This window comes from Elaeis guineensis, chromosome 13 (assembly GCF_000442705.2).
Source record: "Elaeis guineensis isolate ETL-2024a chromosome 13, EG11, whole genome shotgun sequence".
In the NCBI taxonomy this organism is placed as follows: Eukaryota; Viridiplantae; Streptophyta; class Magnoliopsida; order Arecales; family Arecaceae; genus Elaeis; species Elaeis guineensis.
Window position 1 is genome coordinate 11,569,240 of NC_026005.2, and position 72,089 is coordinate 11,641,328.

A 72,089-nucleotide genomic window follows, 5' to 3' on the forward strand; every position below is an offset into this window, starting at 1 on the left:
TGGAGATTTGTCGATAGAACTGCAAAAAAATTATATGAATCTTTGATAATCATATTATATAAAAATAAAAATTTTATAATATAATTTAAGAGTAAAGAAAAAATGTGTATATATTGTAACAATCAAAATTAAAGCATATTGATCTCATTTTTTTTTGACTGCAAGATAGTCAACATCTCCGGTGCATATGGTACATTATAATTAATATAATTATGCAAACCAAAATAGAGTCAAAAAGTTCTTTAAAAGAAATATTGGATCGTGTTGGATAATCGTATAGTAGGAGTAATATCCAAAGAAGAATCATTGCACATTTCCTTCTCAGGAGACGAAAAAACTAGCTCCTCAGGTTTTTGTGTGGAGCTTGAAGACCCAAGTGCAAAACTCCTTTGCATATCGGCATGTCGGAATTTTCTATCCTCAAAGATGTTGGCTCCCTTGAAGATGTATGTGCCGTTAAGGATTTTTTTGGTGATGTCAGAAAAGATGAAACGATCAGATCTTGAATCTGTCGCAAAATTAACCACTGGTACTCCAATCAATCATTGAGCTATCTTTCCAAAAATCATAAAATTAGCTATACCAGTATCATCCTCAGCAATAATACTCAATTTGTACCTAAATAATTAAAAATTTAAGCAATTATTACTCTAGATAAGAAGTTTTATTCCTGTACAAAGTGAGGGTATAATTCAAGATAAAGTGACAATACCATGGAATTGAGGCTAATCATTTTTTTCGTACTAATTGCACCAGAAGTTATCACCACAAACTTTGACTAGCTTTGCAACTATAGCATGCTCTATACCACTAGCCGTATGATGTGTCTATATCCTTAATGACCATTTTGCACGTGAACTTCATACCTTAAAGGAAAAGGAATATCAAGGTAATAAGTATATTTTGGCCATTCAATAATTTCACATTGCACCTGAAATTCTTGTGGATCCAATCCCAGCAATTATCCTGTATTCTTCATGTTCACATTGCTTTCATCATACAGACTAATAATGACATGGTCAAGCACAGCAAATTCGATTGGCTGAATCGACAAGGTCATTCTACATCAAAATTAAACATTATATTTATTAGATAGTGAACGAAATCCTCCATTGTATATATCATTTTTTCAAAAAAATTTGTCCAACCTACTTTTATATTCTCCAACCTTTGGAATTTCTAGGCATAAAAAAAATCTTAAGGCTGAACATGATGATAGGTATATTTGATCTATATATAAAGAAAGGGTATAAAGTATTATCTAAATTTAAATATTCAATTAAATATATTAAGTTCAGGATGGATAGAAAATTACCTCTATAAGTCCTCACTGTCATCCCTACTAATATCGAAATGACAAAACTTTCATTTTTTTTTTGTCGAATTATATTTTCAACAATGACTTCAGCAAATTTAGCCAATAATGTGATGGAAAGTCTTTGAGCGCTGCAAGATGTTAATTGACACATTAAAGCAATGATATTTTATCCAGCGATTTATAGACGAAGAAAGATCTTATATGCTACCTCAAGTTCTCAATTTCCAAGTTCCTCCTCAGAACTAATTTTTGCCTGACATATATTGGTTCGAGGGGTCCGACAGTGACAATATGGCTAATAACATCTGCAGACAATTCGATCAGTACGGTGGAAATATCATATCGAAAATAAGAAGATTATATCAAATTTTTTACTTTTACCAGTTAAATGAAGATCATTATGATTTTAGGACGATAATTCATTGAAATCAATGAAATTAAATTTATGTAGAGGTATGCCGCAGTCAACATCATCGATTTGCTGTACATTTGTAAACCTATTAATGTAAATAATATATTTATGTACAGCAGCTTTAAATTTTTTTTATTCTATGCAATATTAAATCTTTCAATCAAATAGATTTTTTCTTCAACAAGGATCACCTTGAAATGCGCAGAATCTTCCCTCCGAATCGATGCTTGGATGGTACTTCCCTGCATGGGCACATGTTTTTAAATTTTTTTCTCGCAGAACATGCATATTTTGAAATCAAGAAAGAAAAAGACATATACCACAACCTTTTTATCAATGAAGATATAATCGACGCTCAGTAACTAATTTTCTCCATTTGAATTTATCAAATCTTAAATTCTTGCAAGCCTAACCTTTATTTTCCGGCTTCTCTTTTTGGAAGTCAGATTAGAAAGAAGATTGTATTCATCCTAGATCACCATGTTTGGGCAGTAGCATAATCTGAAAAAATATACAAATTAGCATGGAGAATTCTCATGATGTATCGATGAGACAGATTTTATATGTATATGAGTATTTATTATAGCAAAAAAAATAAAGATACCTATAGGAAAATTTGAAAAAAATTCTTTATAGATAATATTTTTTGTATAATCTTTGAATTCAGAATGCTCACTTTTTATTAAGATCTTAAGACAACGTCACGAAGTAACACGCAATAAAGCAATATAAAGTTGACCATGACTGAACACGGGAGTAGGCAAAAATAATCCAACTTTATTTAATGTCTGACCGTGGCTTTTGTTGATTGTCATAGCATAGCAAAGTTTGATTGAAAATTGGTGCCTTTTAAAAATAAATGGCCATTTCGTTTCCTTCACATGCATTATAATGAGAGGAATATAAACTCTAGCTCTGATGTTACCACCTGTGATAACTTCTACTTCAACAATTTTTGGGGATATATTAGTCACTATCAATCTGGTACCATTACAAAGGCCCTTGTTTTGATTTAAATTATACAGCAACATTATCGGTGCACCCTTTTTTAATCTCAATTCATGATGCGGGACACCATTAAATTTTAAGGAATTCAAAATTTTAATTGGATAAAGAACGTCTTCGCACGCAACATCCGTCGATGTTTGATATGTTGAATTGGAGCTCAAAAAAAATTTTTCTTCATCAAAAAGCAGAGAAAGCATATACATATTTATTTCATCTGTTATTTTATTTGTAGGTGTAATGACAGCCCTTTCTTTCAGATATGTAGGATTAACAAACTTTTTTTCAAAGTCAAAATAAATCGTAGAAGCAATACGCTGAACATGATCTCTTTCTATTTTAATAAGAAAATCATCTGAAATTTTTATCTATGTGGCTTCTTCTTCATCATCATGTAATTTAAGTGCTAATATTTTTTCATCATCAATATCCAAGATCCACTTGGCGAAGTCAATAAGTGATATCCTAGATTCCTCGTCCATATCATCGTTCAGCAAATGTATGTTCGTTTTGAGAGAAAAAATCGTACAGTAATTTCATAGATATAATCGACTTATAAATGCATCTATTGTATCCGACCTACTTCCCTCAACCACCATCGGAAGGATCTGTCAAAAATCTCCTCCGAGCAGCACAACCTTTTCGCCAAATGATTTTTTCGATGCTTGTAGATCTTCTGTATTTAGAATATCTTTCAAAAATTTATTGAGTGCTTCAAAATAATTTCTATGGTTCATAGGGGCTTCGTCCTAAACAAACAAACTTGCCGATTCAAGCAGCTTTGCAAGTTGAGTGCCTTTTTTTATTTCGCATGTCAAGTGATCATCAACCTGAATTGGAATGTTGAATCTAGAATGTGCTGTTCTGCCATTAGGTAATAAAAGTGATGCTATTCCAGAAGAAGCAATGATCAAAACAACTTTGCCATCTAATCTGATTTTCGATATAATGGTTTTTCAAAGATAAACTTTTTTCGTTCCTCCATAGCCATATACAAAAAAGAAATCTCCCCTTTTCTTCATTAACAGCATCCAAAACTACATTGTAAACCTCTTTTTGCTCCTCATTGAATCTATCAACCAATTCTTGATGCTCTTGTTGTAGAATCTCAACATCGTAATTGAGTTCTTCTGTTAGTAATCTGTTATTTATTTCTTCAAACATAATTCTATTGGGCATTGAAAGATTATGATGCAAAAGAGAAGTGGAGTTTTTATTCAATAATTTCTCCAATTCAAATAGTACATGATTTTTTAGCTGAGATTCAGAAACTTGTAAATTTAGAAGTCCCAATATATTTCTCAAGCCACAGATTATATCATCTGTAAGTTTTTCCCAATGCAGCTAGAATAATTTACTCGGATACGCTACTTCGCAGAAAACAATCAATGTGACCAAAAACTGTCTTAATTCAGATGATGTCACTCAGAAAGAAGCTTCATCCAATGCCTCATTCCATTCTCTGTCATCTCCTAATAATCCAAGTGCATTATATGTGGACTGGAATGTGGAATGTACGATACCATTCACAGTCCTGATCTCCTTATAATTTCTTACTCCTTTCACAATGTTCAAGAGCATACGTAAGTAATATAATTCACTTGAGCTGGGATGAATATACATGATTCTACCAATCCTATTCCCACATTTCCTCCTGGTCCATATTCTATCTTTAGTATTCCAAACCCACTTCATCGAAAATTCTTCATAAGTTAAATCACGACTTAACTCAGAAATCTTATTTGTTTGCATCTATTCCGTAAACATAGTTTTCCCAACGTCTCTCCTGGCAAGAACTGACTTGAAGTTCTGATCTCCATGATAGGTAATTTTGTTCATAAACAGAAGGTGCATGGCCAAACATTCAACAGTTGATTCCTGAAAATGAATATCAAATTGAAACAATCTTCAAATAGCTTCATATGCTAAGAGATATCTACAATCAAAAAATATCTTTATTTCATCAACTTCTTTAAAACTTCACTCTCCAGTGCTGATATCGACCGACACATTCTCAGTTATTAAGACTCTAGCTCTGTCCATACTTTTATTAACATACTTGAATAAATATTTAATTATTCTTGATTTATTACACCACTCAACATTTATATGTGTTTGATAGTGTATTACCAAATATAAGTTGTATGGGACAACAAATCGATTATAAAGCTTTATCTTATTTTTTATGGCATATCTGCCATCATTTCTTCTCCTATAAGTAGCAAATCTATTCTCATCTGTCATCGTTTGCTCGTGAAATTTTTTTCAAAAATATTTTGAGCATCGCCCTTTCATCATGCAGGGTGATTTCAGATTTTTCAATCCACATGGACTATGCATCATGAATTTTATAACACAATCATACCCAGAAGGATCAGAATTTTTATCTGGTAGTTCAGCACATATCATTGAATCAATATCTTATGCTACTGGATTCTTGTGGGTGGAATTCAACCAAAGTAACATATGCACATGTGGCAAACCATGCTTTTAAAATTTAATTATATATAGAACTACAAAAAGAAAAATTTTAAAAATATCAAAGGACTTGCTTTTAATAAATCTCATAACATTCAAAAGAAAAAAGGGTGTCACCTGCAACTGCTCTTTCAAAATGCTGTTTTTTGGTAATATCCAATATCAATTCTTCAAGACAATATCAGGTTTATCCTTGGCCTTTTGTTCAGAAATCAAATCTAATGCAGACCTAACTTCAGACTATTGTGTGTTGCATGTAAATATAATAAATAAAATTGGATGACCATGACATCTATAGATAGCAATAGCATCATGATAATTCTGTATCATATATCTTGGACTATCGGTAAAGCTTGACGGCAAGATAATCTTCTTTCCTATTGCATCACCATCAACATTGCCATGAACAATTGCATCTTTAATACCTCGATAAATTTCTAATCAAAGATCCTTTTGATTCCTCTAGATGTAATCTAATCTCTCCTCCTCAACACATGAAAAAATATCGACTATATATTTCTGAAATAATCTTCCTCCTTTTATTAGCATTTGTCCTTCATTCATCCTCTGTCGTATTCTATAGGCATAAAATTCTCTCATCGTAACACACTATCTAATGTTTGAATGATCATGAGTAAGTCCCTGTATCGGATGCCAACTCTGAAACCATCCTCGCCAAATGGGAATAAAATGGGATATTGCATAGCCATGAAGCTTAGATGTAAATCACTGATGCGTCTCAATCCATCACTTTTATGTTCAACAATAATGTCATGCTGATGATCAACTTATCCCAGATCACCTACAATCAACACCGTAATTTTGAAAGCTATAGGCATGCTATATTGCGAGCTATCTCCACGCACATTCTCAATAATCTTAGGCACACAGGCAAAATCTGAGATTGTTCGAAATGGTCTCTAGCCATACTAAAAGCCCCAACAATTTTACTCTTTTCATCAAACATTTTCACTAATCCTTCAATAATTTCTCGATCTATATTCATCAGACCATCATCTGAATTAAATGCGCTCAATCTATTACTCACTTCATTTCTGGTATCATATATATATATATATATATATATATATATATATATATATATATATATATATATATATAACTAAGCAAAACTGGGCCTCTTTCCCTCAATAGGAAGAAGCGAACCGATTCTATGGTGATTTTGCCCGCTTATCCAGAAAACATATGATGCAGGTCTATTATTGATTTCTTTGTCAATTCGTGCTCCGATCGATGTAAAAGTGAACATGAAGTTGTATACTCTTATATTCTCTCGAAATTTAGAAGCTCTCCCTCCGCCATCATTATCCAACAAACTGACTAAAAAAGCAGAGGTTTGTTCCAATAAAGGTAGATCAACTCTCTCTTCACGACAATATAAACTAAATACAGATCTAGATGTACCACGCTTCCTGCGCAAACGTTCTACATACCAAAACAAAGCTCCACAATATTGACATTGATGCTCAAGAAGACTAATATCCAATGGTTTGGTAAGAGGCCCTACATCATTTTTTAAAAAAAAATTAAGCTGAAGCCTTACTATAACTTTAAAAATATCAAAAAGTAGCCTCCACAAGATCAGATCATAGCTTACTCTATGTATTAGATAAAGATGGAGCAAAATTTCCATGATAACTTATTCGATCATCTACTGAAATCAGAAAAAAAATTATAATATGAATGAACACTATAATATGAGGACATGATTAACCAAGATCAAGTGATATTAGATAATACCTTCTTCTATATTTAACACGATATTCTCTTCCAAAATATCATGGTCTTCTGTTGGGGCACATGAATCCCCCTCACTATCAAGAACTATAATTTTATCGGAACCTCGAGAACATCCATGCCCAGATGTGAATAGATCTTCTTCAGCATTTATGGTAGAATGATAATGGATTTGTTCACATTGCTTTCTCCTACTGCTATCGCCTAGGCAATCTTGCTTTTCAAACAACCTTCTAGATGTTTTTGCGAGCAGTGATATCCATTCTTTTAATCCTATTCAACTTTTACGCTTCGGTTGAATTCATTCTACAACATGAAATGATGATTTTATTCCTGAGGTGTGCAAAACTCAAAATAAATATAAAAAAACACATGAACTAAGGAACTATATATTGTAAATGGTATCGAAATTTATGAAGAATAAGTGTTAGAGAAATTCTCGAGGCCAAATGCTTGGCCCAAAGATAAACCATATAATCTGATGAAATGTAAATACCAAATGAAGGTAGGAAAGAATTCGACAAATACCTTTCGAAGTAGCTATAAAGAAATGGATTATCGAAAAAAAAATCTGGCCTACAAAATAAGAGGGAAAAATTTAGCAAAATTTTATTGAGAAAAACTTTCCTCAACAATTTATGCCTTTTTTTGGGGTAATGGATGAGATCATTAGCTTAGTCATTTTATATTTGGCATCTTAATTCATGAATTTATATCTATAATACGAACAAATTTTATGGTCAGTGCATAGCTCCTTTGGATCTATACCAAAGAGTATGGGAAAAATTATAGGAGACCTGCCAAGCAACACAATCCCTCTCTCTTTCTTTTAAAAAAATGTAAGAGAAGTTAGGATTATATAGATGGTTTGCATATATATAAGCAAATACCACTGGATAGACCAAGAAAGACATTACAGCTTCAAAATAGGTACCTAATCAAAATGAAACCAGCCACTGCCAAACCCCAAAATACAAAACCATGCATCGACAGTAATGCATGACATTGGTTTCAAGCTAACACTTGCAAAATATCTATGTCCATCCCTAGATGACATTTTCACCAACAGATGACTCAGAATCCGGGCAAAGCATCTTTTTATATTTTTCAATCTCGCTCTCTAGGTCATTATATGCATCAGATAATCTTTTATGCCTATCGATCGATAAATCATATTCGCAACGTAACTGTCTATACTCATACTCAAGCTATGTGTGAGCCTCCGGAGTTCTCCGATACATACATCTATAGTATTCCTTATCTTCGAAGTTAAAGTCTTCTACCTCAAAATTCAACCTCTGTTGTAATCTATTTATTGCAAACCCTACAGCAGATTCCTCAAATTCGAATTGATTCTGCATTGAAAGATCTAAAGTTTTAAGTAATTTAGCTATTCCATTTATGTGGTCAAGAACAATCTCAACATGTGTCCGTAGTAGCCCATCTTCACGGATCTCTAATCCATATAGTGGCTTGTACATTCCTAATCTATCTGTTATCTCTTCGAGTATTTTTTTCGGTGAAATTTTGACCGTAAACATGACTGCAATCATTAAAGACTAAACATTAGTATCTTAATCAGATAAAAATTTCAAACTAAATTAATACAACATAATATATTTTAAATTCACCAAAAGAGCCAGAAAAAATGGGATCCTTTCCAAACAACCCAAATTCAATCTAGTAATAATATCCAATAACACCATAAAATAAATTTAATAAAAAAATATTAACAATATACCTTACAAATTAAATAACTACATCCTAATTTTAATTTCTTGAAAAAAAAAATTCATAAGAGATCTAACCTTATGGTTACATTAAATAAATATATTCAATCCCTTTATCCTCAAAGGATTTTTAAAAAAACAAACAGCTCATGATATTTTTCTAATTTTTAAAAAAGCAATAAACTTATTAAATCTTACCTCCACTAAATTTTTTTCTCACCAATTCATTGTGATGAGCTTCTTTTAAAAAGAAATCAATATTTGAAAGATGTTTTTAAAGAAAATAATTAATAAGCACATTTTTTTTATATGTATATTAAATCTAGCCATCACAATTTTTTTTCACTAATTTAGGTTTATAAGCATTTTTCCCTTAAAAAAATGAAATTTTATAAAAAAACTATTTTTTTAAAAAAATAATCAATAAGCATGCTAATCTTCTACATAATCTTATTTTTTATTTCATTATCATTTTATGATGTTTTTTTTAAGAAAAAATCAATCAGCTAATATCGACAAAATAAATAAATAAATCATTTAATAAGGGCAACCATTCTTCCTATGTATGTCAATATGATATAAGATTTATGATATTTTTTTCGATCAAATCATTAATAAAATAAAAAAACCCTTACCTTGGTGATTTATATTTCTTTTTTAACCAAAATAAGCAGATAGGTTATTGGATATACCTTGTCTTTTTTTTGAAAAAAATAATTAATTCAAATAAAGGCATAGCAATATAAATGCTTCTCTAATTTTCATATAGTACAAATATGAAGATGCCAGCATAAAAATAACCTGAAATTTTAAAATGCAACCGCTCGCATATATTTTTTATATGATTATTATCGCATAGTATTTTTATGGGAACAATCCATCGTCAAAATTTTTTTTTATGCGGTCTTCACCCATAAACAATACTATGCGAACAGGGCCTTTAACAAAAATCCTAACCCTCTCTCAACCCACCCCACCTCGCCGCCTCTCCGAAAATCAAACCCATCTCCGACCCCACCTCCGCACAACACTCGAACCCCATCGCCGTCCACGTCCACCCATCGGATCCACGTCCGACACTCCTCCCCTATCGGATGGTGGACTCTCACTCGACCCATCTACCCCGACGTCTCCCACCAACCGTTTACTATCGATCGGTGCCCCACACTCGAAGCCTCCCATGGATTCCCGATCGGCCACTGGATCCCTTCTAGATGGTCAACCGTGGCTAAACCTCCTCCATCATGTCACGGTTCTTCCTTCCGAGGGCACGGTCCAAGTAGTCTAGAACTGACGCAAGTTGCCGCCTGTTGAGGAGCACCCCGCCAGCAAGATGCGATGGTGCTGATTCGCCGCTGGGTCCTCCGCCTCTGATAACTCCTGTCATCCCGACCCTCTTCCCCCTTCCCATGGTATTGGATTCAACAACCCCTCCTTCCTTTCTTTTTTTTTTATTTTTTTTTACATGATTCATACGCCTCCTTTTCCATGCCCTTATCTTCTACCGGGCTGCCCCATTGCCATCACCACCACAGTAACCCCATTCCTTACCCTAGTCCGGATACCGATTTTACCCCAACCCTCACAGCAGCCATCCCCATCTAAACCCTAACCCTTTTTTTTGAAGCCACTCGCCTAACTCCCAACCCTTCAAAGGCCTCTAACACATCATCATTGTCGAACCGTGGACCAATCCCCAGATCCTTACCCAACATCGACTGTCAGCCCACCAACAACATTTTTTTTATGCGGTCTTCACCCATAAACAATACTATGCGAACAGGGCCTTTAACAAAAATCCTAACCCTCTCTCAACCCACCCCACCTCGCCGCCTCTCCGAAAATCAAACCCATCTCCGACCCCGCCTCCGCACAACACTCGAACCCCATCGCCGTCCACGTCCACCCATCGGATCCACGTCCGACACTCCTCCCCTATCGGATGGTGGACTCTCACTCGACCCATCTACCCCGACGTCTCCCACCAACCGTTCACTATCGATCGGTGCCCCACACTCGAAGCCTCCCATGGATTCCCGATCGGCCACTGGATCCCTTCTAGATGGTCAACCGTGGCTAAACCTCCTCCATCATGTCACGGTTCTTCCTTCCGAGGGCACGGTCCAAGTAATCTAGAACTGACGCAAGTTGCCGCCTGTTGAGGAGCACCCCGCCAGCAAGATGCGACGGTGCTGATTCGCTGCTGGGTCCTCCGCCTCTGATAACTCCTGTCATCCCGACCCTCTTCCCCCTTCCCATGGTATTGGATTCAACAACCCCTCCTTCCTTTCTTTTTTTTTATTTTTTTTTACATGATTCATACGCCTCCTTCTCCATGCCCTTATCTTCTACCGGGCTGCCCCATTGCCATCACCACCACAGTAACCCCATTCCTTACCCTAGTCCGGATACCGATTTTACCCCAACCCTCACAGCAGCCATCCCCATCTAAACCCTAACCCTTTTTTTTGAAGCCACTCGCCTAACTCCCAACCCTTCAAAGGCCTCTAACACATCGTCATTGTCGAACCGTGGACCAATCCCCAGATCCTTACCCAACATCGACTGTCAGCCCACCAACAACATTTTTTTTATGCGGTCTTCACCCATAAACAATACTATGCGAACAGGGCCTTTAACAAAAATCCTAACCCTCTCTCAACCCACCCCACCTCGCCGCCTCTCCGAAAATCAAACCCATCTCCGACCCCGCCTCCGCACAACACTCGAACCCCATCGCCGTCCACGTCCACCCATCGGATCCACGTCCGACACTCCTCCCCTATCGGATGGTGGACTCTCACTCGACCCATCTACCCCGACGTCTCCCACCAACCGTTCACTATCGATCGGTGCCCCACACTCGAAGCCTCCCATGGATTCCCGATCGGCCACTGGATCCCTTCTAGATGGTCAACCGTGGCTAAACCTCCTCCATCATGTCACGGTTCTTCCTTCCGAGGGCACGGTCCAAGTAATTTAGAACTGACGCAAGTTGCCGCCTGTTGAGGAGCACCCCGCCAGCAAGATGCGACGGTGCTGATTCGCCGCTGGGTCCTCCGCCTCTGATAACTCCTGTCATCCCGACCCTCTTCCCCCTTCCCATGGTATTGGATTCAACAACCCCTCCTTCCTTTCTTTTTTTTTATTTTTTTTTACATGATTCATACGCCTCCTTCTCCATGCCCTTATCTTCTACCGGGCTGCCCCATTACTATCACCACCACAGTAACCCCATTCCTTACCCTAGTCCGGATACCGATTTTACCCCAACCCTCACAGCAGCCATCCCCATCTAAACCCTAACCCTTTTTTTTGAAGCCACTCACCTAACTCCCAACCCTTCCAAGGCCTCTAACACATCGTCATTGTCGAACCGTGGACCAATCCCCAGATCCTTACCCAACATCGACTGTCAGCCCACCAACAACCATCTCCATCACTCTAATTCGGACCCTCATCATCGGCCGTTTTCTCCCTCATCTGCCGTCATAGACCAAACCCTAACCCTAATCAAACTGACACGGATCAGGAACCCAACCCTGACCCTAAGCCAGGCCTAAACCTTTTGCAAAGGTGGCTAGACCAAAATCGTCAACATGTCGCATGCCCTCTGTTGTTAACCCTGATCAGAGACCCAGGCCCGACCCTAACCCCACATCGAGATCTATTTGGAAACCCAAACCCGACTCAACCATTACCCTAACCCAGACACCAGATGGCGGACCTGATTGCGAACCCAAACCTAACCTAAGTCCAGACCTCAAAAAAAAGAAAATAGGTTCAACCCAACCATCACCCTAAACCAAACTAACCCCAAGTCCAAACCCAAAAAAAGAAAAGAAAAAAAAAAACAAACCGAGGCCCGACCGGACCATCACCCGGAGCCTATTATGGAGTAACCTAGGTCAAACCCATCCGCTCTTGCCCACCCAACTCATGGAGAGAGAAAAAAAATTCAAAAACCGCTACCATCACCCCATGCATGCATGCGTGCTAAAACACCGTGCATGGCAATCAATGGGAATTGGAGGCTGTAGCAAGCAGCAACCTTTCTGAACCCGATCAATAGCGCTCCCTCTTCTACTTTGGTCATATTAACCCTTTCCCACACATGATGAAGCATGGGAGGAAGAGGGCTGCGAAAGAATGCAGCAAAACCCCATGCATCTAATACAGAAAGGGCTTAAAAATCATACCTCGATCTCAATCCGGTCCTTCTCCCTTTCTCAGATGATATTGTATGGGGTACAGATGGCTGCAGCACATCTATAGTAACCATCTTATTTAGACTAATGAGCCTAAAGCAAAGAGAACAATACAATATTTTGTAAAAAAAAAAAAAAAGATAAATCTCAAACCAACCTGAAGACCGTCTCTTCCACCAAGCCTTGCTGCGCAATACCGAGAGGAGTGTGTTTATAGCCCCATTCTTCTACATTGATCGACCTCTATTGAATCGTATCTCATGCTTCTTAGATCGAACTGTCTCCTCCACCCATCATAAGTGCCGTCAGCTCGTGCCATTGTCCAAATCTTATCCTATGTTTCCTACCATCATTCCTCCTCAATTAGCTGGAAAAGACTGCCTGAGGATTTTTCTATTCAATCCAGTCCCATCCTGTATTGAATGTCGCTTGGAGAAGCTGACGCCAAGCAAATGCATGTGAAGCACATGTTCTTTAATCTCTTTTTTTTTCCTGCAAGATAAGCCGGGGCAAGCTGGCCGGTTTTTTTTTTTTCGACTGAAGCAGGCTGGGCCTGTGCGAATCCAATCCTCAACAGATCCATTGTAATTTTTTTTTTATTATTTTCGTCCCTCACCAGAACAGCCGCATAGCGGACAGCCTGAATCGGATACCTGTTCTTCTTCCATCCTTTTTTGGCCTTTTTTTTTTTGGGTTACAAGAAGCCTCGCGCCACCGCATCCATTCACTGCCAGCAATCCAACCGCAAAAAGAGGTTGTGTAGATATTTATATGACCGACACGTGTTCTTTTGGTCATCCGTTTTTTTTCTTTGTTTTTCCTCCGATTACCGGAAGGCTCACGCCACCACATTGCGAGCGCGTGGCATTCATCGATCATAAACATGTGGCGTGCTGGAATTACCATGCTTGTCACTTCAGGAGACCACCTACTTTGTCCTTTAACGTAGCTGTACGGATGTGAAGTATAGCCACCTCCATAGTCCACGCAACCCATAAGGGAACTCCTAGAGTTTCCTCCAACCACCCTCCTCCTTGGTCTTTTAAACTACAAAAATCTTTTCTTCTGAACATTAGTTTAACCTTCTTTTTTCTTAAAGATGACAGCGGATTGTGTAAAAATCTAATCAGATACACCATTTGCTTACTCACAGTACCACCTCAATCAAAGATTCTGTTTTGAACACAAAGTTGATATTGCATTAAGCTATTCCCCCCAAAAACGAACAGTATGTGACATCTAAAACGCTGGGTTTCTTAACCACAATATTCCATTAACAGGGCAAAAAAAAAAAAAAGACACGTACAATACATGGAATACAGTTATGCCACAACATCCGGGAACACAACCTAACTGGTTAACTCGCGCATCATAAGTAGTCCTGTGTGTCTGGATCATCAGATCGTCGAGCAGTCTCTTGCGTGTCCCCGCTGAGCACTCTCTTGCTCATGTTGGCTCTCTGCACTAAACGAACTAAAGCCTGCACAACTTCTGACATGGGTGGTCTGAACTCCGGCTCAGGCTGTCGAAATCCAATTTCCAAATGTAAGAAATTAATAAACTTTATGGGGATAAAGATATGAGAATGTCATCCAACATATTCAACACAAATATGCTGGTTTCCTCTAAAGCTCACCACATGGAGCAATGTTTCGAAATGGTGTGGAATTGGTGCTTGGTTGCATGGCTTATGATCGCACTAGTAAATCTAATGAATTTCTAGGCCATAATAAATTAGAAGGATAATTTTTTAGAGTCTATAAACTCCATTTACCTGAACACACAGTGCGATCACATCAGCAAATCGAGAGAGTGATTTTGCAGGGTATAGGCCCTTGAGGGCAGGATCAACCATCCTATCCAATGCATCAATGTCATGGAGCTGAGGGGTTGCCCATCGAACCAATGATTGTTCAGATCGTGATCTAGAGCTGTAGAAATGTTACAGCAATCACAACATTAAACAACATAATCCTTCGATTCCACTTGTACTTGGATCATGACTGGTAACAGATTAGGATTTACCTCTCAAAAGGCTTCCGACCAGTCAAAAGCTCCAGCATGACTACTCCAAAACCGTAAACATCACTCTTCAGAGTATACTGGCCGGACATGGCAACCTCAGGGGCACTGTATCCAGAACCCATGTTCTGGTCGGAAGCCTGCATAATTTAAACAAAAATATAGGAAAAACTTCATAAAAGTTCAATGCAATATTGACCAAATTTAGGCTATGGTAAGTTGGGCAAATGATGCTGGTCATTGCAAGCAAAATCATAATTATCTCAAAAAGCAGCTCAAACATGAAAAGTCCTGGTGTCTGAATAACCTAATATGGGAACCTTCAAAAATTTGAACCCAGGGACACATCTGTATTGTAAATATAAATACATATGAATGTTAGCATTCACTGAATAATCACTTGGAAAAACAATCAATAAATACATATGAATGTTAGCATCTCTATCCCCATTTTACTCTCTACCTTAACCGAGCTAACAATCTATAACCACTTTAGGCTTTCTCCGGCTTCCCTCACTACCCAACTCCCCTCCCTCCCAGTCAAGGATTCTGATCCTCTCCTCCTTGCTCTCGTTGGTCTTCCAAATCCTAACCCAACTGCTGCAGCAAAGCTCCCCAGCTCGTCACTCCTCTTCCCAATCTTGAGCCATACCAATTAACAACCGATCACCCCCTGACTCCATTGGCATCAATCCCAGCCTTCTCTCACTCTTCTCTCTAAACTGTTGGCTTAGGCTCTCTGTGATTCCTCCATTTATGTACAGCTCAGGTTCTACCCAAAATTAATAGAGTCAAGCTGGAAGTTTAACTTTGGGTTCATTACTCTAATCAAGTTCGAGTTGGCAATGTGAAATTTCAAGCAGAGCTGAAGTAGGGCCTCGCTTACCCAAGCTTGGCTGAACCATGTCCTTAAATAAAAATGCTGATGAAGGCAAAAGAAGAAAAAGGAGATAATAATTACCAGACACAGATTATCTCTGTAGCTTAAACTTTTACTTTCATCTACCATGCCATTTCAGGGTGCTGGCTGATAAAAGAAAGAAAATCAACATAAAATATCCATTTCCACACTTCTTCCCTTTCCTTCCCCTCTTAATATTCAAAACTTGGCATCTTCTCTTCTAAAACAAGGTGTTCCCAATATTCAATTTTAAGCCCTGCTATGGTAATCCTTATGCTCCGAACCTCATATAAATCATAGAGTTTTAGCCACCATGAATTTTCCCTTTTTCCTTCTTATCAGAAACATACCTGTTAAATTGTTTACTCTCTCTCTCCCTCCCTCACTCTCTCATACACATAATTGGCAAAATGCTATTAGAAAGAATAATGTTTAGTGCTCAACATCCATTTCTATTTACTTCTAAAAACTTTAATCATTGAAAGGATAAAAGATTGAATGAACATCAGCATTCCAATTATACTGAAACTAACAAAAATAAGTGCAGAATAAAAAGTTCTGTTCCATTTGTGGATGTGTTGTGAATCTGATATTTACCTGAAATTCTGCATCAGGGGTGAGGTTAGCGAGCCCACAATCTGAAAGGTGAGGATTGAGCTCCATATCCAACAGAATATTTGATGACTTGAAATTTTTATGGACAACAGAAGGAGAACAAACCTCATGCAGATACCTGATAGTAATATTTGCAGGTAATAAAACGAATATAGAACACCATCAGTTTAGCATTGAGGGAAATTAGAACTTCGAGTAGAAGGAAGAATATTCATCAAGCTTCAGGTGTTGCCAGATAAATAAAAAACAAAAAAGAGGAAAGAGGTAGATATTTCTAGATGCTACAACTCGTGCTGGAAAAAAGAGCTTGGAAAGGGCAACAACTAGGAACAGTACCAGAATCAACTATAATAATATTGATCCATCAGCAATCTAAAGATACTTCATTTTGTGACCGATCGGTCATAAATTTTGGCATATTTTAGAAATTTCATGATTATTCACAAATAATCCTCGAATCAAGAAAGCTAAAGCAAAATATATGAACTACAGAGTTTTTGAAAATATCATTACTGTTGGACAACATATTCTTGAAAACATCATGTGACACCATCAAAACATGATTGACACTCCAGACCCAAATTCTATAAGAAACATCATTCATCATTGCATCAAAATGCATGCAGTATCAATCACAATCCGATTAAAGAAATATTCCATTTTTCTACAAAAATCAAATAGCATATTGACAGCAATATGCTAAAGCTTGTAAAACTTGTTATCTATCTCTATTTTATGACAAGCCATGCTTCCTTGAAAACTGAAATGAATGTCAAATGGATTGGTGGTGTGCTTTACCACATAATGCCATTAGAACAAAGGAAAAAGCTTCACTGCACCACTTATTTCCCTACACCAGTCCCTGCAAGTGGTGATTGGTGGGCTGGTATCAAGGTTCGCCGTACCGGTACCGGATCCCGTACCGGTGAAATTCTGTTTAATATCGGTACGCGGTTTAGTACGGTAATATCGGTACACTTCGGTATGGCATACCAGTATGAGACCGGTACGGTACGATATGACCGGTATGAGGCGGTACGGCATTCCATGGCTGGTATAATAGGCCCGCCTGTCACCCACATGAAACCATGCACCAGATCAATCCCTGACTCTCACCAGGGACTGGTGCGCTGAGTGGGGCCATAAGTGGTGCAGTGGAACAGCACTCCGGAACAAAGGTTTAGGTGTGAATCATATCAAAGGTTTAATAAATCCTAAAGGAACTACACTAGGTAAATAGTTCAAGAAAGAAGGTAAATAACTTACAAGGGACTAATAAGCTTCCAGATAGACTAAAAGTTTTTGAAGACATGAGTTTTCTGTTTCAAGATTGTGAGATGATGAGATCATAGGCCATAAATGATTTAACTAAGAGAAGAAACATTGTCATATTTTACTGATCATAAGTGTTACTGCGTTGCTATATAAATGTAAATGAAAACCTCAAATAAACTTTTTCTTTAACATTTGGAAGCAAACCCCTTTTAACTGCATGATGAAATAGCTGATATGTTGCCGGATTATATCATAATCTACCGCTGACAACTCTTCAGGTTCAGACAAAAGAAAATCAAAGTAAAATAATATCTCACTTACTCTAATGCCCGTGCGCTACCGAGTGCAATCTTGACCCTGGTACTCCAAGACAATGGTTTGCTGTATTCATCTGAGAGGTGAAGGAGATCATGCAGCGAGCCATTCTTGTGAAACTCATAAACCAGCAAGTACTGTCCATGTTCAGAACAGTATCCCACCAGCTCGGTCAAATTTGGATGATGTAAACGTGAGATATTGGAGACCAGCTCAATGAAGTCGTCAGCTGATTGGTTTGGCAAGGCTGAAGAATTTATCTTTTTCACAGCCAAAACCTATAAAGAAAAATCATTATGCAAATGCCAACAGAAATCTATCCTTTGGCTCTGTTATTTCTTCTTTCTGAGAGTACTATTTACTATATATGTTGCATATGCATGTAGCAATAATTTGTTCAGATTTAAGAAAACACTGATACATAGAAGAGCAGTTATAACAATTCTAGCAACCTAACCACAGAAAGATGAAAGGGGAAAAAAAAAATCATGCTAAAGACTACTTTCTCATTAATTTTAAAATGTATGCTGATTTTTTTAAAAAGAATTTGAAAGATTAGGCAAGGAGATGCCACCTTCAAAAATTATAATTTATCCTTAATGCGAATAAACACAATGCATCTATGTACTTAATATGAAATTGCTAAGCACATAGTTCACTGTGCTACCAAGACAATGGTTGCTTGCTAGAGAGAACTTTGAAGAAGTGATTTCTTGTAGATAACCAGAAACTTTTTTTACCTAGATATACCAGAATGCTTTTTCCACCATTTATTGAATATTTAAATGAGAAATTCTGCCTATCAAAAAAAAAATGAACAGTTTTTTGGCCAAAAAAAAAAGTTGAACAGCTACAGAACATCATAGACCCTAGTAAAAACACATCCTAGCCCTTCATTACCATTGTAAGCCTTTTGTATTTCTTTTATCTCCATTATGCTCTTTAGGGAGTGAATTCTAGTTTACACTACTTTGGGGCATTGCTTCAATAACATTCTGCCCCATTTGCAGCCACACAATAGAATTTTATTGCTTCCTGCTATAAGCAACATTTCAAGTTAGGATGATTTAATTTAAATGATAAAATCCTAAAAGAATATTGTTTCTTTTTACTTTCAATAAAATGTGTTTTTCATGATCCATGGAAGGCTTCATATGAAACGTGTGCACTACTTATTTTTCAAGAAAAAGACCTTAAAATTCACAAGGGCAAACTAAAGAAATGATCTAGTAAATCATCCAGATCTCACAAATGGGGCAAAGAACGAAACTTAAAATTCAAGTGAAAAACATACCTTTCCATCACTGAATTGTGCCCTATAAACACGTCCAAAAGAACCTTCACCAATAAGATTTTCTACACTAAAACTATCAGTAGCCATCTGCAGATCAGCCACTGAATACACAGTTGCTTTTATGGGTGCTGTATTTGCTTTCTTCACAACAGGTTTGTTCGAGAAATCATCTTCATCAAATGATTTGTGTCGATCAATAGGAGGAGGTTTAAGGCTAATTGGAGCAGCTGATGGCAATGTTGCTGTACTAATTGTAGAGGATGTTTGGATAGATTTCATCTCTGCAAATAAGCAATCAATCATACAAATAAAACATATAGAATGTCAGGAACAACACAGCTAATGGTGCATTTTGAAGAAATTATTAAGCAAATTAATTAGCATCTTATGCCAAGCAAGACAATTTAATAGCTGGTCTTTCATGACTTTGCATGTGGAATCTGCCATTTGTGAATGTTTCAAATATCACAACATGCTTTGGAACAACATAATTTCTATATAGTTCATAAACCTGGGTGGCTAACATCTTAGCTTGAATTGTTCAAATGCATTTAGTGTCTTCTTTTTTGATGGAACAAATGTATTTAGTGTCACCCAGAGACACTTGGCAGAGTAGCAATTTTCCAATGACAAAGCTATTTAACATTCAAGGGAAAACAGGTTTATATATCGACCAACAAAATAAATAATATTCAAGTATACATATGAATAAGAACATCTTGAGTAATTGACTGGAAGGAACTATAAAGAAGGTAATTTACATAAGTTTAGCAACAGGATTTCATCAGCTTGCATCAGCAACAAGTGGGCTTGTCTAAACCTACAAGATATGAAGATGTTTGTCAAACCAGTTACCGCAAGGAGAATAGGATGCAGGGCTTGCAGCCTTATAATTCTTGAAAATTAAATGAGAAGCAAAACCAGGATAGCTTGCAAAACCTCATTTGATATGTCCTGTAGGTTTGGTCTCTGATGCTCTGACCACCCACATCCCAAAAGAAGATAAATTTGTCGTGAAAGAAAGTTGATTTTTCACTTGAAAACTCAAAGAGCAACAAATACATCATATCCACTAAGAGTTGGTAACAGGTCCTAAGAATTGTGGGGCTACTTGATAAAAATTCAGACAATGCCACAGCGCATACACATCGAGAGGAATTGTCTTTGAAGGAGGGAGTCTCACAGCAAGTATGGACATGTTGGAACACCTCCAAAAGCAGCAAGATTATATTCTTATCTGACAACCTCTAAGTGGTGTAAGTGGATCCAATGGGCTGCTGAAGAAGTTATATATATTAGACTTGACACAAATGCCAAGTTTGGTAGTCAATGACATACCCTAATAACTTAAGAGTGAGGGAATACGATACGTGAATAATTTGATGAACAGAATGGAACAATGGAAAGGAGATTTTTCTTTTTCTTTTTTTTCTTTTTTTTCTTTTTTTTTTGTGTGTGTGTGTGTGAGAGAGAGAGAGAGAGGGAGACCAAGCCACACTATAACAACCGAAGTCCAAATAAGTAGGGTGCACCAACCAAGACTCAAGCCCAGAACCTCTTGTTGCTAAGCAGAGGGGTGTGGCCATTAATTGGAATATATATATATATATATATATGGATAAAACAGTTTACCAGGAAATGGTGAACACAAGAATCCAATATAAGAGATTGTGCCATAAAGAGGATGATCATGCTCATCAGAAGCACTAGCAAAGGAGAAATGAGTATTGATGTGTTGTTGGATTTGGATTAAACATGGGTAAAACCATAAACTTGAAACAACACAGCATGATCCTAGGTTTGCCATTTCCTATGGAGGTAGGCACATAACAGCTTATCAACCGCTGACAAAAAATACCTCTTCGGCTTTGGGCCAGAAGTATGTACCAAAAGACATCAAATATTTTCCCCTTTGTATCCACTCAAGGAGTACAGAAGCAGATCGAAAATGACTTTAGTTTGGACAAGGACTGACCAAGTAGATCTGCTACAAGGAGAAAAATCAGAAGATTAAATAGCAGTAGTAACATTTACTGTGCAATCTATATGAAGAGTGGGGGATGAAAAGTTCCAGGAAGAATGGGCAAGGCTCAGCAGATTTTTCAGAAGAATTTACTGGAAATAAGCAGACTTCTTGGAGTATGATAAGTGAAGGATAGACACTAAAGGATTGATACAGCAAAATGAAAGGACAAAAGCACCACCAGGTCATGGTCTAGGCTCAATCATGGATAGACCATGGAACCACAATGACCTTCAAGCTATAAAGGAATAGCAAGAAATAAGGTAGAACTATGTATGTTTGCAATAGCAGAAGGACAGCAGATCAGCTAGAAGCAGAATATGAGCAATACATGGAGGAATGAAAGAAGACCTATTATAGGTAAGCAGAACCATGATAGAGTTAAAACTTTGGGCACTGCACATATGATACACAGCAGAATTAAGGCAACAAACTCTCATTAGCGATACTTCAGATTTGTTGGCTTCTACTGCAATTTGATGATAGGCTTGTGCAAAATGTACATAGGCAAATAATAAGGTGACTGGTTGCAGCATTTTAATTGTCTAGGTCAGGAGGAAAAAAAAAGGCATAGACTCTTTAAGTGACTGATGAATCCTTTTTTTTTATGGATACAAGAAATCCCAGAAATTTTCTGCATAAGTAAGATATAATGTAATGTTAAGTCCTGAGGCTAATATATAGATAAAAAGCTTCTGCCAACTACCAAAATTTCAAGAGTTCAAGCTAGTCAAGATACTATTGGAGTGCAACAGAGTGTCATGCCATCCTGTGTTGTATCCTAGCATGTAAATTTGATGGATTTGAAAAGGAAATCCCACAAATAACACCAAATACATGGATAATAATCTACAAGAAGGTGAACATGCATAAAAGATGTATCAGAGTTAATGTGTGAATGAAAATTATACAACCACATTATAATCCAAGGATGACACCTGGTAACCTACAACCAATATTTTTCCATAGGTCAAGATACATAATTCCACTGTGACATCCACAAAAGTTTTAGGAAAAGGAATTAGCTAGAAATAGTGGTCAATAAGTTTGATCCCTTCAAATCAGTACAATGCAAAAGGATACTTGTTTGTATTAAACTGATAACAAAATTAACAATTTGTTACATGCACAATAGGAAATCTTGAGGTATGCAATCACAAGCCTAGCTGCATCTAGAAGATATGCATATGATGAATTACCTAAAAACAGAACCACTAACATAAGAAAGGTCTCAGACAGACAACTTGAAGCTGTAAGCTTAGAAAACAACTGAAATATCACAAAGTCAACAGTCATGACTCCTCAAGAAAACAATAAAAAATGATCATAAGACCATTACAACCCTGCCAAAACCTACTTCACATTGCTTTGGTAACAACATTAATTATTGCACTTTTTTCTATTTTAGAATAAAAAATCTCATTGAAAATTGGTAAGAAGTCAAATTTAGTATATGATGAATTGGATCACATAAAATATTTCATTGAGAAATTTGCAATTTAAAAGGATTTTTTTTGTTTGTATTTCTGCTGTACAGATATTTCAAGACTCATTTGAGTGGTCGCACAATTAAAATATTGATTACATAGTATTGTATCAGATCCAGATACATTATGAGGAAAATGAGTGAAGATATGGTGACTAAGAGAGTCATTATACATTGGTCTAAATTCACTAGTCAAGAAAATACACATATGCATACTAATAGAATATCTAAACTTTGAGGAGGGCAAGAAAAACAAAAATTACCTTTAACCTCTTTTGGAGCAAGAGGGGTAAAAGGCTGATCCTGTTCGAGGAGTTCTTCCCTTGAAGACCTTTGTGTTTTTTTTCTTATCAAGAAAAATGCAATAATTCCACCAATGACAAAAATGGATATAATGATTCCAGCTATGCCCCCAGCACCTATACCAGAACTTTTCCCACCGCCACCAGATGGGCTGCTACTGCTACCAGAATGTTGACCAGGGTTGCTTCGTCGACTTGGAGGAGGAGGTGTAAATGGTGGGGGTGGAGGTGCAGGCCCCGAGCTCCATGAGTTACCACCGGTCCTGTGAGGAAAGATTACCAGGTGAGTTCTGAATGTAACAATTATCATCACTATCAGATTATATGATGTCATCAGGGTCCACCAAGTACTCACTGAAGATTGTTTATCCCCCTTAACTTGTCAGGAATCCATCCAGTGAAGTGATTATTCGCAACATTCCTGGAAGCATGGGTGCATAAGACCTGTTCTTTATGATACACAAACTATGTTTTTTACTGTGCACAATCTAATTTACTTACAAATCATTAAGAGGGAGACTGGCAAGGACATCTATGGAACCTGTAAACTGGTTGTTTTGCAAGTATCTGCGGGATGGGAAATGAATAGTGGAAGTAAGATTTGCGAAATGTGGTAATAAATATCAAAATAATGCATGAACTTTGTGCTATTCTCCTTACAAGGTAGTCAAACTTGATAGGGAGCTAAAGCTCTGTGGCAGGTCACCTGTAAGAGAATTGGAGGAGAGGTCCCTGCACCATAAAGTCATTAACTTATGCATATAGGATAGCATGCCTCCAAGTTACAAAAGCTAGCACAAATGTTTTAAACTAGTGGACACATGCATGCAGGGCTGAAATGGGAATGGTGACTATGAATTCAGAACTGACTTTCATGACTCATAATCATGTTAAGAATGTGGAAAAGGGCGATGAAATTTGGTGCACATATCCTCAATGGTGTCAAAGATGATTGTCCAAGAAAATTGGACTTTCCTCAACCACAGAACTATGATAATTCCTTTTGTACTACAGCAAGTACACTGAAATTCGAGAAGAATTATGAGTTTCATTAAAAGAGAGTGTTAAATTTACACTCACATTGTGGTGAGATTGGTGAGTTTTCCAAAGATGTCACTCAGATTGCCCTGGAGTTGATTATGGCCAAGATTTCTACAGATATCAACAGTTCATTTAGGAAAAAGCACCATATAATTTGCAAGAGAAAATGAAATAATTATATTTGCAAGCCCACTTACAGATATTTTAGAGGAAACATTAGAGAAATTGAATAAGGTACATTTCCATTGAACTGATTTCCAGCAAGATTTCTGGAGATCAACTTTGTCATGAGACAGTGACCATGAAATCAAGCAAATAGCTGAGACAAACCAAATTAGCATAACTTACAGTCTCTCGAGGTTTGGAGGAAGATTATAAGGTATCTGTTGTCCACCTCCAAGATTATTATTGCTGATGTCACTACAACAATCTCAGGACATTAAAATCCAACATCAATTTCCATGCATATCCAAGAGTGTAAATATCATTGGAAGAACTGCAGGACTCACAGCTCTGTTAGCGAAGCCATGCTTGCCATCTGGTAACCCAAAGAACCAGAAAGCCCCAATCCAGACAGTTTGCTGGAGTTCATAATATTAAAAACATATCAGATAAAGCATCAAAGCAATGAACAGCACTAAAGGTTCAGAAAACTCATAATAATGTAACCTCACATTGTTGTAACCGCTTGACCAGAGCATGTAACACCCAACCATGACTGCCCACAGGGATCACCACCATTTGAGGTCCAACCTGTCAGCTGGCCTGGCGAATTCAGGCTGCTATACAGGACATTGAGAGCAGAAACTGCAAAGAGAACATGAGATTAGAGAAACATATCAACATAATCAAGGCTTAAATATTATACCAACGCCCCATGGATGAAGTCAGTTCAACCACATGTCAATCAGATTCATGAACCTATGCTTTGTTCTAGTAAGAGATAAGATCAGAATATAAATTTATCAAATAATGGAAATCAAACCTAAAAAAGTACTAGAATATAAGAAACAAGCAATTAAATCTCTTTTTCCCCTTGCTTTTTAGACTGGAAAAATAAATCATCAAATCATCCAACCGACTCCCCCCAGACCCAAAAGCAGAACAGGTCAGTTAAAAAGCTAAAGTATAATGACAACGGAAAGAAACCTTTCCTTATATTGAGTCACTGGCTTGTTTGCCACGACGAGATGGTAGGATTGAAAGAGATCTATTTTCGTTAAGAAACCAACTCATCCTTTGGAAAAACAATTTTTTCCTTCGAATCCAACAAAAACCCAAATGCCAAAACCTCCGGCGAAAGAAAAAAAAAAAAATCAGATTTTTCTCCGAATCCAACCAAAATGCCCACTGCAAGCTCAAAAGACACCCAAAAGAAGTTACAAAAACACATCAAAACCCCAGCTTTTCGACCCTCTAAAGCAAAAATAAACAACACCCATTCAAAAAGAGAACAGATTCAACACGAGAACAGCACAATTCGACGCCCTCCCTCGTGTTCCCACCCATTGCAGAACCCCTCCTTTCCATTCCGATCTAATAAAGAAACTCACCAAAAAGAGAGCAAAAAAGCTGCTAAGAATCCAAAGCGAAGCTTACCATCAGCTGAGTTCGTGGCACCATGGACAAAGCTCGGGTTCCAGATCCAAATGCAGACCAAAAGAAGCCGAATCCCCAACATCCCCTTCTCTCTATCTCTCTCCTCCGACATTCCCTCCTCCCTCCTCCCTCCTCGTAGCCAGAATCAAAGCTCTCGCCTTTCCTTCCTTTCTTCCTCTTTTTAGTCTCAGATGATGGGTTCTCCCTGGATCGTTATTATTTCACCGAGGGACGAATGGAAGCTAGCTGGCATTAAAAGGGGCGAGAGAGAGAGAGAATCCAACCAGAACGCAAGCTTATACTGTTGTTATATTTTAGACGATTTTTTCAAAAAAAAAAAATGCTTGGGATTTTCTTCCTAAAAAAGTCCTTTTTTTGACTGAATCTTAAAAAAAAGTTTCACTGAGAGCTTAGTGTGGAGAGAGAGAGAGAGAGAGAGAGAGAGAGGAGGAGGAGGGGAATGGAATGCGCTGAGAAAAGGATGGATTAGAGGAAGCGACGATAACACTCACGGGGTGTCATGGGATTTATGGGAAAAAAAAGGGGAAAAAAAAAAAGATCCGTTGCGTAGGTGGAGAGAATCAAGACTGTTGGGTTGTGTGCAGATCGGTGATGCTGGGTAGAGATACTCGGGGCCGTTGGATGGTGTGGATACATGGATAGAGACCGGATATGAGATACAGAGACTTTGTTCCGCGGAGCGGTTGGCATGGACTCCCAACTTATTAGTCGGTGATTACCGGAAGCCGGAACCAGATTTAGAAGCGTCGGTACGCAGTCCGTTTCAATTTTTTCCTTTTTTACAACCGGGCGTGTGACTTTAGCTTGGTCCAATTTTGAGCCTGTAATGGAAATCAGTGGAAAGGGAGAAGTTATTCCTCCACTTTCTGCACCGTATAACTGTGCACACCAATCACAACCGCTCTTCTTATGGACTTCATTTATGAAGCGTACATCTCGATGCATTCTATATAAATGAACGGTTGTTGATATGCACAACCACTTGGTGTACATAACACGGAATAAATTATTATGGAATGATAATTGAGATTTAGGCATAATATGGTCGCGATCTTATAAAAAGATAATTGAGATGTGCGCATAATCCCGTGATTAACTGACCTCTTGGAATGCATTAGAATTATTTTATAATTTTATTGAAATGTATTCATATGATGTTGACGTATATTTCAACAAACATACCTTTCAAGCCATATCAAACAAATGGGACCACCATACTTCATATGCTACTTTTTCTTTAATGAAGAATCCGAAGTTCTTGTGTTTGCTGTCATGGAGCACAATTAATTGAGGATTTGTATTATTTTACAAGTAAGCTAAAATTGTCGTTTTTCGTTGTTGACATTGCTGAGCTACGACGGCAACGGATAGGGATGTTTGCTTAAATGAAACTTGAAGGCTAATATTTCAAAAATGATTTTTTAAGTATGGACGATTTACTATTTGAACCCATTGGTACGTTAGAAGGAAAAAGTATGCAGAATATAAAGCATTACTTGTGCATGAAAAAGGTGGTGGTCCTCCTACCTAATTGAGAGATAAAAGAATCATATATTATTGAATAAAATTTTTTTTTTTCATTATCTAATAGCAGATATGCAGCATGTCCATTGCACGTATCATAGTATAATTTATCTACTTTTTATTAAAAATAAAATATAATTAATACGTACATTAATCGGCCTTTTATTAAATTTTCTATTATGATGGGGGAAAGCGAGGGTCGTTTTTTAATTTGTTAAGAGAGTTAGTTACCATATCTCTTTCAATTCAACAATTCCCCTGCTCTCTGCCCACTGCGACGTGACAAATGTCATCCATTACGTGGGGCCCACATTGCCGCGTGCCACGTAACCGTACAGCTGGGGGCACCGGGCTACGTGCGACGCTCTCCGCAGCTTTTGTCCCCCGTTTCGTTCCCATCTACGGCCCAGAATCCTCTCAACCAAAGGGAAATTCTTTGCACACCGCCTGCGGTGTAGAAAAGAACGTACGGCTTTGATCTATTGGGTTGCATAGTTATTATTTTTTAATATTTATTTAATATTTATAATTTTATTTTTTATTTAATATTTTAAATAATAAAAAAAATTAAAAATATTATTATATTCTATGCAGGCATAATTTACGTTGAAATTATAATATTTTATACAGAATATCGTAATTTTTTCATAAAAAAATAATATTAAAAAAAATTATAATATTTTATATAAAAAATTTTAATTCCAAAATGTTATAATATTTATACAGAATGTTATAATTTTAATATTTTTTATTTAAATTTTTAAATAAAAAATAAAATTATAAAAAATAAATATATATTAAAAAATAATTTGATAGGATGAGGCTGTGCTTGGCGTCGGATTTTCTATATCTGGTGCGCAAAAAATTTCTCCTCAACCAAATAAAGAGCTTGAGGTCCCACCGCCGCTCGGTGAGGTTACCACCCCACACTCATCATGCCTGTCGTCCAATGCATCATGATCTTGGGCCCCTCGCTTTGTGCATGATATTGTCGGCTATATTATACTTGTTAGATTAGACTAAATGAAGGGAATTTTTAGGGCACGTCCTAGAGGAATCTAGTTGTATTTAATAGATAATGACCCTCTAAATTTGGCTTTTCCCTTTTGGAATGAAAGGCCACCTATTAGGAGGTTTGCATGTATCAATTGACACTTATTTGATAGTCTCGCTAACAAGAGAGGTACGAATGTTTGATGCATGGTGCAATTGTCTGTAAAACAGATATAACATTACTTCCAAATTGCAGTTCAAGTAAGTTGAGATGTCACAATTTCCATGGACCATTAGATCAGTTTGATGGCTCTTATAATTGTGTGTGTGTTGTAAGAGATTATCTTGTAAGTGATTACATCATGTGCATGTGTTGCTATACAAATGGCGCATAAGAATGAGGTGAAGGATGAGGTACAATTAAAGGGTGTTTGGTTAGAGGAAGTAGGAGTTTGGAATCAGAATTGAAATAGATGACTTCCATTCCAACCATTTGATTGAGAAGAGTCCCATTCCGATTACGATTTCAGGGTAAAATGAGAATGGTTTAATCTATATAGAATTCAATCCCTATTCTCCTCTATAAATGCAAATTTTTATTCCAATTTCGATTCTGAATCCGATCATTAATCAAATACTTCGGAGGATTTGACCATTCCGATTTCGATTCCAAGCCATTCTGATTCCGGTTGCGAACCAAACATCCCCTTAATATCTTTCAGTCTGCCGTCTTTGGAGTAATGATCCTCTATAATGGCATCGCAGGATACAGTGCATCTATGAATGACATCCATCCTATGATGGATGGCAATCAAATAACTCATGCAGCATGAATTGCATGACTCATGATCATTTATGGCTGTGTATTCTGTGATGAATGCATCTAAGGATGGACCGCATCCTATGATGCTGTACGTGCACTACAAAGGATCTGTGCTCATTGCTTTTTGCTGGGTGGCAATGTCTATAATGTAGAACCCAACTTTAGCCTTTACCATTCTACAATGAAAGACCATTCGGGATACCATTCTACATGGTTTTTCCTTCTCCCTTTTTTTTTCCTTTTCAGGTGGAATAGAGCTATGCACCAAAATTTTATTGAAAATCCTGTAAAGAGTACAAAACAAAAAAAGAAGTTTAAGTAAATGAGGGAGCTGGGTTGATAATATTTCATTACATGCTTCTTTTAAGTTTTATCTGTTGATGTGCAAGATTATTATTTTCTTTGGGCTTCTAAGTTATGGGGAATTACTTAATAGAGAGGTTGCTTGCACATTAGTCCCAATATGTTGAATTCTTTCAGGAGCGTGGCAACCTTACATGTTCCCAAGTGGGACATATTAAGCTCGTGCTGCAAGGTGGCAAGTCAAGATTAAAACCTTCACAATATAATCATTGCTTTCAAATGAAGATAGTTATTATGTAAAGCAACAGGAATCATCCAAGTCCAACCAAGAAAACAAGCCTCATCATAATTTATTTTTATTTTTTATTTTGGATAAAGATCATAATTTATTTAATACGAGAACCCCACCCTAATGTTTGCTCCAATCAAATGTTTAGACAGAACTGAGTGTATATTAAGTCCAGGACTTCCATTGTCCCACTGTTCTTGTCCACAGTCACGAAGCTGAGTTACATATCAAAAACTGTAATTATAATTTATAACTCTTCTTCTGGTCGTTTTGAATCATACCAGCAGGGTTCACCTAATGGAAAATTCATCAATAAATATGGTTTTTATAAATTATTACATTTTAACATGCATACATATTTTTAATTGTACAAAGATTTTAAATCTTAGACAACAGGTATATAATTCGATGAACAGTGTAAAGTTCAGATAAATGCTGTTTCTTATTATAGTTATCATTATAATGAAATGGCAATAAAAATATGAGCGCTGCTTAAATCTCTAATATTAGTATATGTTAATGCAGCAGGTATCCAAATTCCAAGATGTAAGAATAATGGCGACATCTCACCATATCTTGAAGCCCTGAATTTAAGAAAAATTTCGGCACAATGAGGGAGACTTGAGGGGAAAAATAAACTTTTCCATCCTGGCCAAACTAATTACGAAAATGGAGATATCATGTTTAGGCAGCTGACAACTAACGCTAGTGCGTCCAAATGTTCCACCAACTACAAAAAAAACTGGAGGTTTGGCATGAATCAAATATAGCCTTGACCTATCAATTGAAGGTTCTGTTGATTGAACAGTCCAGAGAAGAAATTAGCAGGTTATGTGTCGTATCAAGCCAACAAACCAAACTTTTTTGATCTTTGCTTAGGGAGGGTCTAGATTCTAGGTTAGGATTGTATCCTTCACACGAAAAAATGATTGATCTTCTTTGAGAACCTCAATTATTGGATCGTGCTTTGCATAGCTTTCAAAGCAAAGTGTTAGCTTCATGATCGGTGCTATGGATGGAAATGCTTCATCGCGCTTTAAAAACTATACAAAATACAAAACAATGATTAAGATCGCATAAGAAGATCAATCATTCTTTCTTGCAAATGATACAAACCTAAACCCCTAGATTCTAAACACAAGAAAAGCAGTAATGGCATCTAAAAAAAATTTTTAACTTTTGTTTTTTGATTACACATTAAGCATCATTTGTTAAAACATAAACGAGAGTAGGTAAATAAGAGTTGGTGGAGCATTCCATCTTATTTTTGCTTTCATATGTAAGAAACCTAATAAATTGAACACAGTATATGTCTTCTTCTATGGGACATGCACCTGCTGGAGTACTATAAAAAAAATTAAAAAGAAGTAGCATGATCAAGTACCGGTCTAGATTTGAAAAGATCAAAATATGCTATCCTAATCATAAGGCTGCAACTCTTCACATATAATCAACCCCAAATCTCTCTTATTTTCGAGATATTATATCCTATCCAGCATGTACTATGTAGCTATACAGGTCACCGATCACAATCACTTATTTATGGAGTGGTGCATTGAGATGAATACTTGATTATCAGTGGTTGTGACTGGCGGCATGCATGGCCACGTGGTGCATGGCATGTAAGATATAATTTCTCTTTATTTTTCTATTATAATGGAAAATGTTGAATGTGTCATGGATGGAAGGGTTCACAGCAGTTTCGGCCGATGGACCATGGCTCCTAAATTATGATGGGAATTGATCAAGTCAATATTGGCTTATTCCCATTACCTGACCTCTTTCATTTTATATTAGACCAATGGGATCAACAGAAGTATTATTAGGTTGGGTAAACGTGAGAGAGATTACTAAGCAAAGCTAGCACTGCTTTCGTACAAAACCTCCTCCCTGGGGCCTGTTCACCCTCATCTCCCATTTCCAATCTCATGTCTCTAATACAAGCCCTTTGAATCGGAAATTTCTGTCTGCACATAAGCACTCTTTGGGCTACAGCAAATAAAATTACAGACTCCAATAAAGATCACCGTAGCTTTGGAAAATTTTTTATTGGTCTGTTAAAAAGTTTGGTGGCACCCCATTTGGATGATTTTTTTTTTTTTTTTGTTAAAAAGTTTGGTGGCACTACAAAACAAGGAACCAAAGCCCGAATGTGACACCTCACAACATGGGCACCCTCCATCAATGTATACTTTGGACAACCACATTAGGAATTCCCATGATAGACTCCCAAAAAAGAAACTTTATCCTCAGCAAAGCTACAAGAGGATCTCAACCCTTTAGTTTTTGATTCCATTACATTGAAATTGATCAAAACTCCAACTAGAGTACACAAAGGATGATAACCTTAACTCACAGGTCACAAGTGCACCCCACTTCTGCAACACAGTGCCACCAGACCATATACCACACCAAGTCTTTCCACGTTTCTACATCTTCGTTAATTAGGCATTCACAGCTATCACCGATGGTAACTTCATCTTTAAAGTTTTACCCCCAACATCCAACAGATTACCATAAGATCCACTCGCTTATATTTTACCTGGAAACTTAAGTCACAGAAGAGCTTATCAGCAGCATGCATCCAAGATCAGAATCACTAGATAATGCCTACCCAACTTAACCTAGCAATCTGAACGTTCAACTACAATAGTCAGCAGGTGGACCTCTGCCATAGACTACTTTGCTCACCTGTATCCCCACAAGAAATAAAAGATGTAAACCTCTGGAAAAACAACTTCAATACCTGTTACTTCGGTAGCAATAAGCAATTCGCAGACAAAAGTATAGACGCATAAAATCACATAGATCCATCATGATAACATTCAAGTACATATGAAAAAAAGTCAAAGGATCATGGACCACTGAAGGTTCAAAACCAAAAACATTAGTCATGCATGGAGGTACGACCATTTATCAGAAGAGGCAGAAAAGATTGCCATTACATTGGTCATTTAGCTACATATATGGTGTTTGTCAAAGTTATCTTTCCAGAGCTCAAAGCCCGTCGTGTGTTTAGCATCTTCAGGCCTTCCCAGATATGTTGGGTTCACCATCCCCGCTTCTCTCTGTCCCTGAGTTCCTATGGTCATCAGCAGCTGCGGCAGGTTCCGCCGCTGCTGCACCTGCATCGTGCTTGCTTCCTCGCCCATCCACTAAGCCGCTAGGAGTGCTGCTGCCCTGTGGGAACTCGGTTAAGTTTGGAGCTGCCCGGAGGTCAGCACTGCCTCCATGAGATGGCTCAGCATGCATGGCATGCATGCCATTGACGGCCCCGGGTCTCATGCCCATATGGCCTGGAAAAGGCAGCACTTGTGGCTGGTGATGAAGCTGCTGTTGTTGCTGCTGTTCCTGCATTTGCTGTGGATTGAATTGCAAAGGAGCCCTGGGAGGAAACATGGGTCCCTGTTGCATGTAATGGCTCCCCTGCGGCATTGCACCATGTGGCATCATCTACAGGCAGAAAAATATGTGAGTGGATAAATGTCAACCAGCAAATAATATTATACTTGTACAACATGCTTTGTAACTAACCTGAGGACGAGCTGCAGGTGCCTGTGGTTGGGCATCTGCAATTGCAGCCAGATACAGCAGATTCTTTTGAAGCTGAGCTTGGTACCTGACCCATGACACAGACCATCATAACCACAATTACCTTAAGAGATTGAAGGAAAAGAAAAAACAAACTTGCAACAGCTTCTTGGAGAACATTTTCTACAAATAAGTTGAATTCATGGTATCTATATTGACCAAAAACAATACTCCTGGTTGATTCAGATGCTTGGATTAGAAGACAGGTGCACGTGATATATTGTGTGAATCACCATAAGAGTGAAGCAGAGACATGTCAAATTGTGAATTTTCCCAGTCTTCTTAGGCACACTATGTAATCAAAATTTAGCAGTAGCCTAACCATAGTAAAGTAGTAGTTTAGAGATACTATATGCATAAACAAATACAAGGCTAAAATACATGGAAAGTATAAAGTATATGCCCTTTCAAAAAGAAGGGTGCTCAAGACATAGAAGAACCACACAGGGACTCCTAGACAACTAGATGCAACATGGTGGTAAACTTTTGCAGTGAAATGAAGTATGCCATGCTGGTGCTGGGATTGATTTAGTGAGGAAAAATTAGGGCAGACCAATATGGACCTTCTCCAAGTGTTGTCATACGCAACATGTTTAGATGGTGAAGCTTCTTGCTGTCCAAGAAGGGCTTGAGCTGGCTCTAAACGACAGAATTTCCGATGTCTGGATTGAATTTGACTGGATGGTGTTGGTATATATTACTTAACGTTGTTAGGCCAGTCAAAGCAGAATCAATACCTATGGCAGTCAGATGGTTGCTTACAAGACTAACACAGGTCTCATTTAATTCAAAGAAAAATGAAGTTGCCATAGTGCAAATAAAATGTTTTGCACCACCATTGGAGGTACGCCTGCAACCAGATCGGATGGGTCTGGGGCAAGCATGACCAGGACTCGAACAACCCCAGCCCCTTCCATGGTTTTCCGGGTGATGATTTTAGACCCATACTCAACACACTAACTAACAAGGCTGGGTTGAGTTGGGTCAATGAACAAGCTTCTAGACCCACTGGGTCATTCAGGCCAGGTCACGTGCAATCTAGTTCAGGTCTAATGCAAGATAAAGAAAAAAAAATGCAAGCTATTTGTACATATTTAAAAGGAAAATTAATAATGACATGGACAACAAGTGGAAAGAAACAGAAGTATTAATACAAATGCCTCATACTAATATTGTCAACTAGAACGTTATTTAACTTCAATTGAACCTTCAACTTACAAATAAACAGCCTTCACATCCAACCAACAAACCTAAATATGAGCAATAGGATGATCGGTAGAGGGTTTAGGGATTTGAAAGTGATGAATTTTGGGGTTTAGTTGGATCTGGCCAGGCAGGGCCCGTTCAGGTCATCCAATATTTGACCCATTTTAGACCTCATTAGCACACAGGTACAGTCTGATACGAAAAATGTATGACCCAATACAGCCTGATTTTTCAAATAGGCCATTTTACAGACTCAAACCTAATTGGCTTGGCACCAGATCAAGTCATGGGTTGATCCAATTAATTTGCAGAACTAATTGGAGGTTTCCTATCAAGATATCCTAGTTAGGGCTTTGGCACCTTCAAGAAGTCCATATCTAAAGAGCCTAATACTTGATGCTATGCAAATTAGGAACTTATAAGGATCAGACAAGTATTTTAACAGAATTCCTAATTCGAGAAAGCCTAAAATTCCTGATTTGGGAAAGCCTAAAATAACATTATTGCTCATGGAATTTTTTTTTAGTCTACAATAATATATGAAGTTTTACCCCTATCATGAATAACTTGAATCAGGTTTGTTGTCTAATCAACTAATCAAGTGAAAAGAAGATAAGATTAACAAGAACTAGGTCAGCATGCCAAAAACTACTAAAGTTTGCCAATGTGTGGGAGTGGCACAACCCAACACAGATAGTTTCTCAGCCATGTTGAGCATACCCAACAGCCAGAGGAGCCAGCATCTCCACTTGCTCTGCAGTCTCTACTTCTTCCATCCTCTCCTCCAAAATACTTAGACAAGTGGTATTCGTATATATCGAAACCAAGACAGACAAAATTGGGGAGTCCTAAATGAAGTCTAAACTATGATCAGATTGAAAATATTTGAGAAATTAAAATTAGGAACAAAAGGTATAGCCTTAAAGAAGAAATAATACATCTGAAAGCAAACAGACTTAATATTCTTTAACGAATTTCAGAATTAGACAAGTTGTATGTTTTAATGAGCCATCCAACACTAAAACTCTTATGAAAAACTATAACAATTACTTTCTCAAGAAAGGGCTGCCAACAGGAATGTTAACAAGCCTTACGAACTTGATTGTATTACTGTCAATTTTTAATCTATCATCTTTTAAGATAATTTTCTATATTATTTCATTACAAAAATGAAATTATATGCAGTGGCATATGAATAAACTAAATTCACATAGTAGCAGATTCCCTTATTCAAAGCGATTTGTCCACATGTATGATTCTTCATGAATATGAAAATGGTTGATTTTCTTCCACGACACCTTATCCAATTTTTGTATCATAGTATCATTTGTTTGTATTATAACTAAAAACTGGAATTATTACAGGGGAAGAAAATGAAAGAGATTTCCATCACTCTCTTAGAAAGCAATTGACCATGATACATCTTTCAAGCCCAGACTTCTAATGGTTGAAACTTCATGTCTCTATCCACTCTTCTAAAGACAATGCTTATAACCTTCTCATCCTTAGTATGAAATGAAGAATATTTACTTGAATCAAGCAACAAACACTAGATACCCAGGGAGAATTAGACTATTAAAAAGTAAACATCTTATATTGTCACTCTCAAGCATACATATAAAATATTTCATGTCAAGATAAGATGGAAGGAGATACTAATCTTTAAACCATACAAAAAGTTCCGAGCCTCTACATTTCATACCACAAAGATCCTAAACGAAACTAAAAAAAAGCATATAAGAAATTCACTAATTGGCTCTGATGACCAGCATCGAACAGGAACCATAGCCATTATCACCACAAAATTGTGAGTTTGCTATGCATGTACACTACAATTCACCTATTCAGCATTTTTTCCCTATAGGAAACTTGAAATAAACTATGCTTGACCTCCAAGCCCATACTCCACCACAATAACTTGTATAAAATGCATAATTTTTTCCCTTTTTTTAATTAGCACTACAGAAGACATTAGTTCAAATTCAATTATATCTTTTCATTTGAGATCCAGATAACTCTCTCTCTCTCTCTCTTCCTTGTTTCCTTTAAGATGACTGTTACTGGTAATACAATTATAAAGTGATAGACTCTTTTACAATGTCATGGATTTAATCAACAAATATATGAATGAACTAAACGGATAATTGGCAGAAAAAATTGATAAACTATTGATAAGTTAAAATATCTTGCTATACAGGTAAGCCGTTGCACTTGAAGTGTATGCTCTAAAACTGTTCGACGTAATGTGGCTAAAAGAATATCAATAATACTTCTTTCCACAATTGATAAAAACCCTGGAAAGTTTCATTGCTTCCAATCATTAGCAAAAGCAACACCTTTCACCTTAGGAATCAAGATGTATTGCAATATGCAAAACAACCTTAGGATGCATAACATTTTTATCGGTGATAAGGAGTGAAAATAGACTGGATGATATCTGTCAAAGAAAAGCATATACAGATATGGATAGAAAAATATCCAATCCATATCTATCCGCACACTGGGTTCAGCTTTGCGATCCTGTTTAGTCTTATAAAGTTATCACAAACTTTAAAGGGAAAAATAAGTGATAATACTACTATATCTTCAACTTAATTTGCCTTCCATGCAATGATATTTTTGATTTGGTGGTTCATAAAGTTTAACTATCTAATTTATATTTGTACTGTCAATGTCCAATCTGTATCCACATCCTTCTAAAAACAATTATATGGATAGGAATTTTAGCATCTACTTAATCCATAACCATATCCACATTTATCAACTAAAACAAATATGGATATGGATAAACTTATATCCAATCTGTTTTCAGCCCTATTTATGATGTTTGCGTCTCATTCTGACTAGCCCCATTGTAATTGGATGTCAATGATAATACATATACATACATACATATATGTATATATATACATATACATACATACATATATGTACATATATGTACATATACATACATATATGTACATATACATACATATATGTACATATATGTGTATATATGTGTATATATATATATATATATATATATATATATATATATATATAGTCATGATATGATAAAAATTTAGACTTCATAGGTAGATTGCGTATTTGTGTGTGACAGCAATAGGAGGAAAATGGTAGTAGAATGACAAAAACATTCCCAAGTGCAAAACTTAGTTAAATGATCACTTACTGAGCACATTCTGTTAGCTTCCCCAGGTTTTGATTATCCAAGATTGCCAAAATCAGCTGCTTGTTTTCATCCAAGTACTGCATTAAAATAAAAAAACAGTAGCAGATTAGGTGAAATTTTTTTTCTTTACCCCCTCAAATCAACATCACTAGGATGCAGTATTTAAGTGCATGATAGATCTGACTGCCTGCTTTAAAAAAATACAGCTTAAAAAAGAAGGGCATAAGTGAAAACATGATTTATTGATGTAAGGAAGGATGCCAGAATATGATAAGTAACATGGGCATTACGTAAACAAATCCAGAGGAAGGATCATTATCATTGTTACACAGATCAAAGAGCACATATTTATAACCATATCCAAAACCAACAAGTGTCAACCCACTGTTTGAGTCAATAACAAACCTTCTTTCACCAGTCTTCTTATTTGAGGCCGCCATACCCTCCATCATAGCTAACTTCTCTTACCCACTTTCATAAAAAATAAAGAAATACACCCGCAAAGGGCAAACACAATTTGACCAAATGCTTCTATCAGTCCTGACATAATCAATGTTGCTTCATCTCCATGTTCGGTACATATGAGAACTGGTTCTTCACCATCTAACCAAAGCAAATGCATAATTGCATGATGAAATAGAAAATTTTAAGGGCCCTTCTAATGGATCAATATATATACATAAATATATACACACAAACACACACAACACATACACACACACATACACACACGTACACATTTATAAGATTTTCTTTCACAAATATGATAAAGGCATGTCACTGCAACTAGAACTGCATAATTATTTTAGTATTTAGAGGAGATGAATGCAAAAAGGAAAAGAAAGAACATGAAGGAGCGAATCAGAAAATGCCAAATAGGAAGAGAAAAATGTGATGGTAGGCATCCAAAAGTAGGTTAGCTTTTTATATGGTCAATATCACTTGGGATGGTGCTGTCCCAGCTCTTAATGCCACAGGATGCCCGATCGAGATGGTGGATGTCCCATCTCGTCTCCTCCCAGCATTTGAGATGGTGCTCCATCCTGACACTTGGGTCGGTAGGACGTCCCACCTTCCCACCAGGAACATTGTATGTAGTACTAGTATGCTCGACTTGATTTTTTATACCAGAGGTCATGATTTTCTTAAAATCTAAGACTGCTATTGCATTCTAACACCATGCTTGGCTCACAAGAATGAAACAGAATCAAAACGGAATCAGAATAGAATGGCAATGGAACAAGAGGAATTGGACATGTTCTTATTCCATTGTTTGGGCACAGAACGAAAGATCCTAGTAGCTAGAGTCTTCTAACTAGGGTGACACACCTGCTTCAAAATCTTCCTAGAATCTCAAACCTGCACCCACTTCCTAAGTGCTACCATGCTAAAAGTATTTCTAAAGTATCCACTTCCAACACTCGCATCTGCATCCTCTCCCACATCCCCTCCAATTATGGCAACTAAGTAAAGGATTGCATGGAAAAGATACAGCAATTCAATTCTAATATTTGATCAAGCTAATTAAATTTAATTTTATATTACTTTTTGAATAAATCCTTGACCTAGGAATAGCATCAAATTTTAGAATAATAAACACCATAATTGTTTTGCAAGTGTGGTTTAAGTCCATTGCATAGCAGAAATAGAGTGTTTCCACCACAGCCTAATGCAGTTCACAGCCCTCATTGAGATTAACATGTGGGGCCTAAAGCATGTGCAGTGATGCATGAACCTCAAGAAGGGCATTGGAAACGATTGGGGTGTAGTGGAAACACTCTGTTTCCACTGCACCAGCAGACCTAACCTGCACTATTGTTTTGGACCCTTCCATCACTACAATGGACATCAAAATAACAATCATTATAATGTTATATAGATGTTGCTTTATATTATTCACAATTCATTTTAATGAAATAACTTTTTATAATTTCAAATGATAATAAAATTTTTGTTTCCATTTTATAATGAAAATGCCACTAACTGATTCATACCAAATACTTATTTTCCTTTTATACAACAAATGCAAGCAAAGAGTTCATAACAAAATTATCATTCATTTTCATTCCTACGTGAACGACCAACCCTCCTGTTTAAGAGTAGAATCACATGGCCTTTATTTGAGTGAATGGTGATTCTGAAAGAATCATGATTTTAGTTGTTGCACAAACCAAGAAATTGAATGGGGTGAAAGCTGGAGTTCACATTTTATTCCAGCACTTACTCCTTCAAACAAAAGTAGCACAAATGAAGAGGTGATCAAATCCTCTTAGGATGGATGTTGGGGATTGTGAACTTCTAATATTATTAATAAATTATTGGTGATCACATATACATTTGGAGGTAGCACTTTTCTTTTTGTGTATTTTTCCTATGTCTATTTTCTTTTCTTTTATGTGAGATAACACCTTTTCTTTTTGGAGATTGTGAACATCTAAGATCATTAAAAAATTATAGGTGATCATATATATACTTAAGAGGTAGCACCTTCTCATTTTGTGTAATTTTCCTATGCCGACTTTCTTTCCTCTTATTTTAGATGCCAAATTTTAGATATCCAAAATGAAAATAAATTCATTCATATTTCTCTTTCTTTTTCACAACAGTTTTAATAAACCTCTCCTGTCCCAAGCCTTTTTTCGCATAAACTCTATGATCTATGATACTTCTAAACTATTTTCTTCAGCTATGAGCCTAGTTGTGCAGTTTAATATGTTATATCACATATTGGAGACAGACAACCAGCAAAATATACTCAATAACCTTCCACATTAAAACTTAGCCCTTGGTATTTCTTAAAGTTTTAGAATATTATATTCCCCTTCAATCTAAATCATTCTTCTTCCTACTTTCTTTTATCCCAGATATGATCCCCACACTGACAAGGGTCATTAATATCCCAAAGTGCAGCAAACCTTGCCTCAAGAAATTCAATCAATTACTCCATTTGAGCATTCCTTATCTGTGTTACAATAATCAAGAAGAACTTTTGGTGTTTGGGCACGTAGACTTTGCCTATGGTGGGAAAAAAGGCATGAAAAATGAAAATCTAAAATCATGACAAGCTTTGGTACATGCATTTTTGTATAAAACATAAAAAGTGATTGTATGGTATTTTTGTAATCCCTCAGACTCTAGCAGTCTAGCTCCTGTTATATCTCTCTATCACTCCCTGAATAAGTCACTTTGAATAAACCAAAAAAAAACTCTCCTTTCCCTTGTTAACAATGTCTGACTTAAGTGCCTGCATTAATTTAATTATTTTATAATCATCAAGACACTTATTTCAGAAAATATGTGAAGATATTCATGTATTGATTAAGAAACTTTACAGTTACTAATACAATTTCTAAACTATATTTCAGAAAATAAAAGTAATATCTAAATATAGAGGATCAGATCCTAGTGATAATTCCTTTTCTTTCTGCTCCAAGATCATCCTCCCTCTGTTCTTAACAATTTTTCTCCTTTGTTGTATTTAAAATGAATTGCACATGCTTATCTACCAATGACAATAAAAGTAAATGTCAATCATAGAGGAGGATCCAACAAACACTACCTAAAACTTAAATATGAGATTTTTAAAAAGATAGTATTATAAAGAGATAAAAATGAGGTCTGACAATCTAGAAGCCTGCTCAAGAGATTGTGTGTACTTGGATAGATAGCCTTTCCTATAAATTTAACTACATTATACCCATTCTCTTGACCAAGATTCACAGAAGGCTACCCCAAGACAGTCCCCATCACAAAGTCATGATATTTTATCAAATGCGCTCAGCATGAAAGCAGAGCCATCTTTTTCTGGAACAAGTTATTCTTGAGGACAAGATAACTTAATGTGCAATGAAGAACATAGCAATTTTCAACTTACAGTGAGTCCTACATAAATGTATGACCATTTTTAATGCATGCAACGGACCAAAAAGTCACTGAAGCCATAATTCTACAACATTTTTATCACCACATGCAAATGAAGACCCTTCCCTTCACAGGAATGGCCACATGTCATATAGTGGTCCAAAAGCTCCACATTTAATGGAAGTGAGTTTGACCTTTAATCATTCAAGTAGTCAATGGATGGAGGACATACTTTGAGGACAAATGGTGTAAAAGCAACACCACTGTATCCTTTGATCAAGCAAAAGCAGTTGGTCCACAATATTAGACCATAAAAAATATTTCTTATCTTGAGCATCATGTGTAGGGGTAGCAATTTGGTTTGCCCTATTGGGTACCTAAACCGAACCGACCCTAATGGATGGGGTTTTCCCCGATCCACAATGGATCCAAGGTGGATGTAAGCAATGGTAAAACCTAGTCCAAACTTAATCTGGATGTATATAACTCTTCACAAATCCTCTCTCCACCCTTTGCCCTAGTCACTCCACTCAGAAGAAGTATTGAACAGGTGAATAGTTAAATGCCATGATACTTAGCTATTCATCTTTTTAGTCGATTATTTATCTTAGTTTAAGTAATATTGACTTCTTAAAGAACACTATTTTTGATTGTTACATTTATATTATTGTTCAAATTTTGATTTGTTATGTTCTATATCTCTGATTCTTATTTGGTTTACCGTTATGTGAAGTATTGAGATTTATAGTTATATTCTTTTTTATTTGTTTGATTTGTGTACAAATAATAATAATAATAATAATTACAGCTTTATCTAACCTGATCCATCTAACTCTACCAATCCTATCTCGCCCCGAAAAAGTATGGGGTGGGTATAGATAATGGCCTACTTGACCTATACCCAACCCATTGCCATCCCTAACCATGTATGTGCTGACACACGCATGGCATGTGTGTATATATAAAGTCGAGGGTTAGTTGGCGACATGCTAAGTCCAAAATAAGCTCAAGGTTTGCAATGTGAAAGCAATTAATGTAGCTAGATAAAGGTTCCAAATGCTAAGTTTTGTTTCATATGGATTGCAGCTTTGTTAACTTTGACTTGTTTCTTTTAGATATGATGGTTTTCTACGAGTTAATGCAGTGGTGACATAAATAGCAACTAGTTGATCATTTCAGACTGTCAAAAGACCAGGCCTCACTCATTCTGCAGTTGTTCTGATATTACAGACGAATAGGCAAAGTTTTGTACACACAACCACACTTTTGGCATTTTATTTTCTTCTCCTAACAAAGATTTCCCACTCCTATACCCTATTTTCCCACATGTTAGGAATCTTAATCACATCTGAACCAGCGCTATTCAGCTCTAAAGCTTGTGAAGTGCTGTTCACCTCCATTATAATACACAGGTTATGCAATGGTGGGAGAAGGTTGATGTTAAACATCATCCACTTAAGCTCCTCTCAAGATAAATTTGTGAAAAAAGGTTATAACTTATCGTCATTAATTTTCATATGTAACTAGATTTTCCAAGATCTACGAAGAAAAATTTTGGAAGATGCATTTATCTCTAGTGCTAAATTCAAATGGTATCGTACTAGGTCTGCCCTGCCATATATAGTTATTGCACTTGAGCTTCACACCAATTCTGATATTCAGGAATGTTAGTTCCTGTACGAACATTTATTTGGTCAGAGAAAAAGAAATAGACTCTTATGGATCATCATTGCTATAGAGGGGTATTGTAGGTTAAGCTTAAGGTAATATTTGGGCTAATATCCCATGTCCAATTTTATAAAAAGATCACCTTACTTCAATTGATTCTTCTAAGGCATTGGCTAAGTACAAGATGATATTAATCATGATAAAGCTAATCACCTTTTTGGATGATTAGCAGGAAGGACCCTGAAAACAGAGAAAGAAAACAGAAACTAGGGCACCATCCCTACATTCTAAGAAAGCAAGCACCCCCGGCACCAGCACCTCAACTCTGGATGCTCAATTTGCCAACCCAGAGGAAATCCCCCTCAACAGTCAATATCCAAGGATATGGGATAGTTTGCAAAAAAGTTAAAGTCACGTGCCATCAACTTTGGTAATGATTAACAAAGTGAAATTTCTTTACATTAATGTAGTAAGATGTGTCAAAGGTTTCATTTAAGATAATGGGTAATTAGTGGATCACAGCAGGACCCAACCCATTTCAACATGAATTTGGAAAGTAACGTATAACAGCACGAACATGGAAACCAATCCACCATCACATATGATGCAGTAAATTTTAAAAAAGGCTGTAGGAAGTGATCCATGATCAGTGGTTACGAATTATTTTATGATTCGGAAAATCTAAGCTCATAATATGGAGTCAGTAACAGTATTCCTTGTCAGCTGGAGGAATCTGGTCTTTTAATCTCAGTTTAACTGCTTCTTGTCTCCACCAAAGTTAAACAGACTGCATGACGCCAGTGAATAAACGTTAGCCAGACATGGACATTTTCCCTTCAGAGCGCTGCTACGTGTAGCCTGATTGTGGCCAAAAAGGCTGTAACCCGGGTTTTCTTGTGCGCTTTGCAGGTGGCTTCAGGGCCCAAAACCCTATCTCACCTCAGCAATTTCATCCAAAAAACCCGGATCATGGCCCTTTCTAGAACGTTTCCAGTACGTATAGCATTAATTTTTCTTCAGATTAAATAGCCATCATCCTCCTCCTCTCTGGTCAACCATGACTCAATTCAGCATTTATTCCCACCAAAATTGACATCATTCGACACGTTATTATATACATAAAAACACGAACCCTAGTCAGTTTATCCTCATTTTGGAGAAAAAACATGGTCGAGATCATAAAAAAAGAAAACAAAAATCAAGGAGAGCGCATCAAACGGTAATCCCTAGCGGTAGCTGGCACGTACGCCAAAAAAGGGATTCGAAATAAACAAGAAGATAGAAGTGGGAGGCAGGGATAAATGGAATACCTTCTGAATCTGTTCGGTGGTGATGTTCTGTGTTGCCATTGGAGGCATGGAAGCCATCGGATGCGTAGGCTGCTGCATACTTTGTCCCACCTCTTGCTCCCTCTCTCTTCTAATATCTATTCTCCTTCGCCCCTTCGCTATTCTTTGTATCTGTATCTAGGATATCTAATCTTCGGTGAGATGGGATAGGAAGAGGTTTGATGAGTATATTGAAGAATAAATAGAAGAAGGGAAAGAAAGAAATGGCGGCAGAACAGAACAGAATAAAAGGGAAGAAGGGTCGAGAAAATAAAAAGGAAGGAGGGCAGCAGGGTGGAGTGAAGGAACTTTTGGTCCGGGGGAGTCAAGTAATTGGTGCTGTTAACGGTTGATACGGCCGCTTTGGTTTGACTAAAGGGGCCAGTGGACTCTATGGAACCGGACCGAGAACCGCGCGCGGGACAGGGACGAGAACGGTGCCCCCTTCAAGACAACGTCTTCCTCCTGACAGTTTATGTTCACTTGTATTTACTGAACGCACCCAGGGAGAGGAAAGAGTGATGCTACGCTGGTGCTAACATCAGAATTTTCTATTTTACATTGGATGGTTACATGGACCATGGACTGCACGGCTAAGTTGCACGAATGCATATCAAAGAAATAAATTTGTGTATCAAAATAATAATAATGGTAGTAAATGAAGTTGGGTGAGTTTTTTCTTTTTCTTTTTTTTTTCGTGCAAGTTGGGTCGGGTGTGAGTCAAGCTGAAATCAATTTGATTATAAATGGGTTTGAGGTTGCCATGGAATTCAACGGTTTGCCCGAAATGCTTTGACCGGTCCATCTTCTTCCCTATACTCTAGTTCACATACATGAACACAGAGCGTTGGCCATCCATGGGCCTGCCCAATATTATTGATACGAGTAATTCTTTTCCATTGTGTCCGATAGAGAAAAATTGCACCGTTTCACCGGATTGTACCGTATAGCATGATAACAGAATAGATGTTTAATGCAGCTTGGATATTTTTCTATCAAAAAAAAATGCAGCTTCATTTTTTTTTTTTTTAACCAAAAAATCTTTTCCTATTGAATACTATGATATTCTAAATAATGTTATGATCTTCTATTGCTTTTTCATAGAATACAATCGGATGTTATAATATTATTATGATGTTCTATTAGTTTGTATGATATTTCAATAATTGTTTATAAGATACAATAAGATGTCATATAGTATACAACAGGATGTCATAATATTATTATAACGTTCTATTAATTTTATACTATTTCGATAATTATTTATGAGATATAACAGGATGTCATAATAATATTATGACGTCCTATTAATTTTTATGATATCTCGATAATTGTTTATAGGATACAATACGATGTCATAGTATGCAACAGGAGGTCATAATATTATTATGACGTCTTATTAATTTTTATGATATTCTGATAATTATTTATAGGATGCAACAAGATGTAATAGGATGCAACAGTATGTCATAATATTAGTATGATGTCCTGTTAGTTTTTATGACATCCTGATAATTATTTATAGCATACAACAAGATGTTATAATATTATTATGATATTCTGTTAGTTTTTATGACATCCTGATAATTGTTTATAGGATATAATAAGATATCATATGATGCAATAGGATGTCATAATATTATTATGACGTCTTGTTAATTTTTATGATATCTTGATAATCATTTATAGGATTCAATAGGATATCATAATATTATTATGACGTATTGTTAGTTTTTATGATATATTGATAATCATTTATAGGATGCAATAGAATGTCATAATATTATTATGATATCCTATTAATTTTTATGATATCCTGATAATTGATTATTGGATACAATAGAATGTTATAGGATGCAATAAGATATCATAGGAGCAAAATAGAGTAAAAGAAAAGAAAGAATATTTTGATCATAAAAAATTAAGAAAAAAAATTGAGCTGCATTAAATATCTATCTCCTTATTAATTATGCTATACGGCCAATCCAATAGAATAGTGTATTTTTCTCTTCTTTTTTTTTTTTTCTCCACGAAGGGTGATGCACAAAGAATATAAGAGTTCGCCAATTTTTCTGCATTTACATGCATGCAAAGAAAGTAGATATATCCGTGAGACGTGCAGCCCACCTAACCAGCTCAATTCAGAAGTTTTTTCGACGAGTTTGGATCAAAATTTCTTACCCTACCAACTAAGTCGGACCTAAAAAATAAATTTATTTATTAAATAAGTCAGACTCAAACTATGGGATGAATGCTCAGCACGGTATTTTTTTTTTTTTTAACTCTAGATTTTTATAACAAAATTGTAGGTTTTGTTGACATGTAATTTAATAGGAGAATATCTAGAATTATCAAGTAGAATTGAAATTTGCTTAGGTATGCCTAGGCCAAATCCGAGCCTAAGCAAACTGTGTTAATTGTTGAGCAAAAACGGTCAACCGGATGAACAAGTCTAAAATAGAGATAGAAACAGGACACGGAATTGTACCTTAGCTAGGTTTATGTTTAATTAGTTTACTATTATGGTATGTTCTAAGATTCTAACCATATTATATTTTTGATTTTTAATTTAAATTTAAATATAATTTCATTGTTTGCATCCTTTGCATACCATATTTTGACTTATTTTTAATTATGTATATGATTGATGAGTGAAAAAATAAATAAAAGGATACATATGAGTGTATGTGAAATAAATGAATTGGATATGGATTTACATTCTCTAATCTAATGGTTCGAGTATGGGTTGAGAGCTTTTTGGCCCAAACCAGGTGTATCTCGGTCCAACCCATCGCCAGCCCCTAATACTACATTGCCTAGCACGAGTGCATGAAAAGTCATAAATTCATGACTCATATCATTCTTTATTGTAAATTATGTAGGATTATTTTTCTTGGTCTACATTAAATGTTCTTTGTGCACAACAGCATACAAAAGATGAGATGGCATTGCCAAAATAGCCCATTGATTTATGAGTGGTTTGGTTTCTTTGAATTTTGCTAAAAAAGGCGAGTATAAAACATGATCTCTATAAAATAGATTTTATGAAAAATAGAAGATATCCTAATTTTCATCTTCTATTTCTCAGAGAACTCATCATTTAGATTATTTGACTTGTCAATTTTGAACAAAATATGTTTTATGAAAGCAACCAAACATTCATTTTTGTAAAACTTATTCATTTTAAATTTTCTATAAACTTATTCTCACAACAGTGCATAGCAATGTTGGGAACTAGTTGAAAGGCCAGAACAAAGAATATGTTGGTTCCAAATGCAACAAGAGAAAAGTCTACTAAATTTTAGAACCAAGCACCATGAATAAATCACTAAAGAATATGTTACCAACCTTCATTTATATATATATATAGATTAACCACTAGGAGCCACAATTTTTTTGTTGCTTGGAGTTTATTTTCTGCAAAAGTAAAAAATATAAAATATAGTGTTACTTTTATCATTTTTCATGGTGACTGTCTAATTATAGACCATAATTTTAGTAGGAGCAAAACTGACACATTATTAATTTGCTCAATTGGTTGAGTCCCAACACCACCCCAACCTCTCTCTGTTTTTTTTTTTGGATAAGAAGCATCAGCTGCTGTATTATCAAAAATAAAGATCTATGATAGTATACATATTTACAATCATCTAACTAAATAGCTCATTACAAAATGATGATCCACCAATACATATAAATATAACCCCACATTTAGGAATAGAGAAAGTAATATATGAGCATTCAAATCATCCGGCTAGCATAAGAGTATGAAACCATTCAACTATGGATTGTAACAATTTCTACTATGCTAATAGCTTAACTCTGAAGAAGCATAAGTATATAAGCACCATTGATATATATAAGACCAGCAAACTCTCTGAAAACTGCATATCTTCATTTGTTGAGATGAAACATAGTAGAAATTGTGCCACAGCTGGAAGGTGCCAAAAGCTTTTGTTAGTAAAACTTGAAAAAAAAAAAAGGATGCACATAAATCTTGAATGTCTTCCAAGAAACCCAGTAATGATGCATTGATATTGTCCAAAGATGGCTACCCAAGAAAGGGATGAATTGGGTATTTAAATATTTAAATTTTAATTATACTAAAATTACTACAAAGTACTTGGTAGAATAAATTAAAATATAAATAATAAATAAAAATAATAAAAAAAAGATTACACAATCACAAATACAATGTTTTTATAGTGGTTCGATATCAAACTCGACACCTACGTCCACTCCTCAAGTAAACTACTTGGAAATTGAACTATAATCACTAACTTGATTACAGCTCAATTGTTTTCTTTGGATTCACAATCTAACTCGGTTGGTTTTAATCTAGGCTCACTAACTACAACTTTATAATAATTATTTTTTTGGACTCACAATCAATCCCGATTGATTTTAACCTTGGCTCACCAATCAAACCAATACAACATCCAACTTTAGGCTTGGACCAACCCAAGTTTCTCATCCTAAGAAACTTAAAAATAAAAATACACTATCACAATAAATACAAGAGTAAATGAGTTTAAAAACAAAAACTCAATGAAGCCCAAGAGAAGTAATTCTGAATATTGCTTGTTGGCATGATCTCTTCTCTTTGAATACTTGAAAGAAGTTAGTGAAGCTCTTCAATGTTGCGTCCGGGATCCGATACCCCACAGTGTAGCAGGAAGAAAGAAGAAATAAAATAAAAAACACAATATAAATACATAGATCGGCCTCAAGCCTACCTCCATGGGGCGTGCAAGCTTCACTATGAGAGAATAAAATAAAATCAATACAAGAGGAACTCACCACTCAACCTTTATACAAGAATCTCTCAACAAGAAGTCTCAAAACTCTCATAAAAGTTTTTTAAAATTTTTGTTGAAGTCCTTTTGAACCTCCAGGACGTCATCAGCTTTTCAACGCAACTGACGGCTCGTCAATCAGAGTTTTATAGACTCCAAAAATTCTAAAATACTATTACACTAAGAAATAGAATCCCAATCAAACCTAGAATCATCCGCGGCCGTCCGATCGTGACTGACTCGCACCAGAGCCATCCGATCACACACATCAAGGCCACTGATCACCTGATCAAGTCTGGATCCATCCTTAGCCATTTGATCATGATCGGCTGCAATCTGGACCGTCGGATCGCATAAAAAACCACCTGAACCACATGTGGACCGCGACTTCAGTCCACGCGGCTCCCATGGACCGTCAGCACCCCACGGTCCATGGTGGACCGCATAGGGGCGCTGAGCCTGGGTGCCCTGTGCATGCTGGGCTGGCCCGTGCGCGTCTTCGTCGGGCCCGACGGTGCCACCGCCGGCCTCCGCCTGCCCGCCGCCGCTACCTTGTGCACTATGTCGTCTGTTCCGATCTTCTTTCGCATGTATTTTTTTAGTTTGAACTCTGTTTAGACTGTTCTTAGACTCATTGGACTCCGTTCGTCGTTTTGGATCTCGCTGTGGGCTCAATGTAGACCAAATCTTGAGGTATATTTTCTAACAATCTTCACATCGACTCGATATTCGGCCTCCACCTATCTCTGAGAGCCTGTGATCCATCTCACCCCTACGTCCTGGGGCATGCCTGCTGTCTCATGGATGGGCAAATATGAGAGTCGAGCCAGACCACTTGATCCCACCTCCATCATGGGCTGTGTCCACTCTGACCAAAGACCTACTCGGAGTATCATCCTACGGTAATAGAAATCTCACCCTGCGACGTTGCCTCTCGTCCTCTCGAGTCTCCCATCTAGTGCCCGATCCACCTCCACCTGAAGCTCTACTTCTCTCTAGGCTCCTCCTAGCTCCTAAAAGCTTCACCTCGTATTGGGCTCCCCACTAAGTAGTAATATCTTCTCATCCTCTTTTTTTCCTCCAGAATAATCTTATCGCCGCGTAACACCTCTCTATCAGCTACCGTCCTGTAGCCTCTCGAATCAAATCTGCTCAATGAGATAAGATTCTGTCTGAAATTGGATATGTATCGGACCTCTCCTAATCTCCTCATTGCACCATCATGTGTCCTCCAGCTAACTATCTCGATATCTCTGATCGTACAGCTCTATCCATCCGACAGATAAACAGTATCCTCACTGCTCTCCAGGAAGTTAAAATGCTCCTCTCTGCAACATACATGATAGGTGCATGTAGAATCTAAAATTCACTATTAAAAAAAAATAAATACCTCATCAGATATCCCTAGGACATCATCTTCTGACTCGCTACTGGCCATCCTACAGTAGCCCTAGCCCTCGTCCGATCCTTGAGTTGAGAGCAATCTCTGACTAGATATTCCAACTCGTCACATCGGTAACATCTGATCTTACTCAAGTCTCTTATCCTGGACTTGGACCACCCTCGCTGTGATCTCCTGTTGCTCCATCTGCCGTCTCCTGCTCCTCCAGAAACCACCAAAGCTAAGCTGCCACCACTTGAGCTCGAAGCTGGATTCTTCCTCCTGAGAATCTCGTTCTGGAGAATCACCGTGGTGACCTTGTCCATCTTGATGGTGCTTTTTTCCACTAGAAGATCAATCATCAAGGACTCATATGAAGGGGAAAGCGACGCTAGCAAGACTAGTGCTCTGGTCTTCTCCTCAACTTTCTCGCCAACGCTGAGGAGGTCAATAAGGATCTTCTAAAAGTGACTGAGATGCTCCTACACGCTCTATCACTTAGTCATCCGCAGCTGATAGAACTGCCTTCAGAGAAAGAGGGTGTTGGTGAGAGACTTCGTCATGTACAACTCCTCGAGCTTCGACCACAACATCGTTGAGAAAATCTTGTCAAGCACATGGATCACCACCTTATTCATTAGGTATAAATGGATCATACTCATCGCCTGCATCTGGAGCCGTCTCCAATCTTGCACCTTCATGGTGGTCGGCTTCTTCTCGCATAAGAAAGCATCGATCAACCCTTGCTGGATGAGCACGTCTTTTACCTTTGCTTGCCACAAGAAGAAATTGCTCTTTTCATCAAACCTGTTGATCTCCAACTTGATTGTACTTATTTTCTCCATCTTCTATCTCGATCACCACCGCTGCAACCTATGCTCTGGCACCATCTTGCTCTGATACCAATTATTGCGCCTGAGATCCGATACCATACAGTGCAGTAAGAAGAAAGAAGAAACAAAATAAGAAACACAATAAAAATATGTGGATCGGCCTCAAGCCTACCTCCACTGGGTGTGCAAGCTTCACTATGAGGAAATAAAATAAAATTAATACAAGAGAAACTCATCACTTAATCTTTGTACAGAGTCTCTCAACAAGAATCTCCAAAACCCTTATAAAAGCTCTTTGAAACCTCTGTTGAAGTATTTCTATACCTCTAGGATGTCACCAGCTTTCTAACGCAACTGACAGCTCGTCAATCGGAGTTTTATAGACTCCAAAAACTCTAAAACACTGTTACATTAAGAAATAGAGTCCCAATCAAGCTTAGAATCATCTGTGGCCATCCGATCATGACCGGCTCACATCAGAGCTGTCTGATCGCACACATTAAGGCCACTGATCATTTGATCAAGCCTAGATTAGTCCTTAGCCATTCGATCACGATCGGCTGCGATCTGAGCCATCGGATCGTGCAAAAAACCACCTGAACCACATGTGGACCGCGACTTCGATCCACGCAGCTCTCATGAACCGCCATCACCCCACTATCCACAGTGGATCGCATAGGGGTGCTGGGCCTTGGTGCCCCACGCTCACTAGGCCGGCCCGTGCGTGCGCCTATGCTGGCCTGCTCGCGCACTGGGCCGCGCATGCCTGCGTGCATGTGCATCTCCACCGGACCCAAAGGCGCCACCACCGGCCACCATCGTCTCGTGCACTATGCCACCCACTCCAAACATCTTTTACACATATTTTCTACATTTGGACTATTCTTGGGCTCATTGGACTCCGTTCGTCATTCTGGACCTCGCTGTGGGCTCAATGTGGATCGAATTTTGAGGCATATTTTCTAACATTCAATGCTTATGGCCTGACTTTTTCCACTTTGAAGATGATTGGAAGGACAAAATATTCTCTGAAAAATTTTTCTTCCACTTCACAAATTGGCTCACACAATTGAATGCACTTGATGGACTTAAATGATCTTCAATCAGTATTCAAAAAGTTCTTTTTAAAGCTCATAAGTGTTCTATTTATATTTCAAGATTTTTTTACTATTCTAAAGCATCTGGAGAGGCTTCATTTAATGTCCTAACCATTGGAAATGAATATTTAGTTGTTGAAAATAAGATGGGGTCGAAAAAGTACAGATTTGAAAAACTAGCCGTTATAGTAACTTGGCCGACTAACTTTTGTCTGAGTCGACTAAATCCTTCACTTAGTCGTTTCAAAATTCTTCTTAGTCGACTAAGTATCAGAGAGCTGAAAAATGACCTTTCTATCTTTTAATGCCTCTCTGTGACTGGGTCGGCTCAGTTCCTATCTGGGTCAGCTTAGCTGATCTCTGGATTGGCTCAGTAACTACTTGGTTGACTCCTTAGATTTGATCCAAAATTCTAGTTTCTATGCTATCTATCCTCTAAGACTGAGTCGACTAACTGAACATCTGAGTCGACTAACTCTCCTATCTTGGTCGGCTCAATTTTGACTTGATCGAATAAGTGGACAAAGCTTGAAAATCTACCTTTCTATCTTGCTGCTGTCCTCTGAGACTGAGTCGATTAACTTTCTAATTGAGTGGACTAAGATCTTGTCTTGATCGACTGAGCTGAATTTGGATCAACTAAGTCTCCTACATCCAAAAACTTGACTTTTTGTCACTGATACTAGGTCGGCTCAAACATCCACTAAGTCGATTCAAATTGTGTGTCAAGCGTGCCATGAAGTCTTTAACAACTTTTCTTCTCTAATTTGATTTCATAATTAGACTTGTCATCTTAACTTGATTTTAATTCTTATTAACATTCTTTTTAAGATATATTTAGTCTAGAGTTTCTTCACAAATTGCTTAAGTGATGGTACTTTATTTAATTGATGGAAAATACTTGAAACTTGGTGAGCATTGAAAATTGAAGGCTATACATCCTCAAAAATAATATTAGTAACATAACCAATTATACTCAAATACTTTTGTTATCATCAAAATTAATCCAAGGGTCAACAATCTCTTCCTTTTTGATGATGACAAAATCCTTTAAGTATACATTTCTTTCAATTTTCAAATACTTCTCTTTCAATCAATGTATATGCATCATATTCATTTAAAGTTTATCAAATTTCATGAACTTCTCCCCCTGAATATGATAACTATGTTTCAAATTAATTTTAAATTTTGTATTTACTCCCCCTTAGTGTGTGCCATTTGTTCTCTAGGGTTTCAAAGTGCTTAAAGCTTCAACACGGTACTCATTATTCTTCTCATTCTCCAAATTTATACTCATTATGCTTCTTATTCTTCTTCTTTTTGTCATTATCAAAAAGATAAATATTAGTAATTAAGAGCATTACACATTGCACAAGGGAGACAATACATCACACACTATATATGGCACATGTATATGAAGGAAAATAGAGAACTTCATTTATATATTAAAAAGTTAAACATAAACATAAGGCCAAAATAGGCATACATCATAGATCCAAAAAGGAGCTCAAATAATAAGCACTAAGTCAAACAACAAAATGTCTAAGCTCAAAGGTATGCAACTACATGTGGCCTAGTCTAAGGTGGGGTCAAGATGGGCAGAGGAGGATGGATCCACAGTTGTCAAAGAATGTAGCCTGGCAAGAAGTCGCTCTATAGCACTGTCCACCAATGATGAAATGTGATCTGACATCTCATCAACAACACGACGCACGATATCCATAATCTGATCCTCCTCGAGGTGGATTGGTGCAGGAGCCATTGGCTGAACTGATGGACCTGCAGACTGCGGCACAAGCTCTGGCACTGGCCTAGGTTCTCATCATCAACTTTAATCCATTGTCCGTCAATCTTTTTGTAGCTCATCCTCTCCAAAAATTTCTCATTATAAGTATCATAATATTTTAATTCCTTAAAAGATGCACCCTCCATGTCTATACCAAAATCTCTAAAAATTAAGGTGAGGAACTTTCCATAAGGTAATTAGGCTTGGCTCTCATCCTCGCTTCCTACATTATCTTAATCATTAAGGTTGAAAAATTAAACTGCTCTTTTTTCAGAATATGATACAAAATCTCCATATTATTTTTAGTAACATAGTCAAATCAACCAATCCGGAGGATGAAAATTTTACAGACCATATGATGAAACAGATGATGCTTAGTGGACAAGTGCTTAGCCAAAATCTCTTCAAAATCAAGTGTATCATCCCTACCAAATAACAAATGTGACCCCTTGGCATGATCATCAAGCCTTTTTGCCCCTACAGTGGGTGCTCTCAGTAACTATCCCAATTTTTCAACAGATAGATTAATCCTTACACCCTTAACCTCAGATTCAAATAAATTTATCTTAATTTTAGCACTACCATGGAACTCTCACCAAATTAGGGTAAGTAGGCAAATTTAAGGAACAAAGATACTCCCAACCTTGAAACTTACTGTGCTCACCAATTTCAAATCTTTCTTTCTCTAAGAATCCAAAATCTATTTTTCTCTCTGTAGTCACAGCCCTTGAAGAAAATGAGATCAGCTTTGATGGTGATGGCATCGGTTGTGCTGGGGACTGAACTGGAGTAAAAGTGAATTGCATTGGAGCCGACGAATATGGCAGAATAGGAGCAGTCGAAGGAGGAGGAACAGTTGAAGGAGGAGGAGGAGGTGGAGCGGACTGAGATGGCTCAGAGTGGTCTAGATGATGCTTGGTCCAGCCTCTTCTTCTTGAATATGATGTGATGAAAAGCGAGGATGTGTAGAGACTTGCTTCCTCTTCGGTGCCATAGATCCAAAATCTTGCTCGATTGAAGTGGATTTGTGATTTTTGGAGTGGAATTAGGTTTTCTAGGATTTTGGAGGCGGAGCTCTTAGGGTTTGGGAGATGGACAGCTAAAATAAAATGAGAATGAACAGTGTTGGCCCATGAAAAATCCTATGGATCCAAAAGGACTATCTGACGCTTAGTCGGCTCAGAATTATTTTGATCGGCTAAGTTTTGAGTCGATTAAGTTTTTCATGAAGAAAAAAGTTAGTCAGCTCAGTCTGGCACAGAGCTGAACATTTAAAGTTTTAGGACTAAAAATGATGCAATAAAACATGCCTTTTCTAATAAAATTTAAACATAAATAGTTTTAAAAAATTTATCATATTAAAACAATTATTTCAACACACAAGCACATTCAACAATTTAACAATATGGATCAAATAAACCTAATTGCTTTCTTATGTTATAAAATCTCTCTTTATTTAAAGGTTTAGTAAAAATATCTGCAATTTGATTTTAAGTTGGCACAAATTCAAGAGTTATATCATTGTTTTGCACATGATCCCTAATAAAATGATACCTAACTTCTATGTGTTTAGTTCTTGAATGTAATATAAGATTTTTAGTCAAATTTATGGCATTAGTATTGTCACATCGAATAAGAATGTTGTTATAAGTAATGCCATAGTCTTTTAGCTATTGTTTGATCTATAATAGTTGAGTACAACAACTCCCAAGAGTAATGTATTCGGCTTCCTCTGTAGGCAATGCTACTGAGTTTTATTTTTTGCTAAATCATGAAATCAAATTTACTCTTAAAAATTGATATGTACCACTTGTACTCTTCCTATCTAAGTAACAACCAGCAAAATCAGAATCACTATATTCAATTAAGTCTAATGAAGATTATTTTGAGTACCATAGACCAACATCTTGAGTATTTATTAAATACTTAAAGATTTTTTTAACTGCAACCACATGAGATTCTTTAGGATTTGATTGATAATGAATACACATGCAAATGCTAAATATTATATATGATCTACTTGTAGTTAAATAAAGCAAAGATCCAATCATACCTCGATATAGCTTGGGACTACTGTTTTTCTTTTCAGATCTTGATCAAACTTACAACTTGTGCTCATAGGGGTGCCACTTCCTTTAACATTCTCCATCCCAAATTTTCTTAATATCTTCTTGATGTATTTGCTTTGGTTGATGAAGATCTCCTCATTTGATTGTTTGATCTGGAGTCTGAAAAAAAAGTTCAGCTCTCTCATCATACTCATCTCGAATTCTCCTTACATAAGACTAGCAAATTCTCTACACAAAATCTCATTAGTAGCTTCGAATATAATGCCATCAACATATAGTTACACAATTAATAAATTATTTGATTTTCTCTTAATAAATAATATTTTATCTACATTGCCTCTTTTAAAATTATTATTTAATAAAAAAAATTTTAACCTATCATACCAAGCCCTAGGGGCTTGTTTTAATTCATATAATACTTTCTTAAGTTTATAAACATGATTAGGCAATTCTTGATTTTCAAACCTTGGAGGTTGCTCCACATAAACTTCCTCCTCAAGTAATCCATTCAAAAAACTACTTTTTACATCCATTTGAAAAAGTTTAAAATTCATAAAACAATCAAATGCTAAGAGCAATCTAATAGCTTGAAGTCTAGCTACGTGTGCAAAGAATTCATCAAAATCAATCCTTTCTTCTTGATTATATTCTTATGCAACCAATCTAATCTTATTTCTAATTACATTGCCCTTCTTATCAAGCTTATTTTTAAAGACCCATTTAGTATCAATTACTAAAAAATTTTTAGATCTTTCAACTAATTCTCAAACTTTATTTCTTTCAAATTGGTTTAACTCTTCTTGCATTGCTAATATCCAATTTGGATCTTTTTCAGCTTCAATTATATTCTTAGGTTCTAAATGAGATACAAATGCAACATAAGTCATAGCTTCCCTAAGAGATGATCTAATCTTAATTCCATGAGATGGATCACCTATAATTAATTTCTTAGGATGATTGTGATCATACCTCTATTTTTTTGATAGATTGAATGTACCTTCCTCTTCTTGGAGTTGTGGCACCTCTTCTTCAACATCTTGCTCTTCATCTTCTTTTTCTTGAGAAGGAGTATCTTCAAATGTCATATTTTTCAGCTCCTTTTCAAGGTTATCTGCAGCCACATCAAACTCTTCTTCTCTTGCTTTAAGAGAGTTAGTTTTATCAAAGATAATATGCACGGATTCCTCTATAACTAATGTTCTTTTGTTAAACACTCTATATGCTTTACTATTAGATGAATAACCTAAAAAAATATCTTCATCAGATTTTGTATCAAATTTTTTTAGTTTATCTTTACTATTTATCAAAATAAAATATCTACATCTAAAAGTTTTAAAATATAAAATATTAAGTTTATTTTCCTTATAAAGTTTATATAAAATTTTTTTCAAGTTAGGTCTAATTAATGCTCTATTTAGCACCTAGCATATGGTGTTAATAGCTTCCACCCAAAAGTATTTTAGGAGGTTACTTTCACAAAGCATGGTCCATGCCATTTCAATTAAAATTTTATTCTTTCTTTCTACTATCTCATTTTATTGAGGTATCCTAGGTACTGAAAAATTATGATTAATTTTATTTTTAAAATAAAATTTTTTAAATTTATAATTTTTAAATTTGGTATCATGATCACTTCTTATATTCAAAATACTATAATCTTTTTTTTTCTTATTTTTTTAAATAAATCAATAAAGACATCAAAAGCTTCATCTTTATGTGATAAAAATAAAATCCAAGTGAATCTTGAAAAATCATCAATTATAACAAAACCAAATTTTTTTCTCCCAGACTAGTAGTTGAAATAGATCCAAACAAATCCATGTGAAGTAGTTCTAGTGACCTAAAAGTTAAAACAATATTTTTGAATTTGAAAGAAGATTTTGTTTGTTTATCAAGTTGACATACTTTGTAAATCTTATTCTTTTCAAAATTTATCTTAGATAAATCTCTTACTAAGTCAAGTTTAATTAGCCTTGCCAATGAATTCATGCTTGCATTACCTAGTCTATTATGTCAAATCCAACTAGATTCATTTACTTTAGCATTCATAGCAATAAAATATTTAATATTTTTATTTTTGAGTTCATCAAGGATAACAATATAAACATTGCCATATCTTTTTCTATGAATTTAATACTATCATCAAATAAACTAGTTACAATGCAATGAGATGATTTAAATAAAATACTAAAGTCTTTATCACATAATTGAGTAATACTAAGTAAATTATGCATTAAATCTTCAACTAATAAAATATTTTTTATATAAATAGAGGGTGTTATCGAGATATTATCGAGATCAATAATTTTATCTTTACCGTTATCTCCAAAAGTCACTATACCTCTATTTTTAGCTTCAAGAGAGATAAATTAAGATTTATCTTTTATTATGTACTTCAAGCATCCGCTATCAAGATACTATCTTCTTTTAGCTCTCATAGATTCCAAGCACACCTACACATAAAATCAAACAAATTAGGTATCCAAGCTCACTTGGGTCCTTTAAGGTTATAATAAATGGTTCCTTTAGAATCCAAATTTATCTTATCTTTGATTTGATTGTGTTAAAACTTTTACTTGTATTTATTGTTTTACATTCTATAGCTTTATGTCTAATCTTGTTACATTTAAAACATGTAGTGTTCTTACTTTGATTTTGAGATTTTGTAAATATATTTTTTAAAAACTTTTACTTCTTTAGTAGATTATATCCTATATCGATTTTATCAAAAGTCATCTTTTATTTTTTAATTAACATTTGCAAGTTTTGAGAGCTTAGTGTGAATTTATCTACTATAGATTTTAATTTATTCACTTTTTCTTGTAAAGATTCATTTCTATTAGTTGATTCATCTAGCTTACATTGTAATTCCTTCATATCTTCTTCTATTTTAGCTTTATCTTTGTTTAAGGATTGATTCTCTTTCTTGAGTTCTTTATTCTTGTGAAATAGCTTCTTAAAATCATGCATTATATCATTAAAAGTATCATACAATTCTTCAAATATAAAATCTAAAATTGAATTATCATTTATCTCATTGTCATCAAGTGCCATAAGGCAAAGATTTGCCTTCTCTTCTCTTTGACATTCTTCTTCACTTGAAGAGGAATCCTCATCATTGCTCCATGTAACTTTATATACTTTCTTCCTTGATTTCTTGGAGCTTTTCTTCAATAGTGGGCAATCCATCCAAAAATGTCCAAATTTTTTACACTCAAAGCAAAGAGGTTGTTCTTTTTCTTTTTCTTGCTCTTTGCTATCTTCTCTCTTGTTATACCTTTTTCTTGGTTCAAATTTCTTTCTCCTTCTCATGAACTTCTTGAATCTTCTTGCTATCATAGCCATCTCCTCATCATCTTTCGAATCTTCTTTGAAATCACTTTCTTCTTCATGGATGGCAGTAGCTTTAAGGGCTATTCTTTTCTTTTTCTTCACCTCTTCTTTCTTCCCTTGGTTCATGTTTAGCTCATGAGTCATAAGAGAACTAATGAGCTCTCCCAGTGTTAACTTGTTTAAGTCCTTTGCTTTTTGAATGGCAATCACCTTTGGCTCCTAATTTTTTGGTAAGGATCTAAGAATTTCACGCATAACATCACTATTAGAATAGTTTTTTTCAAGACTCTTTGAACCATTCAAGATATCGGTGAATCTTGTGAATATTTCGGTGATAGTTTTATATGATTCTATTTTAAATAGCTCATACTTATATACCAACATGTTTATCTTAGATTCTTTGACTTGATTAATATCCTCATGGGTGACTTCAAGTTTATCTCAAATTTCTTTGGCCGATGAACATATTGATATCCTATTGAACTCATTTGCATCCAAAACATAATATAATATATTCCTTGCTTTGGTATTGAGTTGAGCTTTCTTTTTATCGTATTCATCTCAATCCTTTTCGGGCTTAGAGATGAACACGCCATCAACAGTGATTGTGGATGTGTGTGGGTCCTTCATTATGATATACCACATATCATATCTTGTGCTTAGATAAATATTCTCATTCTTGCTTTTCAATAGATGTAATTGGTCCCATTGAAAAGTGGAGGTCTATTGGTTGATTATCCTTCAACCAATGAAGTTCCAATTGAATTTGCCATTAGATCTTTTACTCAAAAAATTGAGTAACAAGTGAGCACCTGCTCTGATACCACTTGTTGTCCAAGGATGGTTATCCAAGAGGACAGATGAATCGAATATTTAAAAATTTAAACTTTAATTATACTAAAATTACTATAAAGTGCTTGGTGAAATAAATTAAAACACAAGTAACAAATGAAAACAATAAAGAAAATATCACACAATCACAAACATAATGCTTTTACAGTGATTCGATGCCAAACTCAACACCTACATCCACTCTTCAAATAAATCACTTGAAAATTCAACTATAATCACTAACTTGATTACAGTTCGATTGTTTCTTTAGATTTACAATCCAATCTAGTTGGTTTTAACCTAGTCTCACCAACCACAATCTTACAATGATTATTTTTTTGAGCTAATAATCAACTCCGATTGATTTTAACCTTGGCTCATCAATCAAACCAATACCACATCCAACTCTAAGCTTGGACCAATCTAAGTTTTTCATCCTAAAAAACTTTAAAATAAAAATATACTATCATAATAAATACAAGAGTAAATGAGTTTAGAAACAAAAACTTAATGAAGCCTAAGAGAAGAAATTCTGAATATTGCTTGTTGGCTTGATTTCTTCTCCTTGAATGCTTGAAAGAAGTTGGTGAAGCTCTTCAATGCTTATGGCTTGATTTCTTTCACTTTGAAAATAATTGGAAGGATAAAATATTCTCTGAAAAATCTCTCCTTCACTTCACAAATTGGCTTACACAGTTAAATACACTTGATGGACTTGAATGCTCTTCAATCAGTATTCAAAAAGTTTTTTTTAAAGCTCATAAGTGTTCTATTTATATTTCAAGGCTTTCCCACCATTCTAAAGCATCCGGAAAGGCTTCATTTAATGTCCTAGCCATTAGAAATGAAGATCTAACTATTGAAAATAAGATGGGGTCAAAAAAGTACAGATCTGAAAAATTAGCTATTACAGTAATTTAGTCGACTAATTTTTCTCTGAGTTGACTAAGTCCTTCACTGAGCTGACTCAAAATTTTTTTTAGTCGACTAAGTATCAAAGAGCTAAAAAATGATCTTTCTATCTTTTGATGCCTCTCTATGACTAGGTAGCTCAGCTGATCTCTGGGTTGGCTAAGTAACCACTTAGTCGGCTTAGTAGATTTAATCCAAAATTTTAATTTTTGTACTGTCTATCCTCTAAGACTGAGTTAACTAACTGAATATCTAAGTCGACTCACTTTTCTATCTTGGTTGGCTCAATTTTGACTTAATCGGCTAAGTGGACAAAGCTTAAAAATCTATCTTTCTGTCTTGCTGCTATCCTCTGAGACTAAGTCGACTAACTTTCTAACTGAGTCGACAAAATTCTATCTTGATCGATTGTGCTGAATCTGAATCGACTAAATCTCCTGCATTCAAAAATTTAATTTTCTATCATCGATACTAAGTCGGTTCAAACATCTACTAAGTCGACTCAAATTATATGACAAGCATGCCATGAAGTCTTTGACAGTCTTTCTTTTTCAATTTGATTTCTAGGCTAGACTTATCTTCTTAACTTGATTTTAATTCTTATTAATATTTTTTTTAAGGTGTGTCTAATCTAAAGTTTTTTTACAAATTGCTTAAGTAGTGGTACTTCATTTAATTGATGAAAAATACTTGAAAATTGATAAACACTGAGAATTGAAGGCTACACATCCTCAAAAATAATATTAGTAATATAACCAATTATACTTAAATACTTTTGTTATCATCAAAATCAATCCAGGGGTCAACAATTGATCCTAATGAAGTTGAAACATATAAACACACTCTAGGATGATGGTGTAATTCACCCTTATTGCTGATAACCCAATGAAGTATAAAAAATTAAAGAAATAAGTATGAGTACCACTCTACCATATATAATTCGAAGAGTCTATGCTGTTCAAGTTATAACATAAGGATTTGAAATTAGATCCATTCAAACCACTTTAATATAAAATTTTCAGCATCAATCCTGCGAAATCAGCTCGATTGAGAGCATAATACTGAATGGAATATCCTTGTTCATTATTTATTTGCAACAGTAATCATCTATTTTTTAATAATCTAGGTAGACAATATGACAGAAGTTATGATCTGAAGCAATCATGCAAAGTATCCCTTGATGCCAATACCTCTAACTCCCGTAGCGAAGTCTGGATTCCTTAATGTAATAATCTAGGATCAAATAATTATTATAAAAGAGATGATATATGCCAAGATATTTTAATATAAAAACTTGTAACCAAAAGAAAATAAAGTTAGTAATAAACATATCTGTTTTCATTTCGTTGTTCCATGTTTTTGCTTTCTCCTTTGCTTTTTTCTTTTTCTTTTTTCTTTCTATTTTTTGTTTCTTTTTTCTTTTTCTTTTTTTTTCAATTTCTTTTTCCTCTCCTTTTTTCTTTCTTTTTTTTTTTTGCTATTTTCTTTTGTATCAACTTTTCCTTCTTTTTTTCTTTGAATGGATATAGTATTTTGTATAACACTCCTGCTTCTTATCTGTAACATGACTAAGAATTGTGCTAAGGCACTAGCAGTGCAAAGATTACAAAGAAACAATCTAATTATGCACATCATATATCTTGTGAGAATAATGCAACAGAATTTTGACTTCAATGTTCGAGCTAGCATGAGTTTGGTATAGCAGCATCAGTTATAGAGTTCAAGATTGACTAATTCAGCAATATAATGACAACCGTGTACTATTAATCTTGAAGTCTTCTTAGAAGTAGACTTACTATAATGATGTTTGATGAAATAATAGTATCATATACATTGCTATTGCTCTTGATGCCAGTAGTAGATTCTTCCCAAAATAAGAAATAATAGATAATCTACTTCTTTTGCAACCTGCAATCAAATGGATAAGACGTTAGTAATAACATTATTTTTTTTTAATTTTTTTCTTTCTTTTCCTTCTATATTTTTTCTTTTCCTTTTTTTTATTTTTTTATATTTTTTCTCAATATTTTTATTTATTTTTCTTTCTTTTCAAGTACTTGCTGTATATACATAGATCTTCACACAAAAAGTAATTAATATTAGAAACACCTTTGAACATTCTTTGCATAAAGCATTCCTTTCTCAATAGTTGTAATTTGTTCCTCTCACCCCTTAAGAGATTGTGATAGCTAATCTTCTTCTTTCTTGCACGTCCCAAATATTTTTTTTTCTCCACATTCTTTTCCCTCTTTTACTTTGTCTCTGAAGATTTCCCCCAAGTATGTCATCTAATTCGTCACAAGTGCAATAAAGTGCTATTGTTTGGGAAAAACTATCAAAATGGCCATCCTTTTTCTGTTTATGTGAAGTAGCTATTCTAAGGCACTGTTTAATTCTATTTTCTTGTGAATAATACTCCATATCCATCAGCTCTAATAAGGTAAGCACATAAAGGATCTATTCTAGTCTGATCCATCCACAGAAAATTATCTTGTAAAATAATGTGTCACATGGGATCAGCTACCTAATTGGCTTCGTGCAGAATATGTGACACCTTGAATAGATTTGCTATCCGTTTCTATTGCTACAGATCCTGCAAAAAAAAAATGTGCATTTAAATAGGTTTTTGGACTATTTATCTAACTTATCACTATTTTTGAGTCTCCTTCTAGCCACATTTGATTGGCATGTTGATCTTCTATCGCTGCTTTAACCCCTACCCACGCAACATTTAACTCAGTCATAAGTATATTAGTGTGATGTAATTGCTTGCCACCAGTCCAAATCATTTTTCCTCGAAAGTTTCGAATAACATAAGCAGCTGTAGCCTTATCTCCTACTACAGAGGCAACCAAAAAACATGTATAAATTCTATACACCAGCCATTATGCTATGAAGAGTTGCCCAGTGCTGCCACGAAGTTTGATTAGGTTGTACTTCAAGAAAAGTTAGAATATGTGATAAATAATAATATATTCTGCATAATGTGATTTGTGTTAAAATTTATTTGTTTAAAAATTCTCTCATTTCTATCATTCCAAAACAACCAGGCAGCATATGTCAAGATTGCTTTCTGACTATTCTTTACCGAAGCTGTGGCTAAATATTGAACCATAACTGATAAAGAAATCGAAGAGAAAATCGATCGGCACATATCTGCCAGTTGCTGCCAACACATTCTGGCAAAGTGACATTTAATGACTGGATGGGAGCAATCCTATATTTGATTCTTACACAAATCACAAAAAATATTATCAGATGAGATAATATGACAGTGAGCTAGACGTGCTTTTGTTGAAAGTCTGTTCCACACCAGACGCCACCAGAAAGTTTCTACTCTTGGGAAAACTTTTAATTTTCATATCCATAAAAACTATTTGAATTTTGATCTCTTAGCAAAGGAAGGGAATGAAGTAACTTGATATCTACCAAAGAGACTTTTTTTTGATTTATTTTTTCCCATACTAGTCGGTCCTCCCAATTTTTTGGTGGCAAAGGAATCAAATAGATGTTATCCACAAGTTGGGGAGCAAAATAAATGTTCAACTTGATGATGTCCTACATACTAATAGGTGTTATAAAGTACCTAACATGCATGTCTAAAGATATTTGATCAATATTAATATAAGTAGGCCATAATCTCAATGAAATTAGTGTAATCCAAGAATCTTCATAAATTTTAATTGTCATACCATCACCAATCATCCACTTAACATGCAATTGGTCATGAACACCCATGGTGCAAATATTTTTTCAAATGACTGAACAATTTCTAGGTCTTTTATATATTATCTAATAATTATTAAATTTATATTTAGCTTTAACCACTTGTGCCCATAAGGAATTGTTTCTAATCAATAATTGAGCAGCAATTTTTTCAAGACAATATAACCGAGTGTTTATCAGGGAAGAGAAGCCCAAACCTCCATCAGTTTTAGTTGTACAAATCTTTTTCCACGCAATCAAATGAAATGCATGTCAGTTTGCATCATGCCCCCACAAAAAAGTCCTAAACTCCCTTTCCATTTGATGGAGAATATGCATTGGAACTCATACCAAAGATAAAGTATGCAAGAGAATGGATAGCAAAATTGATTGAATTAGAGCAAGTTGGCCAGCTAAGGAAAGCAGATGCTATTTTCATGATGTAATTTTCGAATAAATCTTCTCCAGCATTGGCTGAAAATCCTTTGCCTTCAGCGAGGTGCCCGATAAAGGAGTCTCAAGATACTGCCAATTAGTTGTCTTTTCATTAATTTGTAATATATTACAGATTTGAGATTTAACATTCAAATTTATTATTTTACTAAATAAAATATAAGATTTGCTATTATTTATCTTTTATCCCGAATGGTTGCAAAAAGCATCTAGTATTATATTCATACAAATAGCATCTCTCACCGTTGCTCAAGCCACTAAAAGACAATCATCAGCATAGAATATATGTGAGACTTGAGGGCCATCCTTTGATTGGTAGACCTTGAGCAACTTTTGCTGGACAGCACCATATAAAAATATCGAAAGAATCTCATCATACAAAATAAATAAGGTGAGAGAGGACATCCTTGCCTTAAGCCCTTGGATACTGAAAAAGGTTCAGTAGATGATCCATTTGTGAAAAGCGCAAACTTTGGATTTAACACACAAGCATTTATCCAGATGATAATTTTATTAGGAAAATCAAAATAATGCAATACCTGAATTAAGAACGACCATCTAATCCGATCATATGCTTTTTTCATGTCAACTTTCAATAGCATCAAGACTCGAGACGTTGGCACCGTATGTACTGAGTGCATAATATTTTGTGCCAACAAAATATTGTCAGTAATAGCGCTCCTCGAAATAAATGTACCTTGCTCAGGAGAGATGAGAGAGAGAAGAACAGGCTTCAATTGATTAATAAGAATTTTTTAATAATTTTATATATAGTATTACACAAACTAATAGGTCTGTAATCATTTAGAATTTGAGGATTCTTTTTGTGAAAATCAAAACAATATAAGTAGTCCAATCCTTAGGAATCATATTTTTATTAAATATATAAAGGATAGCTTCAATTATCTCTCTTTTAATAATGGGCCAGCACTTTTGAAAAAAGGAAGCAAAAAATCCATCTAGCCCCGGAGCCTTGTTGAGATGAATCGACATAATTGATTGCCGGATTTCATTCTCAATGATATCTTGAGTGAGCTTCTGACAGTTTTCAATTGATAAAATATTATGCATCAAAGGATAATTAAGTTGCTGATCTTTCTCTACATCCATCCACCGTTGTTGAAAATAATTAAGCAAAGTGTTTACAATAGTCGCTGAATCAGTGATCACTGTACCTTGGTCAGTGGTGATAGTATTTATGCGGTTATATCGCCTGTGCATTAAGGTCGAGTGATGAAAATATTTAGTATTCGAATCACCTTCATTCAGCCAAGCACCCACGACTTCTGTCTCCACATGATCTCAATTCGACGAAGAGTATGATGATAACGACGGAGAAGGTCTAGCAATTAAAAATTCTCAGATGTTGATAAGCCTCCTTGCTGGGCCTCTATAACCTACAAATCATGAATTTGATTATAAAGCATTCGCTGCATACTATTAAGATTTTCTATACAATACTTCTATTTATGGATGGTCCGCTGAACCTTTGAAAGCAAAAGGGACACACAATTTTGAGGGAGCTGATTATCAAAACCAATCCATGCACATTGGATAATATTTAGAAAATCCATATAGGTCATCCAGATTTTCTCAATTCTAAACAGCTTAGGATCTTTTGCAACAGAATGAGCAACATGTATAAGCAGAGGGCAACGATCTGATGCATATCTTGTGAGATGAATTACAGATGATTTAAGATTCATTGATAGCCAATCAGGAGATACAAACACTCTATCGATCCACTCCCAAATCCGAGCTTGTCCCTAACAATTATTGCACCATGTGTAGTAGGATCCTGAAAACCAAGATCCATAAGACTCGAGTTATGGATAAAAGCTCTAAATTCATGAACATCGTGGTTAATATTAAAAACTCCCCCTCTCTTATCTTGATTAGTTAAGATGCAATTAAAATCTCTAGCAAGCAATAAAGGATAACCCAAACTTAACACATCTAAAATTTGAGTCCATAAAATATGGTATTGAAAAACAAAAGCACTAGCATACACAATTCCTAAAATCCATGAAGAAAATCTTGGAATAGTAATAACCCCAAAAATCACTTGATTGTTACCATGCACAAAAAAAATCTGACCCATAGATTTCTTCCAACCTATAACAATATCGCCCGATAAAACCAACAGCCAGAACCATATATACATCTTATAAAGGCCCAAAAAACTTCTAAATATGAGTAAAAAGTATTTACATCTAATTTAGTTTTCAAAAAACACATAATATCAGGTTTATTTTGATGCATTAAAATCTTAACATAACTAACAAAAGAGAGCTTTGCAGCCCCACAACAGTTCCACACAAGTATCTTCATTTAGGGGGTAAAGATATTGGAGGTTGTATCCTCAGAACAACCTCCATTGCTCCTAGATTTATCTTTCCCTCATCTTCTTGTACTGAAACATTAACTAATGAAGTTTCATCCCTGTTTGTATTAGTCACCGCTTGAATTTTAGCAATTATTGCTTCATGACACATGTTTGGTTCCTATTGCATCCCTATCTCTTCTTGCATGGAGGGTTTTGAAGATTGAGCCTTCATCACCATAGGTTTCCATACCTTATTATTAGCTTCTGAGTTTGTGCCTTGTTCGTTTCCCATGACCATTTTGAAGCGTGGGGGAGATGAAGATTCTGGACTGCTAGGCTTTTTAAATGGGAGATCTTTTTCGCTTGATCTCCATTCCATTACTTTGGTTTTTCTGCGTACTAAATATCATAATCTCATCATTGTTAGTGTTAGTTTTTATAACAATATCCTCTGTCATATTCATCAATGGGTCAAATCTAGATTGTGATTTAGCTCCTAGGGAACACACCATCAGGCTGGATTGAGAGTTCATTTTGATAGGGCTCTTTGGTTGTGTTCAAGCAGAAGAAGTTTGCTTATCAATTGAAGTTGATTTTGAAACATCCTTGTGCTGAGATTTCGAAAGTTAAGTAATCAGAACCTTAGCCGCTCGGATCCATGGATCAAAAAGCATTGCTTTTGATCCATTTGTTCCCGAGCAACCATAGTTTTCCACCTCAACTCCAATCCAGCCACAACTATAGCATATTTCAGGAAGCTCCTCATAAACAAACTACTGCCATAGAGTTTCATCCCAAATCTGCACTTTAGTCCTCGGACATATAGATTTTGCTAGATCCAAGAGAATGCATACTCTGGCAAAACCCATGCAAGAAGATTGAACAGTCCAGTTATCTAAAAAAAGAAGAGTGCCAGCCTGAGCAACAATTTTCAGTATTTTCTCTGATTCCCATAGTTCCAACGGGAGGTCTGGCATTCTAAGCCATACTCTAGCCTCTGTAACCATATCTTTCCCACGACGAAACTTTGGCTACCAAGGCTAAAGAGCCAGTAGTTGGCCGATCAGTGACCAAGGTCTTTTTTTCAATATTCTATTTTTGATTTCTTCTATAGGACATTGGAATAAAAACAGGCTCTCTGATAGAGCTGAGATATGAAAATCTCTTTGGACATTCCATCTCAGCTTCATTTCTCTTTCTACAAAATCTACTGAAAGTTTTTTACCCAAAAATTTATCTATTAGAGCAAGATTCAAACGAGCTGCAGAAGATTTAACTTTATCATCAGAGAAGGAGACTACCTTCATAAATTATTGCTAGAGAAGCTCCGCCTCTGCATCCGTCGCCCTCGACGTCTTCTATCAAAACTTCCTCTGATTTTGCACAACTTGAGACCAAGTTCTAGCCTCTTCAGTAGAATCCCGTCGGACTGCTATAAAGCCTCCCACATACGTTTGAGCAACTAGTATTCTCCTATGATGTCCAAAGTCAGAGACAGAATCTGTTAAAGAGCTTACCTCTTGAGACGCTGTAGGTGTTCCCTCCAGTGATGAAAGGGGACACACCTTCATCACCACATTAGACTTATTGCTAGAAATATCCATGGTTGCATCTATCGTCACTTTCTTACCCTTTTGCCTCAGAGAAGGGCCGGACGGGGAGGCTATGTTTTCACCCGATTCCTCTTTCAATGAAGAGCCCAGCTGAATCGATTTCCCCAAAGATCCAACCATCGATGAATCTTGGTCCATGAGGATCGGGACCGCATAGATCCGATGTAGAAATCCTAAAGAATCTGAATAGATCTCTAAGAAACAAGAGGAGAAGAATGAAATCTACAAACCCTAACCCACCAATACCCTAGAAGATGCGAGACTTTCTCTAACTTTCTCTCACTTCACGGTCTTCCATGCATCTCTTTTTTTTTTTGCACCCTCTACCTCTCTTGATCGTGCGGCGTGCTGCTGGAGAGAAAATTAAGGGGGAGGAAAACTCATAGCCCTCTTCCTCCTCCCACCCATGCAGGAGCCATGTGACTAAAGGTGTAAATGGATTGAATCAGACTAGATCATGAGTGACTTTGATCCGATCTGATTTTTTTATCAGGTTTTCATATTGGATCTAGACCCAACCTAATAGAAGATCGGATCGGGTTGGATCAGGTTCATGATCAAATTTTTTGATCCAACGATCATTCTGGTTGGATCGGATCCATATATAATCCAGTCCTAATCCATGAAATATAGATCCGATTCGGATCTGATTTGGATATGGATTAGGTCTGGGTTGGATTGTGGGTCAAATTAACCAACAAGCATTAGCTATAGCTATTCAATCGATTCTCATGAGTAGAGTTGAAGTTAATCTTACAAGTTTATCATCTAATGACACTAGCGACACAATGATTTTTGGAGTGGTCATCAACATGTGACCATTTCATCCCAAAGAACTACCAAAATGTATCTCATGTATATATGAAAGCCGATCATGAGATAAAATATTTATTTCCTACTAATCTTCTAAATTTCTTAGATTGGAAAGGTTGTGTAGGTTTAATGCGAAAGATTTCTTGTAGAGGTGGAAAAGGAAGAAGATAATATTTGTTAGGAACTCCATCAATTTGAAACAGTGGATGCCACTCAATTGTGGGGGTGGAAAGGAAAAAAAAATAATGTTGTATAGGTGGGCATCCTACTATAATTTATTCCTAACCCATACTAGCATATGATAGGTTTGGATCATATAATAAATTCGGATCAAATTGGATCATTAAGCATAAGATTCGTATCAACCCAAAAATTTAAGTAGGTTGGGTCAGATCGGATCGGATCAAAATTCAATAAATCTAGACTCAATCTGAAAAATAAAATGGATCCAATTTTAAAATCCGATCCAGATCCATGAGTCCTTTTAAATGGCTCGAGTCGGATCTTCGTAAGTCGGGTCAAATTTGTGGCATTACATGTGACCCGCACGAGAGAAAGAATGGATGGGCGGAAGGCTACAAGAGTAAGAGAGAGATTGCGGGTGCCCATGGGCCGAGTTAATTCAAGTTAGCGGCTAATTCAAACTTTTCCACTTAGCTATCCATTTTTGAAACCAAAATTGATGCAACCAATGTTAGAATCTAACCTAACCTAACTCAATCAAGATAGGATAGATTTGTTGTTGGGTTTCCTTCATTTTCATAAAATAATTTTTTTTTTAATTTTATTCAAGGACAATGTAACATCTTGAATCTCAACAAATATAAAATGAAGCTATTATAGAAAATATTTTGTACATATAATGAAAATAAAATTTATTAATAATAATCTAATAATTTATATAAAAAAGAAAAGTATAAAGTTGTAAACCATGTTTAATGTAAATTTAAAATTAACAAATGAAGATAAATTCCATGTCCATACACTTAACAATGAATTTAACTTATTCATATCAAAAGGTCAATCAAGAGTCTAAAGCGATAGAAACGGGCAAAGAATTATAGGTGATATTATGATATTTCAAATGTTTAATACTGTTTATTTCTAAAATTTGGATCTCACGTGGATGTAGATGAACCAATTCGCCCAAAAACAGCTCAAGCTTTGTTCAATAACAGGCTAGTTCAGACCGTGTCGGTTTAAATGATCAAGCTTAACAACTTGGAGTTGAGCTCTGCTTAAGCTCGGCTCTAGATCAACTATCATTTTTATTTTATATGCGTGACCATTAGCCAAGCATCCCAGGTTTTTTCCTCTCCTCGATCGACTTGTTAATCTCCACTGCAGCCCTCACCATCACTGCCATCGCTCCTCCACCGCCGCCGCCGCCGCCGCCGGCGGCCTCATCACTACTGTCCGCAAGAAACGTTTGGACTGTAGATGATCCGGTTGGGCCACACAACCCAGCAGTCCTCTTGGACCCACTGCCGACCTGTCAATTTCCAGTAACAAAGCTCACTCCGGGCTCTCCAAATCGTATGGCGCCGCCGTAGGCGTAGGCGTCGAGCTGGGCACGC

At 36.1% G+C, this 72,089-nt stretch overlaps 2 protein-coding genes and 1 long non-coding RNA gene across 3 annotated transcripts; all 3 read right to left on the reverse strand.

Moving 5' to 3' along the window:
* Positions 1–1,871: 1,871 nt before the first annotated feature.
* Positions 1,872–13,198, reverse strand: LOC140853272 (uncharacterized). The gene is made up of 3 exons (XR_012136300.1): positions 13,067–13,198; positions 2,144–2,231; positions 1,872–1,972 (listed from the first exon to the last, which is right to left on the reverse strand). It is a non-coding gene; the product is annotated as an uncharacterized lncRNA (long non-coding RNA).
* Positions 13,199–14,080: 882 nt separating this feature from the next.
* On the reverse strand, positions 14,081–26,025 carry LOC105056655 (protein STRUBBELIG-RECEPTOR FAMILY 6). Its single transcript, XM_010938935.4, has 16 exons — positions 25,783–26,025; positions 24,858–24,990; positions 24,693–24,764; positions 24,532–24,603; positions 24,381–24,452; positions 24,223–24,294; positions 23,803–23,874; positions 23,644–23,709; positions 23,498–23,563; positions 23,104–23,405; positions 19,332–19,612; positions 18,044–18,315; positions 16,430–16,565; positions 14,935–15,071; positions 14,684–14,840; positions 14,081–14,431 (listed from the first exon to the last, which is right to left on the reverse strand). The coding sequence occupies exons 1-16, from the start codon at positions 25,892–25,894 to the stop codon at positions 14,279–14,281; spliced, it is 2,175 nt and encodes a 724-aa protein (XP_010937237.1). The 5' UTR covers positions 25,895–26,025; the 3' UTR covers positions 14,081–14,278.
* Positions 26,026–32,524: 6,499 nt separating this feature from the next.
* On the reverse strand, positions 32,525–44,850 carry LOC105056656 (GRF1-interacting factor 2). Its single transcript, XM_010938937.3, has 4 exons — positions 44,547–44,850; positions 37,708–37,784; positions 33,270–33,354; positions 32,525–33,188 (listed from the first exon to the last, which is right to left on the reverse strand). Exons 1-4 carry the CDS (start codon positions 44,622–44,624, stop codon positions 32,760–32,762), a joined length of 669 nt encoding a protein of 222 aa, XP_010937239.1. The 5' UTR covers positions 44,625–44,850; the 3' UTR covers positions 32,525–32,759.
* Positions 44,851–72,089: the final 27,239 nt, after the last annotated feature.

What these genes read in the sequence shown, in the direction of transcription:
- LOC105056656 (XM_010938937.3), bottom strand. Translation starts at nt 44,624, where the DNA reads ATGCAGCAGCCTACGCATCCGATGGCTTCCATGCCTCCAATGGCAACA. An exon ending in AAGCTAACAGAATGTGCTCA is followed by an intron (nt 33,355 to 37,707) that starts GTAAGTGATCAT and finishes GTCATGGGTCAG; the next exon opens with GTACCAAGCTCAGCTTCAAA. An exon ending in CACCTGCAGCTCGTCCTCAG is followed by an intron (nt 33,189 to 33,269) that starts GTTAGTTACAAA and finishes TTCTGCCTGTAG; the next exon opens with ATGATGCCACATGGTGCAAT.
- LOC105056655 (XM_010938935.4), bottom strand. Translation starts at nt 25,894, where the DNA reads ATGTCGGAGGAGAGAGATAGAGAGAAGGGGATGTTGGGGATTCGGCTT. An exon ending in CCTCCAAACCTCGAGAGACT is followed by an intron (nt 24,453 to 24,531) that starts GTAAGTTATGCT and finishes GTTGATCTCCAG; the next exon opens with AAATCTTGCTGGAAATCAGT. An exon ending in AGGGGGATAAACAATCTTCA is followed by an intron (nt 23,406 to 23,497) that starts GTGAGTACTTGG and finishes CTTTCCTCACAG; the next exon opens with GACCGGTGGTAACTCATGGA.